Source organism: Ornithodoros turicata, chromosome 1, assembly GCF_037126465.1.
Source record: "Ornithodoros turicata isolate Travis chromosome 1, ASM3712646v1, whole genome shotgun sequence".
Lineage (NCBI taxonomy): Eukaryota > Metazoa > Arthropoda > Arachnida > Ixodida > Argasidae > Ornithodoros > Ornithodoros turicata.
This window is the reverse complement of record NC_088201.1, coordinates 61,568,337-61,640,425: the sequence shown is the minus strand read 5'-3', so window position 1 is coordinate 61,640,425 and position 72,089 is coordinate 61,568,337. Positions and strand designations below refer to the sequence as shown.

The window sequence follows — 72,089 nt, the reverse complement described above, 5'->3', positions numbered from 1 at the left end:
GAGAGTGATTTTCTTTGTTCTTGATATGCTCTTTATAAGAAAACAGATATAGATGCAGCCTTCCTGCGTTCTGCCCAATGAGAAGCTTAGCTTTATGCGGACATAGCACCCATCCATTCATTTCATACTGCCGCCCAGGACGAAACCAAGCTCTATTATAAATTACAATTACTGGAACGACGAAACTGAATCACTAGGGACGGAAAATTAAGGAAGCGCCTGGGAGTGAATTCCCAGCCTGCACCATGCTGATGAGAAGACATTCGTAACACGAGATGGTTTATTTGCCAAACAAGTCCAAGAAGTAGGATAAAACTTTTCACATGAGTGTGGTCACAGTTCGAAGGAGAATGTCATTAGCGTGGTTCATCCCCCGGGCATCACTGGCCTGCGTGTTCATGGTAGATGAGATAGGAGCGCAGAAAGCACAGCGTGTCAAGCGTGCTACCCCGTAGCTTGGAACGAATTTTTGTACATCGCAATAGAACCGAATGCTCGTTCGACTTCTATGTGCTTGATGGAGCGATGGATAGTAAGTATGTGTAAGCGCGAGTGAGAAGTGGTCCTCTGCTCATGAAAAGCGCCATTTCTTTGCGAAGGAGAGGCTCTGTGCTAGAGCCCTGCACGGGCCCCCGACACGGCCCGCGGGCCGGGCCGGGTTTGTCATTGGCTGTGTGCTCCGGGCCGGGCCGGGCCGGGCCCGGGCCGACAGGATACGCCAACACCGCGGGTCGGGCCGGGCCTGGGCAGGAGCCGACAAACATGTTTCCGAGAGTCAGGCTCGACCGGGTCACGCGACTATTCCACGCAATGGAGGTCTATTAGTTCATATAATCACGTGCTTGCGTCATTCATGTGCATAGTATTTGCAAAAACAAGCAAGGGACACTGCATTATGCATATGATTCGACCCTCTATAACATTTTCAAAGTCACTTTACATTGCTCCTGACTCCTCACGTATTTCACAAACACGTTCGCAAGGCTTGGTGACAGGGTAAGGATTGGGAGGAGTTTGTCGACTGCACCCTCTACATCCACAAAAACTTGGTAGTGTAACGATAACGTGTTTGCCAGCGTGCGTGCTGAATTTAATTTGGTCTCGTGCTGTTGTGGTGTTAAACCGACTGTTCTTGTATGTTTGTGGCCGTGTCTTCTCTCCTTATAAATTTGTGTGATAAGCGCTTGAAAGGGGTACGCTACGGCTGGAAATACTAGGCCGGGATCTACGCGCTGAGTCACCGGGCCGGGCCGGGCTCTATGGACTGGGCCATATGGCCTGGCCGGGTCGCATAAAAACATGAAGGTCCGGGCCATTTTTCGATACGCCTGCACACTTAAAAATGAACTTCACCGCATAGCACGCTCCTAGCCAACCATCATCTTGAATGATATCGTTATCTGCCCGGATTTGTTGAACACGGGAGGCGTACGCCTTTCTTGTGACAATTACGAATAGCATAAGTGTCACAGAAAAGGCGTACGCCTCCCGTTTTCAACAAATAAGGGCAGATAACGATATCATTCGATGTGATGGCTGGCTTAGAGCGTGCTATGCGGTGAAGTTCATTTTAAGAGTGTGGCTGGGTCTGCCCCGGAAGAGTCGGCCCGTGCAGGGCTCTACTCTGTACCTTTGAGTGACGACTAAAGCAAAACAGACGCGCAAAGCTCGAGCACGTGCGTCACAATTCAGGGTCAACAATCGGGGTCGGCTACTCGCGTGGTCAGAAATATGCGTACCCTTTTTGGGCAGATCGAGATCCAGTTAAAGAATTGTAGTTAATCGAAAACCAATGCTAGAAATTAAAGAACCCACAGTTATTTCGCAGTTATGTGTTGCTGCTACGCCAAGTGTAGATTCGCTGTACTTTCCTCGAGTACCACGATTTCTGAAAAAGCCTGGGATTTCAAAACTTGGAAAAGCAGGCAGGATTCCGGGATTCGGTACAACCCAGATCTCCACATGTCCCAGATGGGCACTTTCCCCTGTTTTGAGCAAATCAGGACACAGAATAATATCCTTCGTAATGGTGGTTGGCTACGAGCGTGTTATGTGGTGAAGTTCTGTTTTAACAGTGTGGGCCAACATAGAAACACCCACGTTGGTGATGCGGCAAGATACTGATCAGGTTTCAGGCGTCCACCTTACGACCTCCGCTTGCCAACTGATACTCACACTCCATCTCTGCACTGGTAGCACGAGGCTTTTTATGGAGGATGCTGTCAGGGCCAACACTCTATCGACCGAAACATGGAATACTTGATCCAGAGACGTTTATCATGGAGGGAAGAATATCGGTCCTGCATGGGTCGCGCCTTAAGATTGCACGTACTCCGTCACCTTTGTTAAAAATGGGCCACCTGGACTCTCTAATAGATTCCATTTGCAATGCAGAAGGCGACATGCTACATCCTCTTATCCGTTGCAAGCGATACGAAAGACACCGTGACACGTTCCGGCACCGCTGGTCGTCTGGATATGATGACATTTTCCTATCGATCTTATACTTGGCCCTAGACAACAGAGTGATCTGATAGGAGCGATACTGCAGCGTCACGGATCTTCGCAAACTGTAAACACTCGCGAGATCAGTGAACAGGGAACATACGATTGTAATAAAATTACACATTCGCATACTAATTAGGTTTTCGTGTCACGTTTGTTTACTTTCTTCCCTTTCCTTTCTCTTATAAGGAATAGTAAGTCGACTGTCGTTTGGCTAACCTTTCCTCTATCGTAATAAACATGTTCCCCCTACGTGCGGAAACTGACTACTGCTCTTTGTATGTATTTATTTATTATTTTTGTCATGATGCAGAGGGACACAAGATAAAGTAAAGAAGGATTGTGCTGGGGCATGGAATGTCCCTAGAGGGGCTACTCGCACTACTCGAAACCCAGGACGGGCACTCCAACTATGAGGCGCATAACCTTCCTGGCCTACCCTCGAACCATGTTTCCGTGCCCTCGGCAACAGGTGGGTTTTGTTTTGTTCTGGGCTGCTACGAACCGTGATTGCTCCCGTTTTTGACAGGGGTCGTGGGTTTAAACTCTGCAATTTTCGACTACATGCAGTATGGAGTGTTCAAAGCTGTCCACAACGCATAGCGGTCTCCGTGAAAAGCCACGGGTGGCAGCCCAGCGAGGACAAGATGGCGGATACCATGGATACCATTTTAGGAAAAGATTCGTCTTATTCGCCGTTTTATGTCTATTGACATCTTACCTTATCTATATCGAGAACGACGATCATCATCCTCACGCTCACCATGTGCTCAACTCGAACATTAAATCATTAGAGAACTGATGTTCTGAGGCTGGAACAACACAGAAAGGACAAATACTTACAAAGCCTCAAATTCCCTAAGAAATTAATGTAGGCAATTTTAGGCTTTGTAAGTATTTGTCCTTTCTATGTTGTTCCAGCCTCAGAACATCAGTTCTCTCATGTTCAACAGTTGCCGCTTGCGTCGATACCGTCGTGTGAATGTGTGTATGAGTGAGCAAAAATGTTAGAGTGAGAGGGGGATGAGTGAGAGAGTGGTTGATTTGTCCCTTCAGATGACGCGCCCTTGAAAGTCGCTGGAGAGGTGTGTTAGCTTAGCTCAATTGGTAGAGCCCTGGACCGGTAATCCAGAAGATGTGGGTTCGAGTCCTGCAGCTGGTAACCTTTTCAGTGACTTCCATCTTTCATCATTAGATCATTACTTGTGTGGTGTCACTGGATTTAGCGCTCCACAACACCTATGTTCAAAAACTAATTCATGCACCAGCCACATCCACCTAGCGTTGGGCTCATCGCTTGCAAGTGTTCCAGCTATAGTTGTCAACATCGAGGTTCCAAAAGCTCTAAAAAGCTCTAATAATAGAAACCAAAGATATCTTCCCAGATCCACTTAGCAACATCTACAGAGCATCATTCACTCAGACCCGAGAGGTCGTAAACGCTATCGCAGCCCACATATACAAACACTTCGATATCAAACACTACGCAGAGAATAAAAATGCCTACTTCCTGCTTCTGCTATTGCACAATACATTACTCCCTCATGCTGTCTGACATTAATTTTCACTTTCGTTGTCCTACTTTAGGCTTAAATGTACAGGCAGGATTATTAATAGATCACGTAGTGTCCTTCACGACTATCGATGCCGTGAGGCCCTTTAGGGGGGTGGAGTCAATCACGGATTGTAGTGTCAGCCCAACTGATTTTTTTTTTTTTTCTGGATGAGATTATATTAGAGTTTGATAACGTTTTTCCCTCTCTTTCTCACGATGTCACGTACTCCTTATGTTTGTTACCATTTTCGGCGCAAGACTCGTCAGAAGAAGTGTTCAGCAAACTTTTCCGGCAAGTATTCATCATTTTTTTCTTTTCAGAAAAGTTGCAGTGGCATTACAATATGCATATTGTAAAGTCAGTTCGTAAAGTCGGTAATGATTCAGATCGGAATCGGACTGTCCGGTACGGTAAAGACTAGGTTCGGACGGAGTGGTCCATGAGTTCTCTCTGATCTGATCTGGTCTGGTGGTCTGAGTGGTCTCCTTGCCAAGCGCAAACTTGAGGCGCGAGGCTCGTCATCAATTTCTCCCTCACAATATAAAACAGATAAAATCGGACATTCTGCTTGTGTCTTAACCATTTTTCAGGTACTATAAACAGTTCCCTCCATTAGTCGCCAGTCAGACAATGAGCGTCAATGCTTGACGAAACCTATCAAGATGGCTCAAATATAGTCACACGAGTCCAACGCAAGAACTTCTTTCGTTCCACTGCATCTGGAGGTGTATTGTGTATACATAGAGGATAGTGGGCATTTTTGAGCGGACACCATTCAGCACGCGCAGCTGAAGTAGTTGTACTGTAACCAGTGATGGCCACTAATTACTTCTACAGTAGTTTAACTATAACTACTAACTACTTCACAATGGAGTAGTTTAACTAGCAGTTCAACTACTTTTCAGGGGAGGTAGTTAAAACAACTTCTTTAAATACTGCAATGTATTTTAACTACATCTATAACTACTTAACGTTGTACATCAACACCAATCCCATTCGATAGTGTTCTTGGACACCTAAATATGAATCACAAGCAGTGATAAAAGTGAAGATTTAGTACATATGCCCGGCACAATTGCTCTGCACCTCCGTTCTCATCAAACAAGTAGCTCAAGGTAAAAGTCGGAAGCACAATAGTGCCGTAAAGCTTGCGGCAAAATCGGAAGTAGTTGGCACCTGCAGCAACCTAACTACTGTAGTTAACTACTCGTAATAGTAGTTTAACTAGTAGTTGCCACTACATTTCTGCAAGTAGTTGATAACTACTTTTGAACTACAATCAGGTAGTTTAACTACATGTAGTTAACTACTGGCCATCACTGACTGTAACGTTCTTGTACTTTTTAAAATGTAACCGATATGCAGCAATCGAACAGCTCGGTTTTATGTGCTGGCCTGTTTTTTTGGTAAGTTTGACTACTGTGTGTCTACTGTTGTCTACTGTTGTTTGTCTACTGCACCTTGCAGGTGCAGTAGAGTATAAAAACACACCCTTCGGGTTATTATTTTTTATTGGCTTTGGCGTCGTGAATTTGCATTCACATTCAAAAATTGCCTGCCTTGTCCAAACACGCATCTGGCGTTAGTTTCTTGGGCTTTCGATAAAATATCGCATGCTCGGATGTTAGTAATCTTCCGCTTTAAATTCTTGCCCCCAGTTCCTAAAATGGATAAAAAATCCATACTAAACGTGAACAGCTGTGTGGTTTTCTAACTAACACGTTGTCATCATTGTAAGAGATTTAAGAGGGGCAAAATGGGCCGTTAATTGTGGCGCGTGCGGATGTAGTTTCCGAGGGTCGGTAGAGTAAGTAGATATTGGGCGCGTTAAGTAGCGGTTCTACCCGACGCGCCGGTGTACTCTGTCCCTCTACTCTGTGTACTCTGTCCCGTGCCTCTACTAAACGGTCTTTCGGTGCCATGAGCGCGATACGCGCCCCGGCGAAGTTTCCAAGGCGTCTCATTGGTTTTCCGTGATCCCCTTCCTCCATACGTCACGGAGCCAGAGCAGCACTTACGCGCTCCGACTTGAAAGCTGGAGCGTGAGAGTGCATCAAGAGCGCCGCGCTCCGGAAAAGGACTGATACCGTTTAGTAAAAACGAGCGCGCTCCCTGCGCTCTGGAGCCGCTACTTAACGCGCCCATTGGCGTGCACGTGGAGTGTTTTGGCACGTATACACTCTTACCTGAGTTACTTCTATTGTTACTTTTAGACCGTTGTTACGTGTATTTAGAAGTAACATCGGCTCAAAGGAAGAGGTAACACAGGAAATTGCGAATTTTAGAAGTAAATTTGGTTTCGAAGAGCTTGGGCAGAGGTAACCTGTGGGGAAAACCCCTGTCTTCTCCTGGTTACTTGTAGGTGTTACTTCTAGTGGGAGTCCGTTACTTCTACGTCCTAATGCGTTCGCAAACAATCACAGCCGCTTTTGGTCGCTCATCTGGCAACAGTTTACAGTATCACACGAGAAGGGACACTACATCGCGTCCTCGTGTTTTGTCGGTTGCATCTCTTGAAATGTGACGCCTCTGTGGCTGACAAGTTAAATCACGCTCGTGGTTGTAGATGTGTTGTGAACTGCTTCCAAATGACGTTTACAAACAAGGACTTCTGGGGACTACCGAGAGGCAGATGCAAAGAGTGCGAGGACTGCAAGAAATACATAGTGGAGTCCGGCAGTCGTCATCTAAAATATGAATACTGTGCGCACAGCCCGGTTTCACATAACAGGATACGTGAAATAGGTAAGTGCATATTTCATCATGATCGTTCTAAGTAGATTCGCTGTTGGTTCCTGTCTTATGGTAAGTCATACATGATGTGCTGTCTGCGCATATGTAAGCTGTTGGTCGCAGTGTCAACGCTCGGCCTTAGCGCATCCTGCTTTCTCTTGCCAGCTTTGCTCTCTACATCGACTTTACTTTGTATCTCTCCGTGTCGCCTTCTTGTCCCAGCATCTTTCATACGCTGAAAGGTATACGATACGTATAGAGCCATTTTGACATTGGGTTTTGTGTAATGAAATTTAACTACGAGCAAATTGTTTCCATTCAGCGTTGAAGAAGAGTGATAAGCGCTATAGTCTGTGTGTCGTAGCAATGACAACGAAAAGAAACTGGATTTTTCGTAGTACGTTGTTCTGAGAAGTATTTAGTTCTTTTATCGTGGGGTTATACTTTTCATTTCGTTTTTTTTTTTTTCCTGACGGACTTAATCGATTTTGGTGTATGGGCTAATTGCTAAAAAACTAAAGCCTAGTCGACTCACTAATGAAACGATGCGCGATATGGAATTCCTCATGAATAGGCAACTGATTGACCACTACAGTAATTTTATGATTGCGTTTCTTTATGCCCAGGTGTGTGTGTGTGCAGGCGATTAGTATTTTCTTTACTTCTTGATACGGCTTGATTTGACTTGTTCAGGGTCGTGTTGTCAATGACAGGTTATTTCGTCGTCTTACTGGCTGGTTGATGAATTGACTCAGTCATTTTCTGGCTGATTGCCTTCCTAAATTTCACTGACTTCGTGGTGAATGGGTTGACTGATGACTTGAGCCACTGTGATTGGTCGATGTGGTTAATTGACCGGAATGGTTGCCCACATTGATGCCTTAATTGTTTGTTATCAGTGGTTTGATAGTACAACTGACCACTAGATAGCATCTCGCGAATTATACCAATGAAGAAAGTCAAGACAATCAATCAGTCAATAACACCGACTAGTCAGTAAACTGTTAAAAAATAAGAAATCGATCACATCTGCTACTGAATTACATTCAGATGAATTTATCTACCAGGCAACCTAAATCCCCATCCCAATGAGTCATGCAGTGGAGGAGCGGGTGGGCTGGTGGTAATTAATATGTCAAAGGCCTGCAAACTAATGTCGACTGATTTCCCTCAGGTGGTGAAGAACATGTTCAGGACGTGAACTTGCAGCCACAGGAGGAAACAGGGCATAGCTGTAACGTTTTCCATGGTATTTATTTTCTTACATATAACGACCTGCCATCCACAAAATATTTTGCCATCTGTGTTTGTTGGAAGTTAACATTTCAGTACTCTCTTCTTTTTATGTGCATGTATCGCTGGCCTCACAATTATGCTGCATTACACCTTGCCTTGAGGAAGTTCAATGTGAACTCCATACTGTGGCTGGTTTCATCACTGCCGCTACATGTACAAATATGGAAGTTTGTGAATTGGAATTATCCCCGTTTTCGGCAAACGACGCTACGATACCGAACACCGAGTCTTCCAACATATCAGGTATCTACATTTTTTGCATTCATTACTCGTGCTTGTACAAGTGTAATTAAGATCTGCTTTTGCTATTAATGATGTACCCAAATAACGTGAGAACGATAAATAAGGAGTGCCCATTCCATTTTAGATATTTATGGTGGTGAAAGCGGCACCGTCCCCACAGCAACAAGCAAGAATGAGGACAAGGTCCGTATGCATGCATGCCGCCCCTGCAATTTTACAACAGAATATTTCACGCGATTCTGTGAACACATCAAAGCCCCTTTGGAGCTGTGTTCATTCTACATAGTCTCACATATGCCACCACATTGAGAAACGATATCTTCGTTATCTTACGTTGTCAATGCTGGGTTGTGTTTTCCTGATATTCACAATAAAACACGTGCCCAGGAAAGCCCATGGTCATTGTATTTTGGTATGTCACCCGTGTCGTGTTTCGTGTGTGCCTGCATGCAATTTGCTGCATGCATGCACGGACGCGAGGAACGGGCGGGTGCAGCCCCGGAGCCCCGGGAACGGTGTTACTTCTAAATACACGATGCATCTGGTTACTTTTAGAGAGGTAACCCCGGCAGAGGTAACGCTGTACCCATCTAGTGTACAGGTAACAATATTGCAATTTTTTTACCTTTACTAGAAGTAACCGGGCTAAGAGTGTACCACCGACGTGAAGCACATGATCTGGCTGTGCGTGCACAAGGTGGCTGGATGACCGACAAGGCGGTAACTGCATCGTCATGGTCATTAATATCCTGGGAGACTGGCACTGCCACAGTGGATGACGGAAGCATCTGTGTTTTGGGGTAATTGGCAAGCACTGTAGTAATGTAGAAGGCTATACTCGCGATGAGACAATGATGACTTTTGCAAAGGCGACCTTCGGAAGTGCTTTCCTCAGTGGCGACAGCGTTGGAATAGTTCCATGCAATCGCAAGGACACCACTTAGAAGAGAGACCAGACATACCAGCTGGTAAGTCCATTTATTCACTCACAAAAACATCATAAATGGTCAGTCCTCCTAAGCACACTCATTAGGGAGTTTTAGGAAAGCGTGATCGCCTCCTGATTTCTTTTTCCGTATCGCTATCAACCAATCGGCTATAGCTACGCTGATAGCTTATTGGCTGATAGCGGTACGGAAAAGGAATCGGAGGGAGATCACGCTTTCCTAAAACTAAGAGCAATGTGGATCATTCTGGCACTCCAACTCGAATATTCAGGAGAGTGCAAATTTCGTTGCTCGGGGTTTTTAGACTTTTACCCAAGACAATTACATTTCAAATTAGAGGCTCGAAAGGCCACGATCTACGCATATATACTGGACCCTTCTCCAAACCCGTAATCGCTCTCTTGTTCTGGGACGTATATTATGAACAATCCTCTCATGTCACACACATTGTCCCGCTCGTTGGTGGTAGCCAAGGTCGTGCTGAACAGTGGGAGGTGGTGGGTTTGAATCCTGCCACCGGCTGTGCTGTCTGAGATTATCGCTGGGTTTTCCGAAGACTTTCCGCACGAATGCCGGCACAGTGAAGAAGGCCAAGGGCGCATACTAACCTCCCCTGTCCCCGACTCCTTCTTGCTGTCCCCTCTCCATCTGTCCACATTTGTGCGGCGTTCATAGCCCCAGCTGCTTCGCGGCGCTAACACTGAATTAAGAATTAGGAATATGTCGCACACACACATACCTAACTTAGAGCGCCTGTGCTTGATCCCTTTGTTCTACCAACCCTCCAATGTAGCGCAGCTTACCAGGTAATATGGATAAACTATAAGTGACCTTACTCCAGCGGTCACATTGGGGGGGGGGGGGGGGATTCTATCAAGGTATTCTATCTATTCTATATAGGAAATAGTAGACAGGCTAAAACGTTAACGAAGATGGGCTTACTATTTTTGTGACTCACCTAATCATATCAACAATACCAAAATTATATCCGTCATCTTTGCGGTCCGTTGTGATTGGATTGCAGGTCACATCTCATTACGGCCGAAGTCTCAATACGGCCGAAAATCCTTTAATCCCCAAGTGTCTCATTACGACCAAGATCTCATTACGGCCGAAGGTAGTCTCATTTCGGCCGAAGATGTTTCATTACGGCCAAACAGGAAAAAAGAAGCATCCACATATTAGTAATCGCTGTGTTTTATGCTTCCCCAAGTGTGTCCGAGGTGGTGTGACCCCCACGGCTTGTGTCACACAAAATGGTTCATGCACACAATACTGCGACACAGTTGCATGCATCCCTCGTGAAAAATGTTTTTATTCCCATATGTATCTGTTACGCCATTTTCTCTCAGTATTCGAGCAACATCCTACTCATTGGTTCTGCGAGCAAACTCTTTGTGCGTGTTCTGAAAAGGTTACTCCACAAGGGCATGTACCAGGAGTCACATGACCTATGACCATGATCTTTTCCCCCGCTAGCTGCCTTCTACAATGTACGTCCACCTGAAATTTAAAAAAAAGTATATAAGGTGCTGAACAAAACGACATATGCTCTTGTTTGATGATGACCGTAAGACATATGTTGTCAACCAGACTTTTTTTTTTCATATATTCAAAACATATTCAAGAAACTACGGTAAACAATGACAATTATGTCATCATGATGCAGTTGCATAGTCAGAAAAATATTTCAGAAGGTGTTTTATGAGGCTTTACATGGGGTGGAAGAGTCCCCCTCGTTCATCTTTGAGGAGCACTACATTAGTGCTTATGCCACTGCACTGATGTCACAATGTTGTAAGCGTGTGTGCACCCTGGGCATTCGGAAATACTCTAAGCTAGAATATGTAAATTCAGAATCAATATATCAGAAGGCTAAGCAGCAAATGTTACCTGCAGGCTTCATTCTCAAACGCGTGTGTGCAAAACACTCCTGCTCTGGTGGGTGACGTCGTTGGTTTAATCATACACGCAGGACAATTGCGGGCACATGGAGCAGTGGCAGCAACCTGAAAACGATACATTTTCTCGTTATATATGAGCAATCGAAAATATACCTTCCCACATGTTTGGTCTTGTCGTTTGTAGGAAGCACTAGTAGGGGAACAGTTCTTGGTTGGTCACATGCAAGCTACAACACGAGAGGTGCCTATATTCCGATTACGCGATCAAAAATAAAAGGTCTAGAACCATGCACACCATGCACACTTCCCCATGCAAATACTTCCCCAGCATCGCGAGACACCGTGCCCATGTGTCCACGTAAATGATGTGCAGGAATGCAAAAGATGCCAACATACCTGTAATCCAGTGTCTCATAAGTTCGCTTCGATTTTGTGGCAGCTACCATGAAGAGCAATGCACGATTCACAAGTTTCGTTTCGCCATTCTCATTGCTGTACATTTCGCAAGCGTCACGCAATCCCACGTGACCTCCTTTGGATCAGTGAAAATTACTCGCGTCATGAACGTCAAACAAACCTTTCATCTCAGCGCTAATAACGTTTTGCATGCTATACATGGAGGGGGGACCAATACTTTTCTTTTCGCGTTTTGATATCTTGTTGTTTTGCTACTCTCACTTCGGAGTTCGGATGGTGGTTCGGACGGTGCCGAGCAAACAGAGATAGGAGACCATCCGGAGCATTAGAAGAATTTCGCCGACGTCAATTTATTAGAATTAGTATTATTTTTTGGCATGTCCGCATTCGAATGCTGGACCCTCGTTACAAAGAGGCCCGCCAGGGGTGCCACTACAATCCATCCATGTATGGCCAAGAATAATATACAAAATGACGTTGTTTGCGGGAATTTCTACTCGGTGGAATCTTAGAACGCGAAAATTAGAAGCTAAGTACAATATCCCAGTTATGCTCCTAGAAAGGACATCGCCAGGGCTCTCGGACGAAGATATTCGAGAACAAGTTGCGGCAACGGAAACAGATTCATGGAGAACAACCATGTAGAAAAAAAAACGCGTTGGAAATCTATAGGACGGACACGTATAGCAAATGTCATTGGGTTCTACGACAACTCCCTGGAAAGCGGTAGACTGTTTGAGGCAAATACACACAGACTGTTTGAGGCAAGGTGTGGAGTGCTGCGCACAAGGGAGTGGAGGAGCAAGTTTGAGCCCATCGATGCTCACTGCCAGTTATGCAAGGAAGGACTTGTGGAGAACATACTGCATGCGGTACTGGACTGCGCCGCCCTGGGAGGTAAACGGACAAGCCCTATAGAAGCAGGGGCGGATTTAAGGGGGGCGGGGGCGACCGCCCCCCCCTATACGGTCGTGTTCCCTATGTAAAAACCCTATCTCGTGGACGATGCTGCGTCGCAAAGCACGAAATTTCCTTAAGACCGCCCCCCCCCCCATGACAGACCCTTAAATCCGCCCCTGTATAGAAGAAGCACTCGGCTTCTATACGACCAGCGGAGAGGATGCAGAGGTAACAGCAACGAAACACCGTTTGCGACAGTGGATGACACTGAACAGAGAGGAACGACAGAAACAGGCGCGCAGCAATGAGAATACCCCCAGTGCAAACAGGACCCAGCTCAACGACAACAAGCTACGAAGTACCGGGCAACGAAGCAAATTGTAACCTACACATATACGCGATTTAAACATTCAAACCAGTTCGAAGTACCAAACAAAGTCAACGGAGAAGAGGCCGGCACCACCAGCGCCACCACATGAACCGGAAGCCAAATATGAACCACAGAAAGACAGGGACGCAAATGAAAAGGAACATTGAAATTGAAATGCAGGAAACATATTGGCATGTCCGCACAGTTCGCGGTTTGCTGGACCCTCGTTACAAAGAGGCCCTCCAGGGGTGCCCGTACTATCCATCCATCCGTCCATGTGTGAGCGAGCAGTTGCAGTTTACGACGTGTTCACATATCGATTTGTAGTGCTGTAATGTGCAAATTAGCGGACTTTATAGCGGCTCTCTATTTTCCGTCGTTGTCTTTCGAGCAGCGCGTGTTGTTCCGGTGCACTGTTCCGGTAAAAACCCAGTTGAATGAATCGTCACAGTTCCAACGTATATCGCGCAGTGTTCACCAAGACCAAGTCAAGCAGGAATTCTGGTGAGTTATGCTTTCGTAGGCTGTCTGGCTTAGTAGTGTGCTACCCACACATAGTTGCATTCTCATACGAGTAATTTAACTGAATCAAAACAGCCGAAGTGTCTGTAATAGATGTAGCTCGGTATCTGTTCGTAGATTTGCGCCGTTTCTAGTTGGTTGCGCGTTTAGGAACAACAAAATTTATTCGAAGACGATAAGATACCGATAATGCATCACCGAACAGCAGCATTTATCATTGTGAGCCATATTTCATTTGTTAAAATTTGTCGTCGTATTTGTTCATAAATAAAAGCACGAGTTGGCGTACTTGAATCGATCTCCTTGAACTGCTTACGTCGAACGTCTGCAAATGTTGTACTTATGTGCTTCGCGCACCATACTAGGCACAAAAGCATATCTGATTAGAATAAATACTTCAAGAGGAAGTAATGCAAATGCATTGTTATTCATAGCTATTTTTCCATTCCAGTCATGGTATGTGGCTACACGAAGGATTCCGAAAAAGAAAAACATCAACAACATGGCTAATAGGATGTTGCTGCCCAGGGAGTCCTCGCCGAAGAGGTGAGCTATTAAGATCATCATAGGGTTCTGTTGTGAAGTGAGAAATTTTGTAGTAGTGCACGAATGTTAATTCGTGCACTACTTTTATATAAAAGAAACCAGAAAAGGAAAGTTATGCATGCATCATTTCATGAATTATAATGTATCACTATTTGATATTCACATGTTTCCATTAAGGGAATGAACTGATGATACTAAATTCATCTCATGGTCATGCTCTGCGCTTACCTGGAAGTCACATTTTTAAAGCTTGTCATTCTTTTGTCTAGATGAAGATTTATGTTAGCCTTGTATGAAATAACAGATACATATCAACACGTATGCAGCTGGTGCACATTAAAACCAGCCATGTACAGTCAAATGCTTGTTTTTATATATATATATATTCTAGCCTATTCATGGTTGCTCTTTGCTTCTTGCAGGTTTACTCATTCCAGAAGCAAGAATTGTACCACTGTAAGGCGAAGAGAAATAAACTGACATCGACTGAGATAGGTGTTCCTTCTTGGCCAGTGACTGTAGGATGACTCCAAAAACGTCACAACAAAGCCAATATTCATCTAGCAATCCACAAGTAGCTAACTCCACATAGTAGCCTGCTTCACAGCAACGTCAACACTACCTTGTGGGAGTACACATTACACAATATGTTGCATTGTGCTGTTGTATGATAACATAGCGTTTGTCTCGCAATATGTGTATATAAATAGGATAAGGGCCCTAAGGGCACACTGCATGGCTTATACCCTGCTGAATGTATATCCATACCTGGCTGCAACATTGTATATCAATGCAGGTTACAATACACATTTTGCCATTTGGCCGTTATGAGACATCTTCGGCCGTATTGAGACTTTCGGCCGTATTGAGACTTCGGCCGTAATGAGATACAATCGGATTCCATACGCATGGACGAAGAATATACCTCTTGTTGAGACACATTTTGTGCTTATGTGTGGCGCTCGCGAAGGTACGAGGGCTTCGAGCAACATTGGAATGAATGAAATAGTGTCTTTGGAAGATCGGGACAGGGAGTGCCACCACCAACAACAAGGTGGCGGCTGATTGTCGCTCTCTCTCTCTCTCCTGTTTACGTAATATATTGCAGCTGGTGCAAGCTATTTGTGTTTACCGAATGCACCTGCACACATAGATGTTTCCTTTCTGTAAGAATATCTTAGACAACCTTTCATTCATTCTCGCATATCATATACTGTGCCACTGTGTATGGGATAACATATCAGTCATCACTTTACCCCCTTCAAGTATAGATCAGAATACGAGCATTCGGATCATGCTCTACATGAAAAGAAACGAAAGTGTCAAATACGTGTATCCATCCTTGAACGTCGTACCAGTCCGGAAACACATAACCGCGCCATGGATAAATAATACTCACGCGCCATGATACTCACATACAAAATCCTGCAAAAGCAAATAACGATACCGAACATTGAACTTACACATAGGTCTATTGCCGCTCACACACGCACAAATTGTCAAAACTTTCTTGTGATCCCCACTTACAGGAGCAACTAGGGTGTCTTCCGGTTTGTTCACTTTTCCACCAAGACATGGAAATCATTACCGTTGAATATCAGAAACGTACCCACACTTGGCTTGCTTCAAAAGTGCCTTACTCAATTTTATCCATTCGCCATAGTGATCACATGTAAGTCGTAAACTCTTTGCGTAAAATTATAAATGTATATATGTTTTTCTCTATTGTTTGTTTTCTGTTGCCTTTTTCAAAAGTCGAGTCGCTCATTTTTGTCAACAGTTTGAGGTCCCAACACTAGTTTCTAGACTACGGGACCTCATCCTGTATATTATCTGCCTGTGGTATTCTTCCTGGAAATAAACAACAAAAAACTTTATCATCTCTGTAAAAATTCACGCGGGATTTCCTAAGTGCAGCCCAATTACTCTTAATATCTTTTGTAGTTGTCTCGTGACGTAAAGGTATTGTACACTCTCAGAAATGAACTTCACCGCATAGCACGCTCTTAGCCAACCATGATCTCGAGTGATATCGTTATCTGCCCTGATTTGTTAAAAACGGGATGCGTACGCCTTTTCTGTGACTATTATGAACAGCATAAGTGTCACAAAAAAGGCGTACGCCTCCCGTTTTCAACAAGTCAGGGCAGATAACGATATCATTCGAGACGATGGTTGGCTAGGGGCGTGCTATGCGGTGAAGTTCATTTTTAAGAGTGTACAAGGTTGCCAGAAAACCAGTCCCGGCATCTGTGCCACGGGAGTGACAGCAAAGCTATATGTTTTTTTTTTCTTTTACAAATCAATCAATCAATCACACCGAGACCAAAGCGAGCCATCCTTAGCCCGGGGTTCGGTTTTTTTCATTGCGCTGGTTTTCCTATTTTAATAGTACCCGGTGATCACATGTACCGAAGCGCTCCAGAATAATAGCGTTCTTTTTGCGTTGAAAACAGGAAGTGTAAGCGCATTGGTATCAGTCGCGCCCACCATTCATTCATCCTCTCATATTAACCTCTGTGAAGTGGGCTAGGGTCCTGTGGCTAACACGGGGAAACATCCCATGTCATCATCACTTCTCCATCATTTATTGTTGTTGTTGCGGTATCAGTTTCAATGTACGTATTTTAATTGATACCAATTGATACCATTTTCCATTTTAAACAAAGAGAACGATATCATTTTTATGGCGGTTGGTCCTGAGCTTGTTTTGCGGTGGGGTTCTGTTTTAAGAGTGAGGAGCTATAACTGAAAGTACTTCGTTTCAAAACATCTTTTAAAAACCTAGTTAAGCTTCGACCTATGGGTTTCTGATCCTTCAACCGCCTATACTCTGCAGTAATGTAAAATATAGAGCTAGAGACGCGCGAGAATACCAACGATGCTTAGTATACAGGGTGGTCCATCAACCATGATAGAAATTCGTAGTAAATAACATGGGCACCCAGAGACATGCGGTCAACGGATTTTTATTTTTATTTTTTTGCCATTAACATTTGCCACATATTGGTACCATTTTTATTTCATTTCAATTTATGAAAATTGAATGTCTTGAATTGAACTCCGAAATTTCCCAAGTCAACCGAACGGTTTCTTTGCGGGAATGGGTTCCTCGTGGTCATATTACTCAGTGTAGCACCTGCAACGCAACGACAATTGCTGAAAAAAAAATTATATATATACAGGGTGTTTCAAAAAACGTGTCATTCGAACTTGATAAAAAAAACGGGGCGACGGAAAAATACGGGGTAAACGGCATTCGTGTGGCAACTGAATTTGCCACCTTGAAAAAATATTTTCATTTGATTTTAATTAAAACAATTTGAATTTCTTTAATTGAACTCCAAAATTTCCCAAGTCAACCTAACGTTTTTGTTACAGAATTAGAGAGCCCGCAGCGAACTTAGTCAGATCCAGTAAGAAATCCGCTCGATATTGCAAATTGAACTGCCAAAAAAAAAGTCCCGAAATTGAGGCTTCAAAGTTTCGGGTATTCAACGGCGCACCAAATCAGACGCAAAGATTCGTGGAGAGGAGGCCATGCTCCTGCCCCCATGAAAGATAGAAGGTCGAAAAAAAAACAGGGAGGGAAAAAAGAGGCGGAATCATTTTTGTTTGCCGCTTATTAACGTATGGTGAAATGTCACCTGCCTTGTTATCTGCGCGTCTTGTGCTGCATGCCGGTCCGGCGATAAACTGTTCTAGCTTCATCGGGGCAGGAGCATGTCCTGCCCTCCGCGCATTTTTCCGACTAGTACGCATTTTAATGCCGACAGCGCCCTGCTTTAGAAGTTATGTTTTTCACAAAACTCATTTGAATTTTTATTTGAATAATGAGCGCCTCCCACTCATTCATACGGTGCGCAGCTTGTAGGTGGTATCGGATGGTATCTTGTGAAAAAAGAATGTTCTTCGATTGGTGCACCCTTTCGCAAATTATTTAGCCTGGGGATTTAACTGAAACACCCTGTATATATGTGGCTGAAAATCCGCGGAAATGAGTCCTTGGCTCCGCCTCTTTTTTGTCGGCTCTGGTTTGAGCGCCAAAGTGCGACGAAAGGAGGTTACATTGACACGCCATACGAAGCGGAGAAGGTTCAAATCCCAACGCACAGAACAAATACGCGCGGTGAGTGCGGGAATCAGAGCTATCTTATCAAAACTGAGGACACCCGACGTTTTGACGGGCAGGGAAGGAAATCAATTACTTCTGTGGGTTGGGATCCTAACCCTCTCCCCCTCGTATGGCCTGTCAATGTAACCTCCTTTCGTCGAACTTTGGCGCTCAAACTAGAGCCGACAAAAAGAGGCGGAGCCAAGGACTCATTTCCACGGATTTTCCGCCATTTTTTCCCCAGCATTGTCGTGTCTCCTGAGCGGCAGGACACCAGCATTGAAGCTGCGCCCATTTTGTGTCTGGTTGTCTACTACATTATGGACCTCTCGTAGCCGTCATCATATGGACAGTTGCTTGGATTTCTCGAACAATGCTCCTGCAAGCCACACCATTTGAAGTAAAGTGGCGCTCAAACTAGAGCCGACAAAGAAGAGGCCGAGCCATGGACTCATTTCCCCGGATTTTCAGCAATTGTCGTTGTGTTACGTGTTTTATCAGGTTCTAGACTGAGTAAAATGATCACGAGGAACCCATTGACTTGGGAAATTTCGGAATTCAATTCAATAAATTAAATTTCCATCAATCTAAATGAAGTTAAAATGGTACCAATATGTGGCAAATATTCGTGGCAGAAAAAAAAAATCCCTTGACCGCATGTCTCTCCGTTGCCTACATTATTTGCTATGAATTTTTATCATCGTTGGCGGACCACCCTGTGTTCCCAACCAAATAGGGAAGTATCGCAAAAAAAAAAAAAAAAGAAACAGCGGCATGGTCGAGTGGGCTAAGGCGTCCGCTCGTTTGTGGTAGCCAAGGTCGTGCTGGGAGGTGGTGGGTTCGAATCCTACCGCCGGCTGTGCTGTCTGAGGTTCTCCCTGGGTTTTCCGAAGACTTTCCAGACAAATGTCAGCACATTTCCCCCTGAAGTGGGCCCATGAGGCATACTAATGCCCCTATCCCCCCACTCCTTCCTGCTGTCCTGTCCACGTCTGTACGTCGCTCATAGCCGCAGCCGCTTCGCGGCACTAACACGCAATAAAAAAAAGTATCGCAAAAAAAAAAAAAACGAAAGAGAGAGAGAGAGTGAGAGAGAAGAGAACAAGCAGGATTTCTTAATCTGGTGTCAACAGATGATATCCTTCTTGCAGCGCAAAGGTCGTTATCTACCCTCATATGTCGTGATATATTAATACCATCGATCTTCCCCGGATATGCGACCGATTGCTGCTGCATTAGTTTTACATGTGCATACAGAATGTGTCGTGACACAGCTGTTCACGCTGTGATTCTTCCTGGGAAACTGCAGATCACGGCAGCGCAGCCGCAGCGAATGAAGAGCTAATGAATAGCGGCAAGCTTCTACACTGCGTGTTCTTCCACCTGCACGGGGCTCAGCTGATTGAAATCATGCATGCGCTTTGCACTTTGTCGGTGTAGTGTAGACCATTCTGTTTAGACTATGCGGTTGCTGTATGGGCTGCGGTTGCGGTGGCTTATGCCGCGGAGCGTGAACGCCATGGGAAGTGCCTCATTTCGTGACATTAGTCACGCAAAAGCCATGTGAATGCGTCTATAAGCGGTAGTCGTAACTCTTTTTGCCTACCCTCCGATCAGCGAAAGCAATGAACAAAGCTCTGCTCGAGATGTCTGCTCGACAAGGCAGTATACACTGAGCTGGCTCCTCACAGGGCTCGTCCTGGAATTGTCGTCAAAATACAACATAACGATTTTCGAGTATTCAGCTAATGGCGGATTTCTGACCCCCTGCTTAGTCGCTTTCGTCAGTCGGGTGAGTTCGCAGACGCCTGGAATTGCTATCATTATTATATTGCCCTCATCAGACTGTAAGTACAGTCCGTGCCTTTGGCCACCTTGTTGAAACGCAGGCTCTAGCACACAAGCAACCACACGTAAAACAGTAAATAGCGTTTTTATTTCGACGTGAAACTTCGTAATATGAAGAACATGTCACAGCGTAAAACATCTATTATCCTGAACGGACATTGATACAGAAGTTGTAGGAACAGACGCGTCCCTACAAAGGCTCAGGTGAACAGCAGTATTGTAGCTAGTCTAATGGCAGTGTGCATTGAAGGGTTGTTGGAAGGAAGAACATAGTGCCTCATCGTTCGTCACTGCGGTACGTATGTATGTTCCCAAACTGGCTTCGTAACTCTACGTCCCCATGAATCCAGCACGGTACGGTGCAGCAATGGTGGCGCATTTCTATAGAACCGTGTACTGGATGACGGCCGATATACCAAAATAGCTTGTTGTGTGCACTATCGATGAAGTGGGGCAAGCTGCAAGCAACTTTCATCGGTTTCGCTATGAGAACCATGAACACGCATTCGAAGCGTTAGGTTATAGTCATTGCTGCTTTACGTGTATAGCTTGTATTGCTCCTAAAAATACGTGCATTGCATGATGTACGACAGCTTGCTGTAAAATGTTGCGATAGTACATCGATCATGTAAGAGCGGACAATGAACGCATTTGTGTTTGACACTGCGGCAGATCTGCAGTTGACAACCTTCGATATTTATTCAAAGAGGGTATCATTTACTTCATCCGTATCGTAGTGGTGAACAAGATAATGAATGTTGAAATGAACATAAAAACTGTCTTTTTGACACATTGTACATCATTACGCTTGTCACAGAAATGACTTTTGTGTAGCAAAGAAGAAGTGCTTGAACGATCGAACTTCCCTCCGTCCTTCGACGAACAATCCTCAGCCAAGCCTTGCACCAAACTGCGGCCTTCTGGGTGGCGGCGGACGAGCTTGCGTTGGTGGAGGTCCTCTTGGGGGTCCTCGAGGAGGTGTACGTTGAGGTATCGGACGCGATGGTGGAGGCGGTACTGGCTGCGGTTCCGGGGCAGGTGGCGCCACAGGAGGGGGAGGTCGCGCCTGGTCACCGCGATGGCCCCCGGTAATGATATCCGCAGCTCTCTGGACATCGTCGTCGTTCAGGAAGAGCGCGTTTTCGTCTCCCAAGTTACCGTTGAGGTAGAAAAAGTCTGCTGCGTTTTGACATGGCACGGCGTCGTCTTCGTGGGCGCAAGTGAAGCTAAGTTGATTGAAGACGGTGAGGTTACCGCAGAAGAAGCTGTGCTGAAGCATTTCCGTGTAGCCGTCTGCATGCGTGACTTTCGTACAGACATGGAAGATCTTACAGTCATTGTCAATGTCGGCGTAGTAGCCGTCGCCTTGACAGCGGAAGCTGGTCACAATGTTGCCAACTATCAATTCGGCTCCGTCTGGAAGGTGGTAAGCTTGCCGTTTGGTCTGTAGGTGAGACAAACGGATGATATTGGTTTCGTTCAACAACAACAACAGCAATTAAGTGATGAATGATAATTCATGGGGTGTTTCCCCACTTAGGTAGCAGGACGCTACTCCAGAGCATGTGGGTTGATATGATTTGATGAGACGAGTGAAGATGACACGTCCGCGAATGCGTCAGGGCAACGGACACCGGCTTAGAGCTCGTCCAGTGGACTGGTGGCTGTGAGAACCATAAACGATCGAAGAGCCAATGGTTGCGTTAAGTAGGCGCCCCGGAGCGCGTATGTTTCAGACTCGACTCACTTAAAGCGACACAAGCACCACTCGCGCACCCGGGAGTGCGAGACTCCGAGCCGCTCCCCGGGCATCCGTTTTGAAATGGGGGCTTTGAAGCAGACGACAAGTGCCCGGGTGCTTGATTTTCCGTGACGTACTTCCTGTTGAGCATCGGCAGGACGACCTTCGAAATGTGGGCTCGGAAGCAAAACACGGACTTTCTATGTTACCCAATGCTCCGATTCCCGTAAACTGGAATATTTTTCTAACTGTTATCATGCTTTTGTATTAGTGGACAACTTCCACGCGGATATCGGCGGTTATTCGCGGGAAATGCGGTGCTTTAATGCAGACATCTTCGCGCCATGCAGCCGTCTTCACAGTAAACAGCTCATATGACGTCTGTTATAAATTCCCATCTTTTCCATTTCATTTGCTGTTACAATGAGAAGACATCGCAACCGTAGTCGTCTCTTCAACCGTTACTATATAGGTTCAAACTAAGCCAACGTGTCCTCCGTCTGTGCACTGCACGAGCAGACAACAGGAAGCGGCATCAGGGAGCAAGCAGTGTAGCGCTTCGAAGTTGCTTTTCGCTGTTTAGTGGCCGCTCCGGGTGTCTCATACTCTCGATTTGAGTGCACCAAAAGAGGGGCTCCTACTTAACGCAACCAATGAATTCCACGACTGTATCTTAGCTGTAGGATGCATAGACATCACGGCACAAACACTTAATAGAAATTATCAGGGAAGTAAAAAGACTGGCTACATTTATCGCACAAGCATGGCATGTACAACGCTGTGTTGCGCAATGTTGTTCGTGAAACTTCGCCGTTCCGATCGCTCGTGAACTGCTCAGGTGTACAGGAGATGGTTCCATTGTTGGAACATAGTCGCAAACGGTAAATGACTGGTATAATTCATCACTTACCCTGGGCAACGCCACTGCGACCGCTGCTGCTGTCGCTAACGCTAAGAGAAAAATCATGGTATTAGTGTTGCAAAAGAGCATATCTGTGCATATTAAACCTCATGAGTACTCTTAGTGTTTTAGAGGCTGTGTACACAGCAGTTCCTTACAGCTGTTGGAAATGCTGTTTGAAAAAAAGCTGTTTGAAATGCTACTGTGCACATTCTGTACTACTGGTACTGTGTCAGCCTTGTCTGTTTGAGCTGATTTTAAACTGCCTTACCTCTTACGCCTAGAGATGTGAATTGCTTACCGGCAAATAAAAGTATCCTCATTCTTGGAACTTGCGGTCTTGATACCTGCAACAAATAGAAGAACGAATGACATATGCCACTAATAAGAGGGAGAACAACAATTTCCCCTTTCGGATCACAAGCGTCCCAGACATTGTGAAAAGAAAGACATATAGCAGCACGACTATTCATGTGCTGGAAATCGTGCTAAAAATAAAACTCTCGGTGGAGGTCAATTTCCTGCTGGTCAAGGTCCTGGTGGAGGAGTGCTGATGGAGTGTTGCGAACAATGAATGTAGTGAATGTATGGAAAAATGTCCGCAAAAGCAGGCTGAATGTAGGCAACGTTGCCGCTCATCGGCTCTCCCCTTCCACGTGTCCCAGCGATACTCTTAGTATACTCCGCATGCGTCACAGGAGCTTCACTCAGTAGTGGCAAGCATTTGAAAAGCCCAAAGTCTTTCCAATGTTCATCTGCCTGGACTCTTGGCTTTGATACTCGTTAATTGTTTCAAGATCCTCGGCGCATGCGGTGACAAAAGGAACTTCGAATATTTTATACTCCGGCCGCCCCCAATACGCACACACACATGGGGTGCCTCTGTGGGTGACTTCTTGCTCTTAGCATTCGTTAAAAGTTCCGACATTTGGACGCCGACCATGTTTTCTTTTTAATTCGGGACATTCCAAAAATCCGAAGCTCGATTTCGTGCATCTGGTAAATATCTTTGAAGTTCCAATAATCGGTGTTTAAAACGTTCCTATGCATAACATGTACTACAGATTCCTATGCTGAAATTTACTGTCTTTTCATGAAAGAGACGTATCGATCACTGGATACTTCTTGTATCGCCGTTGGGGCTCATTGCCAAGTCATCAGATCAGTGTCGCTTGTAACGGCAGACATGGAAATTACCTTCCGCACAAGATGAACATGCCAGCTGTACCTACGTGTTGATGGTGCAAATGGAGCAGTGGTAATTTTCACAGCCAATTAAGTAAAGTTGCGCTTGTTATGTTGGTACACATCTCGTTACTAGATCGATCCAGCAGCAAACCTCTGCGCTTGGATCAGCATGTGAAACTATCTGCAACTATGGGCTATCATTAAACTGTTACATGCAATACATAGCGCACAAGGCCAAATATGTTCGTTGACATTGGCTGTACCTTGAACACTACGAAACATTAGCTGTTCTTGATTCACGTGCTTAGTTTGTTAGTTTTTGGTCGGTTAGGGCTCGGTTAATCGCCTCATATTCTTTTACTTCCGTTCTGCACACTCAGCGTCGTGATGCAAGGTGTGCCTGTTCGTGAAGGAAATGAAACACGACAGGGTAGCAAAAAAGCATAGAGGGTATCATCGGGGATTAACCGGGCTCACAGAGCTGACCTCAGTCATGCCACTGTCGGTCTTCCATTCATTTCCTCTTGCGTGCGATGCTCCTTTCGAGGAAACGAGTTACCTAACTCTGACCGAATTCTTGGCGTACTTGCTTTCTGCGCCAACTCTCGATTTCGTCTCACGAGACGATTCTACATCTGCGCATACGGTATAAGTTCCCAACAACCAGCAGTGTTTGTATGCATACACTCTAAATAAATAAAATAAGAAGCAACACAGACAACGAGAACTGTTCGTATTATATGTTCCGCTGTCACCGGTGTCTGTTATGCTGGTATACGTTTATTATGAACACTCGCAACTCATACCTTACGTTAGATGTTTCTTTAAAAAGCGGATTATAAGAGATGCAACGAGTTCCTAAATATTCGGTGGACGTTTTCCGTTTTGGACGAAGGTGTCTCTCGATTGCTAAATGCGTACCATTAGAAAATAGTACGGAAGTTATGAAAACGTGTAAAAGCACAAAGGACGAATACTGAGTTATATTATGCAGGGTTATGAGTTAATAATGTGCTCAAAGCCGTGCAGTAAGCAGAGAGACAAAGAAAGAGGAACAAATAGCAATCGCCCATATTTGTAGTTCTTCCAATACATTGGTTATTCTTTGTCTCTGTGTGTGCTGTGCGCGTTGGTTCGCTTCAGTTTGCAAAAGAAGAAAAACTATGGAGAGGTTGGCTCAAGCCTACATTGGGCTGGCTACTCTAGCACGCTTAGGGTGGCGCACTTTAAAAACAGAACGTCACCGCATAGCACGCTCCTAGCCAACCACATTCTAAAAACAGAACTTCGCCACATCGCACGGGGAAGACCAACCGTTGCACAGAATGATATCGCTATCACTCCCGATTTGTGGAAAGCACGGGGCGTACGCCTTTTTGGGACAATAAACATAACTGTACAAGCGTCCCAAAAGGCGTACGCCTCCCGTTTTTAACCAGTAGACCTCTCCCTCTTTGTAAACAAATGACGTCATAGTGTTCAACAGCGCCACCAATTTGGTAGAGTTGAACTACGCTCGAAGCTAGAGGCGAACAAGGTCGCGCCCGAAAGCCACGGTCTTGAGGGGATTACGATGGTCCTTGAAAGGGACACGCCTTCGGTCCTACTTTTCTGTCAATAGGAGGCAGCGAACAAGTGCCCATTCGTAGAACCCAGCCCTCCCCTTTCGACTTGTTTCGGTTTCAGTCTGTCAACCAACGTCATGATGACGTTTCTGGGGTAGGGGTCTATTAGGGGGCAGAACGTTGTCATTCGGTATGGTGGTTGGCTAAGAGCGTGCGATGTGGTGAAGTTCTGTTTTTATAGTGCACCATCCCGAATGACATCGTTATCTCCCATGATTTTCTGGAAAAGGGGGGCGTACGCCTTTTTTCCGACAATTATGCAGTCCAAAAGTGGCACAAAAAAGGCGTACGCCTCCCTTTTCCAGCAAATCATGGGAGATAACGATGTCAAGCAACAACTTTATTTTTAAGGTCATTCGGGAGGCACTCCAAAAACAACTTCACCACATCACATGCTCTTAGCCAACCACCATACCGAATGACAACGTTCTGCCCCCTAATAGACCTCTACCCCAGAAACGTCATCATGACGTTGGTAGACAGACTGAAACCGAAACAAATCGGAAGGGGAGGGCTGGGTTCCACGAATGGACACTTGTTCGCTTCCTCCTAATGAAAGAAAAGTAGGACCGAAGGTCGCTTCCCTTTCAGGGACCATCGTAATCCCCTTAAGACCGTGGCTTTCGGGCGCGACCCTGTTCGCCTCTAGCTTCGAGCGTAGTTCAGCTCTACCAAATTGGTGGCGCTGTGGAACACTATGACGTCATTTGTTTACAAACAGGGAGAGGTCTATTGGTTAAAAACGGGAGGCGAACGCCTTTTGGGACGCTTCTACAGTTATGTTTATTGTCCCAAAAAGGCGTACGCCCCGTGCTTGCCACAAATCGGGAGTGATAACGATATCATTCTGTGCAATGGTTGGCCTTCACCGTGCTATGTGGCGAAGTTCTGTTTTTAGAATGTGGTTGGCTAGGAGCGTGCTATGCGGTGAAATTCATTTTAAAGAGTGCGGTTTCACGCCACGCACTATTAAAGCAGAACTTCACCGCATAGTACGCTTCTAGCCAACCATAACCTCGAATGAAATCGTCCTCTACCCTGATTTGTTCAAGACGGGAGGCGTACGCCTTTTTTGTGACACTTATGCAGTATATAATTGTCACAAAAAAGCGTACGCCTGCCCTTTTCAACAAATCAGGGGTGACAACGATGTCATTCGGGATGATGGTTGGTTAGCAGAATGCTATGCGGTGAAGTTCATTTTTAGGAGTGTACAACAACAAAACTCGACATGCTAACATACATTAACGTCATTCCAAAAGTGTCACAAAATGACTTACGCCTCCCATTTTTAAATAATCAGGGGAGAGAACGATATATGTCATCTGAGATGATTGGCTACACTCTAAAAACAGAATTTCGCCGCATAGCACGCTGTGCGCCAACCATTGCCACGAATTCGAATTGCCATTTCTGATTCGAAGAGAAGGGGGGTGGGGCGTACGCCTTTTTGTGTTTGGATATAAGATAATTGACACCAAAAGGCGTACGCCCCACTCTCTATTCAAATCAGAAGTGATAATCCTATCATTCGTTACAATGGTTGGCGCACAGCGTGCTGTGCGGTGAAGTTCTGTTTTTGGAGTTATCTTCAACTTGTATAAGTTCGACGTCTGTTGACAGAGTTTTTGACACGCTATATATTTGTCACTTGCTTCAGCCCGCCCACAAAAAAAAAAAAGAAGAAAGAAACATAAAAACTGCACATGAAACATCCTCGAATACGCAGGAATGCGATGGGGCGACACATCCACGTGGTTAGGGAGAATTTGCATTTATTATCACTGTAAAGCCCTGCATAAGGCAACATCACTTTTCGTTTTGTACTAAGAAAAAATAAAAAAAGACGTTTCAGCACGTTTACAGCTTGAATGAGCCATTGTATACGACAGTGCATAATAATTCCGACCAGGGAGTGGTTTGCTATAGACGACCCTCTGCACTCTTAAAAATGAACTTCACTGCATAGCACGCTCCTACACTCTTAAAAATGAACTTCACCGCATAGCACGCTCCTAGCCAACCATTATCTCGAATGATATCGTTATCGGCCCTGATTTGTTGAAAACGGGAGGCGTACGCCATTTTTGTGACACTTATGCTGTTCATAATTGTCACAAAAAGGCGTACACCTCCCGTCTTCAACAAATCAGGGCAGTTAACGATATCATTCGAGACAATGGTTGGCTAGGAGCGTGCTATGCTGTGAAGTTCATTTTTAAGAGTGTAGCCAGCCATCATCTCGAATGATATTGTTACCTGCCCTGATTTGTTGAAAACGGGAGGCGTATGCCTTTTTTGTGACACTTATGCTGTTCATAATTGTCACAAAAAAGGCGTACGCCTCCTGTTTTCAACAAATCAGGGCAGATAACCACATCTTTCGAGATGATGGTTGGCTAGGAGCGTGCTATGCGGTGAAGTTCCTTTCTAAGAGTGTGGTTACAAACATGTGACTTCACGAGAAGACCGGTTCGAGGTTATATTTTGCTGTGGTGGGCAAGAAGCGAGAAAAACGTGTCGGCTGATAGGCTGATAAAGCTGATAGTGCCCACCAGCATGCTTTGCACGGCGGCGTTACGTAATCAATGACGTAGGGGTGCGGGTCGTCCATACAATCCTGTGGCACCACAACAGGGTGCTACGCAATATCTGGGAAAATGTAGTCACTCTAGTCGAGGCACGACAGCTTTTGTGAGGTCAATTTCATTAGGGCATTTTTGAGATCTTCTGCCTTGGCTAATGACCAAAGTAAAACGATCTCATAGATGCGCCACAAAGTGCATCATCGCAGGAACGTGATAAGAACGACTAATCACGGGCGTATGCGCAGTTAGGATACCTGCGTTGGAAAACAACCTCTTCCTATAGTTGTTTTGAAAGCCTTCTGGATGTTTTCGCCACAACTTCCTCAGGTTTCGATGGCCAATTTCATCTCGCCGTGGAGGGTTACCAAAGGCTATAAACTGCAATTGGCTTTTCTACGCCTTGCTTCGAAGTCGTGAAATGGAGAAATCCTCCGTCAAACCCAATATCAGAACGTTTCATCCAGTACTTTCCCTCTCTTTTTGTTAACCTCGGTGGTATATGCGCAATAAAATCCATGAGCCTGCTTTATTGTTTGTTTGTTTTTTTCTTTTCTGCTGTACAAACCTAACATATTGTGTTGGTGCTCAACGCCGTTACAACGCAGACAGCATAGGCGTCCTCCAATGTATCGACGTTGAACGTCAAAAGAAGGTAAGTGCTCCGTTCGTTGAAAATCTTTGCATCTATATTGTAAGTCAAGCACATACGGGGCCTCGCGGTGGCTCAGTCGGTAGTGTGTTCGCCTTTTGATCCCGAGATCGCGGGTTCGAACCCGGCCGAGGACTCCAGCAACTTGGTGGCAGGGTACAAGTTGCTTAGACACGCCGTCTTCCGCGAGGGACGTTAAATACGGGGTGCCGTGTGATGAGCTTTCATCGCACGTTAAAGAACCCTCAGGTTGGCAAAAGCAATCCACAGACAGACCGCTGTGGCATCGCTCATGATCTCAGTTGTCTCGCGACGTAAACACCCAATTATTATTACTATAAACACATACGGACTCTTTATGCCTTTCTTTACATACGACTTACTTGCTGTGTAGTTCATACTGGTAAGCCGTTTGAACATAAAGCGCATAATACATTGCTCCCCACGACCGTTCCTTGTCTAGACTTTGAGGAACCTATTGCGGGAGTGAGCCGTGCATTAAGTGACTCGATTGCGGGTTTGAACTTGATCGTTTCATCTTTCTTATTCTTCATTGTTGACTTCATTTCATCTGACACGTGACCTAACCCTCTCTTTGTCAGTTGCTCTCACATTCCCGTTGGCGTAACTGGCAGTTTTCTCGATGGAAAACAACAAATAAAGACAAGGACGATGATGATGTCATTGCTATTTCTAAGACTTAGATTGTGCAGATCACGGTAGTCTCAGGCGTTTGTCCTTGGTGATTTTATATCGCAATGTTCGCACTGTTCGTGTTTTATGCGTTATATTCAACTGTACACTCTGAGAAGGGAGCTTCACCGCATGACACTCTTAATGCTGGCTATATAGCTATATTTCAAATGATATCGGTCGTTCTACTGATTCGCTAATAATGGGAGGCGTACGCCTTCTTATGAGATTTGTTTTTATGCTAATGGTCCCTAAAGGGCCGTACACTCTTAAAAATGAACTTCACCGCATAGCACGCTCCTAGCCAACCATTATCTCGAATGATATCGTTATCTGCCCTGATTTGTTGAAAACGGGAGGCGTACGCCTTTTCTGTGACACTTATGCTGTTCATAATTGTCACAGAAAAGGCGTACGCCTCCCGTTTTCAACGAATCAGGGCAGATAACGATATCATTCGAGATAATGGTTGGCTAGGAGCGTGCTATGGGGTGAAGCTCATTTTTAAGAGTGTACGCCACACTCTCTTCTCAAGTTCAGGCTTGACAACAGTATCGTTATGAGCAGTGGCTTACCCCGAGGGTGTCATGCCGTGAAGACGTGTTTTCTTTCTTCTACGTTTTTTTTTTTTTTTCTGTAAGCCAACATACACCCAGTCCCCAGAGACCATAATGCATTAAGGAAAGGGATAAATACATGAGCGAAAATATATCAGGCACTAAAAACATCAGGTTACGACTAAATTATCCCTGCATTACGTACAGCTATGTACTGTTACTTCATTGTTTAATACAGCACACATAGTAGATATCATGGCCAAACAACAGGGTACATATTACGTACAAAAACACAGTCAAATGCACGAAACTGTAGGACACGTTTTAGTATGAGGAAATTGCACAAGTTAATGTGATTAATTGGTGAGTGCGATACCATCAGGTGCATTCTGATGTTTCTCACTCGTTCATTTGGCTCAGTCCATAACATCTCACGTGGAAAATGAAGTAGAAGGGAGTGATGTAACAATGGAAGGTGCAGCAATGTTTCCTACTTGGATGATGATGATGAATGTTTAAGAAAAAGAAAGAGAGAGAGTGTGATGTCTATAAATTCCAACTCAATTGCTACTCTAATATAAAATCACATATTCACAAGCACACACACACACAAGTACCAATTTACAAATGTCATACCTACCCGGGAATAATATGGTTCATAAAGGGAGGATACGAAAGATAGGAGAAGATGGAAATTCTGGGCAGTGGTTTACCCAGAATTTTGTCCTGGGGGGGGGGGGGGGGTATCCGCAAGGGGGTGTCTTTACATACTTTTGACGAAATATTGCGCAATCTCACAAAATTTTAGGGGGGTCCCCTGCAGATTTTGTGGGGGTGTTAGGGGGTGCAGGGGGGGTCTGGATAAATCACTGATTCTGGGAATGCCCATACGAATGCCATTGCTGTCCATCAATGATAGTTATGTCTAACACAAGTGAACTCTGAACAAATGTCTAAACAAATTTTATGTTCGGCGCACTTTTGGTAAACAAACCAATTTCGGGGTGAATATACATGTCGTCGTAGCTCTTAGGCTGAATTGTACACTTCACTGCTTACATCACATAAAGAAAACGAAAAAAAAGTGAAAACAAAAACTGGCCACTTCGTCACACACGGAGTTCATATGTCGTATAAATGTACTGTAAACGAGCAACGTAATGTTGCATCTCAGCCTGGCAATTAGGCGACGTAATAAAAATTAAATGCGTCGCAACACCCGATTGAAGAAAAATAACACCGTGGAGCCAAATAGATACGCACCTGCTTCGACGATAAACCTCTGGCACTGACTGTTATCCTACGAGCACTTTCCCTTTCGCCATACACATGCTTCTTGATTCACGTCCTTTGCCTTAGCAAGGATTTTTATAGCATCCCCTCCCCACCCCTGGAGGTGACGTAATGCTCAAGTGTGGCTACTAAAGGGTCTGTCCCTGGCCGCCTGGAGCGCTGGAAAAAGTGAAAGCAGTGTTTATGCCGTCCGTGAAACTAGTTACGGATTTCAAAATGTACAAAGTAAACAAACACACTTTTCTTCATTGTTGTACAACCGTGACTGTGAAGGAGTGTCTCTTCGATTTCAAGGCCGTTCTCATAAGGGTAAATGCCGCCAGTATTCTTTTAGCCGTGTAAGCAGTCGTCGTGGATGATTGCCAATTTTCGTTTTGCCGCGTGCATCTTGCATCTGGCGGTTTGCGATCATGAACGAACGCTCTTTGTGTGGCTGACTGTTATTAAGTGGGTGAGCGAATAATGGTTAGTAATTGGGGGGCGTAGTTGTCACTGCTATTATTGCCGGGCAGCCAATGAGTGACAGTGCCCCGAGCCATCCAGCGATTCATTTCCAAAACATACAAGAACAGTACAAGGTGCAGATCGAGCACGCGAAGTCTGAACTTTATATGCCCAACAGCTAATGGAACGACAGCAACAACAACAATAAATGATGACGATGAGATGGGGTGTTTCACCGCGATGGTGCGGTACCCTACCCCATTGCACGTAGAACATTATGTGAAGATGATGAAGGAAGGATGAAAATACAAGAAATAACTACGGCGTCTGGAGCAATCCAGTGGACGACAGGAAGTCCATGAACAGGTGAAGAACCCGACGATGGAGCACAGGATCTTCATTGGGGCCAATGAGTGCAGCTAACGTCAGCGGCCTCTTGGTGACACGGGCAAGCTCATCACACAATATCCGCCTTTGCGGGCAGTAGAGTGCACATTCCATAAGAATGTGCTGGGCGGTCGTCACGACACCGCAGGTGGAACAGAGGCTTGTGTCACAGCATCTGATCATGCACTTGAATTGCGGGGTGAAAGCCACATTGAGCCGGAGTCTACGCAGGAGGGGTGTAAAATGGCGTAATATACGGGCAGGGAAAGAAAACGACAAAAATTTGGGTCTACCGAATACATGAGAGATTGAGTCGTGATGTCCCGGCGCCATTGCTGCAGAGCCAAGGGTTGAAACCACGCAGTTAGTAGGGTCCTTCTAGCACCGCTCAACAGCACAATGGGCACGGCTGTCGGGGACTCGTGGGCAGCCGTTGCTACTCTGTCAGCCTCCTCATAGCCTCTTAGACCGCAGTGACCTGGAATCCACTGCAGGGATATATGATGACCTTCATCATGTAGACGCTGAACCTGGTGGAGAATGTCTACTAGGATGGAGGCTAGCGACCCACGAAGCCCCGTGGTTGCCACACATTGCAGAGCAGCCCGTGAGTCGGTGTAGACCACCCAGGCACGCGGAGGAAGTTGGGATATCTGCTGTAGAAAGAGTAGAATGGCATGCAGCTCCGCCGATGTTGGTGACGTACGATGTGAGAGACGATATCCACGTGCGACTGTATCAGATGGGACGACAAAAGCACACGACGAACTCTCCCGTGTGGAATCCATCAGTGAAGACGGCAGTGTGGTCAGGATATTTAAGGTCAGCTAATGAAATTAACCTAGCAAGAGGCGAAATATTACTAGAATGAGTTCGCCTGAAGCACAATAGCGAGTGCTTTTGTACCGTTATTCTCGAAATCATAGATATCTAAAAAAGTTCCAAAAAGAACGTAACCATGATATGATTTGTGAAATGAAAAAATATAGAGAAATTGGCTAAGTTCTATGTTGAACCGGCTACTGCGTGGCGGGATTCGTTACCACATTTGTAGAAGGAGGTGAGGACGAGAGTCCTGACTGAGGGTGGCGATCATAGAGCGGAACACAGCTTGCCGGTGGGCGGCTAACCAGACGCCCAATGCTTTCTTAACGTCAAGGGGTCCGTTGACGTATCTGTCCAACGCCTTTCATTACTTCACCACTTGCTGTGTGTCGCTCGCAAATGAGTAGTATGTGCACTCCAAAAACAGATTGTGGTGGAGGTGCTTCTGAAAGAGCTCGCCGTTGTCGGCCTCACAGAGGTGGGCAACGTCACGACTATAACGCTCTGAGGGAATGTGCGTCCTTGGCAGACTTCTAAGGGAACTGTGCCGACGTATGTCTGAAACTACGTGTCGACCACACTCTAAAAACAGTGGTGGTGGTGGTGGTGCTGGTGAAAGGGCTCGCCGTTGTCGGCCTCGCAGAGGTGGGCAAAGTCACGACTGACGCCCTGGGGGAATGTGCGTCCTGGGCCGACTTCTAAGGGAACTGTGCCGACATGTGTGTGAAAGCATCTGAGGAAGACCCAGGAAAAACACCAGACAGCACAGCCGGCACCGGGATTCGAACCCGGGTGCCTCCCAGTCGCGACGTGACATGGCCACCCTCTATACCACCACATAGCACGCTCTTAGCCAATCACCATCCCGAATGACATCGTTCTGCCCCCTGATTGGTTAAAAACGGGAGGCTTGCACCTTTTTTTGGAAACACTTATGCAGTTCCAAAAACAAAAACAAAAAGGCGTACGCCCCGCGCTTTCCGCAAATCGGCAGTGATAAAGGTATCATTTTGTGGAATGGTTGGCCTTAACCGTGCTATGTGGTGAAGTTCTGTTTTTAGAGTGTGGTCGGTTCTGTTCAGGAATCGGAACGGAAACTGAACCCGAACCGAAAACCGCTATAAACCCGTATTTTTCGGTGAACCGGAACTAAACCGAACCAAAATATTTTTTCTCTCGCGTTGAACCGAACCGGAACTGAACCGAAAAAAATAGCGGTTCCGATCCCTGGTTCTGTTGGTACACTCTTAAAAATGAATTTCACCGCATAGCACGCTCTGCGCCAACCATTGCCACGAATGATATCGTTATCTGCCCTGATTTGTTGAAAACGGGAGGCGTACGCCTTTTCTGTGACAATTATGAACAGCATAAGTGTCACAAAAAAGGCGTACGCCTCCCGTTTTCAACAAATCAGGGCAGATAACGATATCATTCGAGATGGTGGTTGGCTAGGAGCGTGCTATGCGGTGAAGTTCATTTTTAAGAGTGTACTCTTTGGTACTCTGCATGGAGTGCAGTCCGGTGAGGGGAGCATCCCGATATTCGCCTCGAGTGCGAACACTAGCGGCGCTTCCGTCAGCCGTATCACGTGACGCTTTTACGTCACGCATTGCATGGATTCTGGCGTAGGTGGAATTCTCCGAGGTTTCTGCGCGTTGCTGCAATAGTTGTTTCGACTGAGAAGTCTGATGTGATGGTTTTTTACTGTGCTGCAGTGCTTAAATTACGCGACTAAAAGGCTCATGAGACGCGACACGGGAAAAGCAAATTACCGTCACAGTCGCGTATGCAGTAAGTACTTTGCCAGCACCAGTCGCTAGCTAGTGCTCGAGTTCACATTGAGTGGGCGCTATGCAGCGAATGAAGCTTTTTTTTATGATCTCGCAGCAAAGATTCCGCTTTCACCTCTTGTCGTACATTACTGACATTGTCACAATTACTGCTGCAGTGGCAAACACCAATAAAGCAATCTTTTCTGAGAACAAGTGTCTCTTCACCTGAAAGACGAAACATATCAGACGTGTTGCTGACCGCTTGTTTGTATTTCGTTTGGATGTGTACTCATGCAGGTTATTGGCCTGGTTATTTATAAGAAACGGGTGTGTCACAAGTGGGTGCCGCACAGTGTACCAGATGTTTTTATATGAGCGTGTGTGTTTACCCAAGTAACAGTTTTTGTATGCGAATATTAATAAAATTCACATATATGTTTTAGTGCACAGTTAAGAGAAGCTCTTAAATGCTCTTGAACCTAATATTTGTCATATTTTTGGCACTTTGCTATTGCTATGCATGTTGAACCTACATCGTCCATGAGGCATGCTGCAGGTATATGCTAAAGAAAAATAGACACCTTGTTACTAATTTAACAAAGTCGCCTCGTCAAAGTTCCCACTAAAGCTAACGAACTTGCTTTCTTTATGTCATACACAAAAAGCATGCTGACTGGACTTTTGTTACTCTCGTCTGAATTTGAATTTGCGGAAAATAGCAGCTCATACGCCTTATACAGACACGCCCTGTCCCGTCAGTTCTCGCTTGATATCAATGCAATTATGTCTCATGGTACTTCGTCCACGTCATTTTGGTCCTTCATTTCACGTGAGTCAAGCTACTTGGGGGTATTAAGAAAAAAAGAAAGGAAAGGTTAGCCAGGCAAAGAGCCGGCTTGCTATTCAAAAAAAAAAAAAGGAAAAGAGAAAAGGAAAAGAAAAAGAAGGGAATAAAGGAAAAAGAAAGAAAGAAAGGAGTACTAGAAGAACGTCACATGCACTTCACGAGTCCTGAGACTCGGAGAAAACTGAGGAGAACAGCAGTGACAGTCCACTGGTAGGGGTGCAGGACGGGGACAAGGAGAGCGGCTAACGAAAACTCGTTACAGCCAATCTAGAGCAGACGACAACGGAGGGTGTTCTTATGGTGAAGGTGCTGCTGACAATGCAGGAGCTGGTGTGGGATGTCAGCTTCCACGCCACAGACATTACAGTTTGGTGAATCTAGCCGACCGATTTTGAAGAGAAGTGAGGGTGTACGGGCAACAGTGAGTCGTAGGCGATGGAGAAGGGATTCTTCTCTACGACTGCGGTGGCAAGCGACGACAAACGCCATCAATGGGTCGATAGACCGTAGGAATCGGTTGTAAGTCGTAGTAGCCTGGCTGACGTTTCCATTTTTTTCTTTCTTTTCGTTCTATTAAACATATCCCCCCCCCCACACACACACACACGCACTCGTAGTTTCGGCCCGGAACTGCCGAGCACATGTGGCACACCGACGGCGAATATCTAGACGGCATGTGGAGGCTGTAAGCGGCAGAGGTGCCAGGGCCGAAGTGTCATCAGATCCAGCGCTCCTCGCTACTGCGTCTGCTCGGGTATTTCCATACAGGCCTGGAACAAGGTGAAAACTTGGGCGGGTTGGTATGACATTTTAAATTCGATAAACACCCCAGTGCGAAGGTAAAATAAGGGGACGAGACGAACACAGACAAAGCGACGACACACAGCACTGAGACACACAGTGCTGTGTGTCGTCGCTTTGTCTGTGTTCGTCTTGTTTCGTCTATGTTCGTCTTGTTCATCATATTGTTCATATGTGTTCGTCTTGTTCGTCTGTGTTCGTCTATGTCTTGCTGTCGGTAAGAATGACCCACGTTTCGTTGATCCGATAATATGCTCCAGTGCTACCGGGATACCGAACAGTTCGGCTTCTGTCGAGGACACTGCATAGGGGAGTTTGAAACCATGCCCCAGGTCTTCATCCGAGATGTAGAAAGCCGCGCTCGAACTATTACGTGTTACTGAGCCATCAGTGTGGCGACTTAGTCGGTGTGTTGAGGCGAGATGCTCCAGTTTGAGCTACTTGGTATCAGAGTCGTACCAGCACAGTTGTACGCAAACGCCGCACACACAAAACAAGCACTCGCAGAGCTATGCGCCGTCTGCTCTCCTGCCTCGCATCCAACGCGTGACGTGACGGGCTACTCTCCGCAAGGTGGCGACACCAAAACAGCTCGAGGCGAATACGGTGAACACTCTTTAAACGGAACTTCGCCACATAACACCACTGAAGGCCAACCATCACAGAATGATACCGTTATCAGCACTGATTTGTGGAAGGCGCGGGGTGTAGGCCTTTTTGTGACAGATTACATACTCGTAACTGCATGTGCGTTACAAAAAGGCCTCACGTGCTATTCGGGACGGTGGTTCGCTCTGACCGTGTTATGGGGTGAAGATCTGTTCTAAAAGTGCAGTACTTCCGGTGTTCTCCCAGAGATGACGTAGATAGTTGTGCCGGTTGGTACGTCCATAACAAAGTGAGGAGAAGAAAACGACGGTGTGTGTTTCGTCTATGTGTTTCGTCCGTACTTGTCTCCTTGTCGATTCAGTGCCTTCGTCGCCTTGTGGCCGCACTCGAAAAACAGAGCTTCACCGCATAGCATGCTCCTAGCCAACCATCATCCGGAATGACCACGTTCTGTCCTTTGATTTGATGAAAACGGAGGGGGGGGGGGGCGTACGCCATTTTCGTGGCAATTATGAACTGCATAATGCCACAAAAATGGCGTACGCCCCCGTTTTTCGTAAATCAGGGGAAAGAACGATGTTACTCGGGATGATGGTTGGCTAGGAGCGTGTTATGTGGCGAAGTTCATTTTCTAGAGTGCAGAGATGGGGGCAGGACATGGCGCACGCTTTGAGGAGCGGTGTGCGCCCGTCTTTTTTTCTTTTTTTGATTCCGTTGTGGCAGTGACATCGTACTTTATTCTGGAGCGCTGCGGGGAAACGGCACGCTGCAGACAAGACAGGGCACCAAGAATATCGGCGCGCGAAGCGCAGAGCGCACCGCCGTCGTCGTCGTCACCGCTACAAGGGGCCCCCTTCCCGGGAAAGCGGAAGCGCCCAGTGTACATGGCGTCGACGAGGCTGGGACCGTCGTGGTGGAGGCATTGTGTTGAGCGACGCGGGTGCAGGAGGGGCAGGCGTTGTGCCGGACTCCAGATTAGCGGATTTCAGGCGGGCTTTGGCGACAACCTCCTGCCGACTGGGAAGCTGCCCCGTGAAGTGGCTGTCGGAGCGTGACAAAACTCTGAAGGGGCCGTAGGGGGGCTGCAACGGCTTGCGCACTGCGTCGTGCCGCAGGAATACATGTGTGGCAGTATCGAGGTCGGGAGGCACGAACGGAGACTTAGGTTCAGCAGCGCGGGTCGGAGTAGGAGAAAGACTGTTCATCAGCGTCCTGAGGCGAAGAGCGTAGGTTGTGTAATCTGGCGGAGGTCGATCGGTCGGTGGAAAGAAATCGCCGGGGAGACGCAGGGTAGTGCCGTAAACCAGTTCGGAAACCGTACACGCGAGGTCCTCCTTGAGCGCCGTGCGTATGCCCAGCAGGACGAGAGGGAGCATCTCAGTCCACGGCTCACCGAACCGGTAGGTTCGGAAGGCGGCATTGAGCTAGCGATGAAACCTCTCGACTAAACCATTGGCCATAGGGTGGTAGGCAGTCGTATGAATCCGTCTTGAGCCGAGGAGGTGAAGGAGGTTAGTGAAAAGCGCCGACTCGAACTGTCGGCCGCGATGTGTAGTTATAGTAGAGGACACTACAAAACGGCTGACCCAGCCGGAGACGAAAGCTTCTGCTACGGTCGCCGCCGTCATATTGGGCATGGGAATAGCTTCAGGCCAGCGCGTTTACCTGTCGACACAAGTGAGTAAGTACGAGTGGCCCTGGCTAGGAGGCAGTGGCCCGACGATATCAACATGCACGTGGCTGAAACGGGCGTCGGGTGGAAGGAAACGGCCGAGCGGGGGAATGGTATGGCGGACTACCTTGGCCCGCTGACATGGCACACAGGAACGGGTCCAGCCTCGCACGTCGGCATTCATGTGGAGCCAGAGGTAACGGGAAGTGACCAGGTGTTGGGTGGCGCGAATGCTCGGGTGTGCAAGGCCATGCAGGGCGGCGAAGACGGGCTTCCTACGGAAAATTAGCGGTAGGTATGGACGTGGGGACGCGGTCGACATCCCGCAGGTGACAGGTTTTTGGCAGTGAGGTAGAAGAACGTCCTCAAAACGGAGAGAGGAAGAGGATGAGCGCAAATCCCGCAGCTCGGAGTCCTGCGCTTGGGCGGCGGCGATGGCGACAAGCGAGGGTAAGGGCGGGCGCCGTAACGAGAGGGCGTCAATGGTAATGCGAGAAAGTGCGTCGGCTGCAGCGTTGTTCTTGGCGCCAACGTGACGGATGTCGGAAGTGAATTCTGAGATGAATGGCATCTGCCGGAGTTCACGTGGTGAATGGTTGGTGGAGGTGGAGGTGATGGCAAAGGTTAGGGGTTGGTGGTCAGTGCAGATGAAGAACTTGCGGCCCTCCAAGAAGTGTTGAAAATAACGCACGGAGCTGTAGATAGCCAAGAGCTCCCGGCCAAAGGTGCTATAACATGCCTTGTGCGGTTTCAGCATCCGGAAAAAGAACGAAATGGGCTTCCAAACCCCACCGGAACGCTGCTGCAAAACGGCGCCGAGGGCCACGTTTGAGGCGCGACCATCAAGCATGTGGGAGCGTCGGGGATGGGGTGAATAAGGAGGGATGCGTTGGCTAGTGCGGTCTTTATCTCGTCGAAAGCGTCCGAAACAGCGGGTGTCCACTCAAGGCTCGCACGAAGCGCTGCGGAAGAAAGCAAGGCTTGCAGGCTGTGGATGACAGTGGAGGAGTGGGGGATAAATATCGGATAAAAGTTCACAAGCCCAAGGTACTCGCGCAGCTTCCATTTCGTAGTGGGCGGAGGAAACTTGCGGATGGCGTCCACCTTAGCGTGGCAGAGGCCGAATACCTTCGGAAGTGACGCGGTGGGTGAGGAAGTTAAGTTCTGAAACGCCGAACTCGCACTTGGCGGGGTTGATCACAATGCCATAGTCGTTCAAACGTTCAAAAAGCTGACGGAGATGGGTCTTGTGTATCTCCGGGTCCGCACTTGCTATGAGGAGATCGTCGAGATAGGCGAAGCGAAACGGAAGACCACGGACCACACGTATTCAAAAAGCCCAAACGGCGTAGTAATGGCGGTCTTGGGGATGTCAGCCAGTTCAACAGGCATCTGGTGATATGCCTTAATGATGTCGATTTTGCTGAAGGTTTTGCAGCCATGAAGGTGGGTGGTCCTGGATGTTCGGGAGCGGGTAGCGGTCAGGAAGAGTGATGTTGTTGAGCGCCATGTAATCACCGCATGGCCGCCAATCCCCGGACTGCTTGGGCACCATGTGTAGGGCTGACGACCACGGGCTTGAAGATGGCTGGACGAAACAGAGCTGAAGCAGGTGCTCGAACTCAGCGCGAGCTACATTCAGGCGCTCGGGGGCAAGGCGCCGTGGTCGACAGTGGATAGGCGGTCCTGTTGTCTGAATGAAGTGGGTAACATGATGTTTCACCGGTTGGTCGACGTGCGGGGGTCGGATAACTCGTGCAGAAGCTCCTCGAATACTGTTTTCGGCGGTGGAGGGGGAGAGATGGGATGCAAAGGTGATAAAGACGGCGCCACGCCGTGGCCGCTAAGGAGCGTAACCGCGTCAATCAGGCGCCTCCGGCCGACGTCGACTAGTGGTCCAAAGCGTTGCAGGAAATCGGCGCCGATAATAGCATGTCGCAGAGACGCAACTCAAAAGAGCCACTGGAAACGTCGACGAAGGACAAAATCAAGCGTTACAGAGCGCTGGCCGTACGTTGCAACTGGGGAGGAGTTGACAGATCTGAGGGGTGTGGACGGCTGCCGGTCTCTTTTGTCACGGAGCTTAGCCGGTAAGATGCCGACTTCCGCTCCTGTGTCACCTAAGATGTCGTGGAATCGTAGGAAGTAGAGGGCTGTGGGCCGGGCGGCGGAGAAACGTGATCGCCGGCGGAAGGCTGAGAAGCACGGTTCAAGTCCGGGTCACCAGTTTGTGGCAGTGACATCGTACTTTATTCTGGAGCGCTGCGGGGAAACGGCCCGTTGCAGACAAGACAGGGCACCAAGAATATCGGCGCGCGAAGGGCAGAGCGCACCGCCGTCGTCGTCGTCACTGCTACACCGTGTTAGCGCCGCGAAACAACTGTAGCTATGAGCGGCGTACAGATGTGGACACATGGAGAGAGGACAGCATGAAGGAGGAGGAGACAGGGGTTAGCACGCGTCCTGGGCCGACTTCAGAGGGAATTGTGCCAAAATCTGTCTGGAAAGTCTGCCGGAAAACCCAGGAAAAACCTCAGACAGCACAACCGGTGGAAGGATTCGAACCTTCCACTTCCCAGTCTCCAGCACGACCTTGGAGTAACCACCATCGAGCTGACGCTTCCACAAGACCATGCGGGTGGTATGCAGTGATGACTTGAAAAAGGCATTTTACTGGTATGTGCCATATGTGCAGTATGCACCCCGGTCGCGATCGCATGGCTTCGGACGTCATGTCGTCAACACGTCCTTTCAACGCGTGTCGTCAAATCCGGCCGCGGTCCGCGTCCGCATACCTCGGAACGTCTTTTTCACAATATCCTCCAACACACAAAAGTGTCTTGTATATTGCTGACGACGTCACTTTTTGTACACAATTCCCACTGCTCCAAGTTCCCCGAAGTCTGGATTTTCGAGTGATAGGTAGGTAATGGCGAATTCCACTGGTCGACCTGGCTTCGCTTGTTTCGCTGGTCGTTTCGGATGAACTCGGTCCACCACGCGGAGCGCTCGCGCTGCTGTTCGTAAAGTTCACCCGCAACCGCCGCAGCGATAGAACAAAGGCGTGCTGCGTCGTCGTTGCGCCCCATACAGCGGAGTTTCTTAAACATTCCTTCATAGTTACATTGTTGTTTTGAATAAATATGTTTCTTTTGTGTGGTTAGCGTCTTCTTTGCTTCTATTTACCGTTTTCTCTTTTTTTCTTTTTTTTGTGAAGCCTATCCAAAAATCACATTTTTGTTGTTCACACATGCATTGTGTAGTACGCGAACACTAAGGGCAGTTCTTACTTGATACGGTGAACCGCCTATTATGCCAGGCATAGTTAATCCTGACCGGCTGGTACACCATTGATTGAGCTCATACATGAATAATCTCAACGCAATTCAAAAGTGAGACGAGAAGGCGGACCGGAAGTGTAAATGGTCCTTAGGCGTACTGCACCCGTTCTTGGGGACGACAATTACTACAATCTGAGAAGGAGATCCTGTTCAGTGGTCGTCGTTAGTGTATAAGGTTTCAAGACAACCAATTTCAATTCATTGATGAGATCACTCGAAATAACAGGTTTCAATTAATGCGTGAGTCCGGTCCGAAACTATTGCGAAAAGTAAAAGAGTGTTCATTAACATAAAACTGTTTTTTTTTTGTTTTTTTTTCACTGCTGTGACTCTTCGTACCTCAATGTTTGTACCCAAAGTGTCTATGTGCGTTCATGTGTGTGTGTTCATGTGGTATGAAGTAGCCGGCTTCGACGTAGGTGGTGCTAATTTTCACCTTTTCTTTTTTTTTCTTTTTCACTCACTCACTCCAGTGAAAGTGATATTTGCCTAACTGATTCTCGTGAGGTGTGCTTAGAAAAATATGAGGATTCCACGTGCTTTAGATTGTCTTACTGGCTGTGTTTAGATTGTGGAGCTTTTGTTTTCCGTATTATTAGATCGTATTAGATGTCTCGTTCTTAATGTGCCACTAAGAGCAAATTGGCAAGACTACAAGGACTCAAGGTTGAAGGTGATAGTTCTTGGAACGTACGTAATTTCTAGGATTGCGGTACAACCTTGAGGTGACTTGGACGGAGTCTCCTTCAAGTTGTTGTCTAGGTAACGAGGGAAGCTCTAAGAGAGGTAAAAGGTAAGAAATTTCTCGTTTTCATAAGCATACACGATTCTGTAGCATCAAGGAATATTTCCAAACGATAGTATATCTGAAACAAAGCATCGACGGAAATTGGAAAATAAACTGAGCGAAATAGTAAGAAAAAGCACTAGTAAAAAAGCATTTTCGTAGTGGGCGTTATTACTCAAAATTTTCATTCAGTTACGAAGTTACAATGAAAATCCTACCGAACACTTTCTTCTCTCGGCACCACCCCGCGATCTGCTCGCGACCATCGCTTCACTTCGCGCATCGGGAAGTTGCACTACCGGATATGCCGGCCCCACTGCGGAATGGGGCGACCCAAAGAAATAGTGCGGCCGGTAAAACGAACGGTGAATTCGGGTGTTCATTTCGTCGCAACATTTTTTGCCGGATCCCGAGCAGTCATGTTCGCTTGTTCAAAGCGAAGCAATCTCCCATGTTCGTGTGGCGCTTTCCGAGCGCCCGGAATTTGCCAGCTAGCACTTTTTTCGCCTAGTCTCAAAACGACCGAGCCCCATTATGGCGGCACCGGCTGCCCCATTGCGCTTGTGGAAGAGATGAGAAGGTGATGATGATGATGGACAGGTGACCTTTTAGAGTTTGTCCATTAGTCGAGTGCTTTGAGAGGACCTCAGCAGCGACTCGTAGGCCTTGCATCTGATGTGAGAGGTCCGACCATGGCCCGGAAGGGAACTAGGCACCATGGACGTTTTGCGAACGGCTTCATAAACAGACAGACTACACGGAATACGTACGTGGAATATTGCTGTTGTTCACCTGGAGGGCTGGCACTTGGCCAATACTACTTCGTGTCTCTGTCGACTTTCTGAGTTACCGGGCTCAGGACACTTCATCATGTACCAACCATCATTAATAAAGCTTAACAAGTATTTCACTTCCGCCTTTCTCTTTACACAATGACCCCACATCGACCTGGCCCTCCGATGTTTCTCAGTGCTTGGGAGCACAGAAGCCAGAGAACCGAACCCGAACCCAAACCGGAAACTGTTATTAACCATTATTTTTGGCCGAACCGGGTCTGAACCGAACCGAAAGAGTCGACGCCATCTTGTATCTGAACCGGAACTGAACCGTTAACAACAACAACTTTATTTTGGCTTTGGAGAGTGGGGACGTTCATCGCCACAGGCGATACTCTACCCCATTGCGGGTGGGAATGTGGGGAATAAAATAATGAGCCCCTTCACAATAACGATCGAAGTCCGATGGTGTGCAGAAACGTCACAAGAGCTTTGAGCGCAGAGCGTTGCTGGGCTGGATTAGGCCAGGGACCAAGCAATTTCGATAGGGAGAAGGGGCGAGAGTCCTGCTGACGAAGAGGCTCGGAGAGTGTGATTCGGGAAGGTTGGTAGTGGGAGCAATGAAGAAGAATATGCTCCAGATCCTCAAGCACACCACAGTGGCAGCAGGTGGGAGAGTCAACTTGTCTCAAGCGGTAACGCCACTGAGCTGTAAAGGCCACATCGAGGCGCATTCGGTGGATTAATGCAGCATCTTGACGAGAGGTATTTCGTGGCATGCGGAAAGCGAGCGTTGGATCAACTCTGCTCAACATAGAGAGGAAGAATGTCGGTTGTCCATTGGCGGGAAGCCAGGGGTGTCACCAGGCGTCGGAGAATTGAACGGCGGTCTCCTCTCAGCAGAACAATACTGGTCCGTTTCCGATACGAGAGTGCTGCTTCTGCGGCGCTGTCGGCCTGCTCGTTCCCCACGACACAACAATGGGCTGGAACCCACTGGAGAACTAGCCTGTGGCCTGCTGCGTAAGCCATTAACACATCTGTGACTAGGGGTGCGGATGGGCCTCGTATGCCGGAATTTTCAATTGCTTGAAGTGCAGATTTGGAGTCTGTGAAGACTGCCCATTCCCGCGGTGTAAAATCAGCGATGTGTTGTAGAAAGAAAAGGATGGCATAGAGTTCCGCAGCTGTGGAGGAGGTTGGATGTGAAAGGCGTCTTCCGTACACTACGCCTTCGGATGGTATGACGAATGCTGAGGCGGACTTGTTGTTTCGGGATGCGCCATCGGTATATGCTGCCGTAAACGTAGTAAACTTCTCGTCTACCAGAGCATGAAAATGTGCTCGGAGGACTTGAGGGGGGACCTGATCCCTTCTTTCCAGAAGGTTTGGAAGGCGTACAAAAGTGGGCGGTACCGGTAGAGACCATGGGGCTTCCGGCGGTATAGTGTCCTTAGTTATGAAGCCAGTGAGAGTCTGGCGTGTCCTCTGCGCTACTCGATAGAAGTCGCTTTCAGGGCGGTATCGAATTTTCCTGAGGAGCGGGTGGCGGGGAATGTGAGCACGCAAACGGAGGAAGTGCCGAGCCGTTTCACGTTCACGGAGAACCTCAATCGGGCAGCTCACCAGCTTCACCCAGTACTTGCCGTGTTTCAGCCATTCTTGGAACTCCGAGGCATCGACGAAGGCTTCGAGCGAACAGGGACCGAAGTGTATTTAATGAAGTTCTTGATATCCTGTGCAGAATAGGAAGGCTGTAAAGCACAGTCGCCCTCACCAATGCCGCGTGAACCGCGAGTAGGGAACGCTGATCACAGCCCCATCCTGAGCCAGAAAGATGTTGAATTGCGCGGAGCCATCGCTGCACTTTAGTTTCAAGGTGTTTAATGTGCCAAGCCCAGCGCAAGTCCAAGTCCATTACCACGCCAAGGTAACGGTGGAAGCGGACCCGGGCTGGGTACGTGCTTGACAACGCCAGACATGGTCGGGCATGTACGCGAACATATTTCACTTCACGAGACTGGACAGCTGAATTTTCACGTTACTTTTTTTCCCATTGGATATGGGATATCAGGTATTCTCATCTGAGAACTATCACTTTTTTACATGTGATCATGCTTATTTCGTGAATGGGTCTGGATTTCACGCGTGCATTCACACACATTTGGGGACGATTGGTGTGGGGTCCTGCACGAGCGTCAGGTAGGTTAGGTGTTGGGAGATATTTCGTTCTCGTGAGGGTCTGGCACGAGGGTCAGTGAGGTTAAGTGTTCTGACATATTTTGTTTTTATGAGAGTCCGGCAAGAAGGTCGGTTAGGTTAGGTGTTCCGACATATATTTCGCTCGCGTGAGAGTTCAAGAAAGAGGAACTAACACCGGAGCATGTGCAATAGAGCGGCGATGAGTCTCTCTTGAACCGCAATGTACATACACCCACGCGCCGCTGCGCGCTGCGTTCCCAAGCAAGCAACCACCAAGCACAGAGCGGCTTGCCGGCAGAGAAACACAGCCGCTGCTGCGTTCGAGTGTACCTCCTGACTCTCCACCGATTAGCTGCGTCCTTTTCCTTGCTGCGTTGTGCTCTTTAGTAAATCGAAATACGCCCCCGAACCTCGAGAACAAATAGAGCAGAGGCTGGCTTGGACTGGGCCTGAGCATGGAAACAGTCGGGCACGGGCTGGGCCGGGGCCGGTGGAGTCTGGCTCGGGCCGGGCCCGGGCTGGAAATATATAGAAGACGTCGGGCCCGGGCCGGGTACGGGCCGTAGCAGCCGGGCCTGGGCCGGGCACAGGCCTGAAAATTAGGCCCGTGCAGTGCTCTAAGCTCAACTATTAACCGTTAAAACCGAACCGTTAAACCGTCAACTGAACCGTTAAAAAATACCGATAACCGGTTAAAATAACGGTTCATACAGAACTAAGGGCGGAACTTTGCATGTTGTGCATAAACATGAAAACTACTTTTTCGTCCTTTTTTTTTTTCATCTTCTTTTATTATGTTCGTAGCCTACCTGTTGCTTGCCAAAAAGTCGTGCCCTGCAGGAATGCTCTAGATTCTCTGGAGTCGCGAAATAACAACAACAAAGATGTTAACTTAAAGCTGTTATGCCTACTATGACATACACATGAATATACAGGATTAGGGATCAATGACAGTTTTGGGTAGCATTCATGAAGTGACATATAATGAGCTTCAGCTATACAGGATGTCCACCTTAACCGCAGAACTGATCGCTGACACATAGCCTGTGTGAGCTTACAGAAGCCCCTTACAAAGTAAAGGGCCAGCCACACTCATGCTGGTCAGAATGAAAATACCATACCAAGCTGGTTTTCTTTCTGCATTTCAAATAAAAGAGGAAAAAACAACCATAATGACATCGTATTTAAAATCGCCAATTGGTCGAACTCTCTGTCTGCACATGCTCTTGCCCGAGCTTTGTTCCACAGACATTCCACTCTAACGGCGAAATGGTAGCACGGCGGCGGTCAGTGATAGCACGATAACGCGTAATCTGCGTAACCGTGTAGTGGAACTAACGGTGCTCATCCATTAACAATACCGTAAATCAGCACACAGGCAGTTTATGTTGACGGCATAGTTTAACAGCTCGTTGCTTGTAAACCCAGTACAGCAAGTTAAAAATGTGACAGAGGACACTTACTATTTTTAATTGGCTGGCAAAGCTGAAGTAAAACGGCTCGGGGTGACGGCTGGTGGAAAATAATTCCCAATTCGTCAAGCACCAGTGATCGATGTTCCCAACTGACTTGCTCCTCCTGATGGCTACGTGGCCGACACGTAGCCAACTTCTTTCGTTGGTGACCCAGTGTTGTCCGCGTGCAAATAGTTTTGCTGCCGTACTTGACGAGAAATGTGCAGGTGGTGACCATTTTGACACAGTATTGCCCGCAGTTATAGGTGTGAAGGCCAGGGGGATGAGCTTCACTTGCGCCTTTGCGGCACGCACTACGGACGCAAGCGTAGTAGAAAAGGGAAGCAGGGAAGAAAAAGTGGAATTTTCTTCTTGTCTGTGTTGTCGTTTCCCCCCAGTCTCGGGTTTCTAAGTTATGCAAGTGGAATTGTCGCAAACGGAAACGAGATACGACAAGGGCTGGTCCAGAGACCAGGGGATTTACGAGGCCTCAGGCAGGAGTGCCTCGGAGTGCCCGTATGTATGTTGTACTAGTGCAACACTAGTACAGATTCTCCCTATCCTGCATTTGAAAGAGATTATTGCACACGGAAAATCAATTTTAATTTTCTAAAAAGCTATGAGTGCACTCGGGACGCAAATTGTGAGTACTGACGACTCAGGCTATCGAATAGATAAATCTTCTGAGATTGCAGTGCTACTGATGTACCCTTGATGACACCCTTAATATTCTGATATAACAAGAAAGTCAATGTCACGTTATCCAGCGCGCTGCCCATATAAGTACATGGTTATAGCTTATGGTTCATGTTGCTGCATTGATTCCTGGTGGAAAAAATCGACTGCTGTGAGCATAGTGATTACCTTGGTGACAGCTGAGTGGTGGTTTTGCAATCAGATTTTTAAGTTAGCGCCGCGAAGCAACTGTGGCTATGAGCGGCGTACAGACGTGCACAGTGGAGAGAGGACAGCAGGAGGGAGTGGAGGACAGGGGGTTGCGTCCTGGACCGACTTCAGTGAGAAAGCGTGCCGGCATTCGTCAGGATAGTCTTCGGAAAACCAAAGGAAAACCTCAGACAACACAGCCGTTGGTAAGATTCGAACCCACCACCTCCCGGTCTTCAGCACGATCTTGGCTACCACCATCCAGCGGGACGCCATAAAGTGCCACCCCGGACTCGGAAAACAGCATTCATTTACGCCAAATTTCAATCCTGTTTACGAACGCTGTGCATTTCTGCGATTTTTCGAAGATCTGCTGAGCCTCAACAAGTTTCGATGACGCGAGGAGCGAGTTACGTTATCATAAGCCCACAACTTGCAATGACGTCATGTTCTGGAGAGGGCACTCGTCTCCTAGCAACGACGACGGCCTCCGGGGAGGGTCAAGGGTGGTGGAGAAGTCATGTGAGGGTTATCGAGAGCGGAAAGTGGGAGATATGTCTTTTTCCTCCTTTGTGTTTTATCGAAGATCGGAGCGGTCGGATGATATGTCATGTGGGGCGCCGCTCACTGAGTGCAAAAACTGAGCTCCCCGGAAGACGCGAAGGGCAACGAAGTTGCCAGATGAGAGGCGGGCGCTCCGTCCATGTTAGGCTCCGTCGGAGCCTAACATGACGTCACAGTTCTCAAAAATAATAATTAATTTTCTCTAGCCTTCGCGCCACGTAGAGCAAAAATATTTTGCGGGAACGTAAAGTGAGACAAGAAAATTTCAGTAACACAACTTTGGTAGGATTCTGAAGACACGAGACTTAGTCCGTAGTGGCAATTTAACCAACTCGGCCATGCTGCTGGCTTCTGCAGTCAGAGGCCAGAAGAGAACGGCTTCCATGGAATTGTTCTCTCTCTTTTTTGATATGGCTTGGTGCCCTGGTTATAAAGTTATGTGTTTTGTTATTTTATAACCAAATAAGGTGTCTCGTACATAAGCTGGCTCAACTTCCGTGTAAGTCTGCTCCTAATTATTAACTTAGGTGTTTTGTCTCAGAAGGTACTGAGGTAACAATATGCATATTTCAAAAACATAAAGTGCGCGTTTGCGCATAATTCTTTGACTATTTTTAACGCGTTTTACACCCCTGTTTGCGACCTTACAACAAAGAGTGACATTTGCTTCTTTGTTTTCCTCAAATGATAGCACCTTGAGAAAAAGCTATCGCTACTGTACGGTTACATTATGCATGAAGCATTCGCAGAAAGCAGGTGCGGAGGGGTTCTGCTGCTGTAAAGTAAGGGGGATATTTTTGTGACTGTACTAGCATAGTTTGGCTATTCTCTCTTAGAAGTGTTGCTGTTGCACAGTGTTGTTGTTGTCCGGGTCTTGCGAACTGTACGCACATAAACAGACTTTGATTGATGGGCCTCGAATGCAACAACGTTCATTGGCCAGTATGAGCTGAACTAATTTAGCGGTACCAGACATGTTTCACCCTTGTAAAACAATGCAGCACGTTGAACGTCTCGACATTATACCACACAATGTTGCTCAGTAAATATGCACTTGGCTGTACCAAGTGTCCTCGTGTAGTTTTTGAGTTCATTTAAACTTATTGATATCCCGCGATGTTATTTTTATTCTTATTGTTGCCATCAGACATACCGTATCTGACTCCTTCGACTATGTCGTGAGATGTGCCCAGGGGGCCTCAGGCTGCTCTCTGTCAATTTTCCTCATTCCCTTCCTGGACGTCTTGACCTCGTTACTTGTTTGTCCCTTAGTCAGGCTTTCCATATCTCACATGGTCCTCTGAAGTGAAGACGCTTGTCACGAAAGCCTCCAGCCAGGTCAATGTCCTCAAACGTATCGCATGTGCGTCCTGGGGCCCATGCTGCAAGGACCTCCACCGGGTTCATACGGCTCTTCTTTTGGACACACTGCGATACATCCTCCCGATCCTTTATGCCCTCAGCTGCACCCAAGAACGGGTGCTCCTGAACCTCCGAGCCCGCAGTCTTTGTGTCTGTCTTGGAGTCCCTCGAACAACGGAGACATATTCCGTACTCGCCGAAGCTCGGGAGCAGCCTATCCCCATTCTGCGGGACTCAGCCACCCTCCGCGCCTACGCTCGCCGTCTGATGCAACCTTCTCGTCCCCTTTGCCCCATCGCTGTGGGCTGCCCTGCGTCCGCTTTTGCCAATGGAGTTGCCCGCTTACGAGACTATCTCCAGTCCTCGACACCTGCCCCTTCCTTTGTGCCAGCAATTTGAACCTTGAGCGGCCTTGCATTCACGCTACTATACCGGACCTTCCCCGAAAACAGGGAATCAGCCCTGTGGTAGCCCAACAACTCGCTTTGGTCTACCTCACCTCTACTCATCTCCATTGCGGAGAAATCTTCACCGTTGCGTCCGTAATGACTGACGCATCATCATCTTTTATGTCACCGATACAGACCATGAACAAGCCTACAAACTGCCCTACCTATACTGTCCGCCGAAGCTGAACTCTTAGGCAACCTTACTGCCCAGGAATACATTTCTGACTTGCCACCTGGCAAATGGGTCGTCCTCACTGACAGCAAGGCCTCCCTCCTACGCTTGATGTCGTCACTCTCCAACCTCATACAGGATATACCCAGGCTGGTCATGCAGACGTACAACAGGCTCCACTCCGGCTGGTCATGCTTTTTCCCTCCAGTGGGTGTCCGGTCACGTGGGGCTGACCGGTAACACACGCTCAGACGCGTCTACAAGAGGAGCTGCCACAGCTGCTACTCCTGCCACTGCACGTCTACCCCTTACACTTTCGGCTTGCCATCTATCTATTCGCCGCCGGTGTGTTGCCCGTGCCCAAGCATTTAGATCCGAGGCCGCCGCCTACGCATGCAGTCCATCGATCCCTCGGTTGCCTTCTTCATTGCGTGTCGCTGCAGTTGTCTGGAGCAATCACTGCTGTACCGCCTCCGTGTCAACGTGGCCCGCAACCCATTGCCTCTTTACAAAATGGACCAATCCAGCTCCCCCTTGTGTTCCAGCTGGGCGAGGTGGCCGACATTCCTCATTATCTTCTGCACTGCCAGGAGCACCATCCCCAACGGCAAGCCCTCAGTCGCCGTCTAATGCAGCTTGGGTGCAACACAATGTCCATGGCCACCCTCCTTGGTCCCGTCCCTCGACCTACCCAGTGGGCCGTCACCACAGCCCTGCTCCGCTTCCAAAAAGACTCGGGCCTTCCATCTGCCCTCTGACTGGGTTTTCTTGGGCCATGTCGTGCATGTGCTGCACTGTTTTTTTTTCTTCTTTCGTTTTGTTTATTTTGAGTTTCTTTCTTTTTTGGAACAGCAAGCCGGCATTAGCAGACTGATATTTTCATTTTTTTATTTTCATTCTATTAAACATATCCCCCTTTCGACATCTGGGATTTCGCGAAGATTAATGTTATAGCTGTTTTTCTCTGTCTTAGCTTTTAATTTTTATTTTTTATTTTTTGTGGTTGTACAAGGTGTGTGCAGAAAAAGTATCCCCACATTCAAGCACGTAACGCGTTCCCTGCTTACCGACTAACTTCCGGCGGCGCAGGACGACGCACCTATGCGATCGAAACCGACAACAACAACAACACACACAAAAAAAAATATATATATAGTGGTAACCAAAATATGCGTCACAAAAAATATAGTCATACAAATTAACACGGCTCTCTATGCATTTCGAATGGGGCACGGCGGTCTCAGCATAGATGCGTCCAGCTACCGCTAGGGGTGCCACCAGTACAGAAACCGAAATGAAGCCCCACACGAATGCTCATTTCTGTCATGCATTACCCGCACAGTACCCGCACAGAGCTCTCCGGAGACCGCCATGTTGCAGTCCATTCGAACTGCACGGAGAGCAGAGTTTGAGCAGAGAGATCAGATTTTTTTTACGATTTTTTTTGTTGGTTTTCATCTCATGAATACGCCGTTGTGCGCCATCGGAAGTTCGTTCAGTCAGCAGGCAACGCGTTACGTGCATAAATATGGGACTGCTTTATCTGCACACACCCTGTATATTTCCCGGCTACAAAGTACTGCAGTAGCCAGTCCTGACCCCGTCGGGAATAACAATTCCACTTGCATAACTTAGAAACCCGAGACTGGGGGGAAACGACAACACAGACAAGAAGAAAATTCCACTTTTTCTTTCCTGCTCTAGTCTATAGCCTGTTCTGACTCTGCCAGTTTCTCCCTCAAATTTCAACAGGTGTTGTGGTAGAAACGTTCATATGAAACCCAGTTGGTTGAGTTCGTACGCGATTTTCAAACTCGCTCTCGACTAGTATGGCTGTCGAACAGACAAGCTCTCTCTGTACTTTGCTAGATAATTTGACAAGGTACCCCGTACCCCTATTAGCGTGTCTCTTTCGTCTCTTTCATCAGAAATAGACAGACAAAGGATAAGGTGGCTTCAAATTGTATGAATGCTTTATTTCGGAGTGTGATACAAATCCGACAACGCATACCATTCTACTCGACAGAAACAGTATCGATTTTGCAAGAGAAGAGGAGGGAAGTTACAAATTCCTCGTCACACATGAGCTTGCGTGTCTATCATCTAGGCACAGATGTTTTACGGTCCTATCACACCCTGTGCTCGTCTTTAAGTTACGTATATCGAAGTGCTCGTGGTATTAGCACTCTATGGAGGGTTCCTCAAAACATATTACCGTAATGCATTGCTTTAGCAAGCGTTGCGGTGTATCGCATTCCACGAACAAAAGAAGCATTACAAGGTAACATCTTGTGCAGATGAACTGCACGCCAATACGAAACAGCACTTCTTGGTTGCCCTAGCTGTTGCATGTGGGAAGGACGGAAGCGAACAGCACTCATAGTCGATTCAACTTTCGCTCTGATTTGGGCATCGTGGGGCACTAGCTGGTTGCATTGGATGCCTGCTGCAGCGCTTTAATAAAGGCAAGCCTAGGTTGACCTTAAAAGAGATTATTTCAGTTTTAATACTACGAAGCAAGCGTTATACAATAGTCATGGTCCGGTCGATTCACGCAAGTCCTCGTCTTTAAGCGAATGGTCCGAAGCGACCTCCTCCAGGTCTTCCTGGCCTTGCCGGTTGAGGTGCAGGGGCTGGTACGCGTCCAGTAGCTCCGGTAATCAGGGGCACGGCCCTCTGTATGTCATCGTCTGTCAAGAAGAACGCAGTCGGATCACCGAGCTTGGCATTCAAGTAGAAGAAGTCCGCTGCGTTTTGGCATGGAACTGCTTCATCGGGAAAGGCGCAAGTGAAGCTCAGTTGGTTGAAGACTGTCTGGTTCCCACACACGAAGCTAAACTGCTGGAGCTCAGTCTTTCCGTCAGCGTGTGCGACCAAGTTACATATGTGGAAGACCTGGCAGTTGTTGTCGACGTCAGCGTAGTAGCCGCTATTCTGGCACTGGAAGCTGGTTTTGACTGAACCTATGAGGAGTTCCACACCGTCAGGAAGAACGTAGGCTTGTCTTTTGGCCTGTTAGAAATGAGACGTGTGTACAAAATACGACGCTCTTTGTAAGAGTTAGTAAATGGACGCAACAATTGTACTGTATGTGTTGACTGCATAATGGTTGTCAATTATGTTGCTCATAACGAGAATACGTTTTTTTTTTTCGTAGTCATTTCCAGTTCACTTTCTGCAAAAAAATAAAAATAAAAATAAGAAAACTAAAAAGGTCGCCAGAGTGTCGATAGAAAGAGGTAACATTTCCTAGGGTTTGAGGAACATACAGTACGATGAGGGCGTCGTGCTCATCGTATTGTGTGTTCCTCACAATCTTCTCTTCAACAGTCTTCTCATAAACTCTTACAAATTTTTTTATCGTTGTATTAACGCTACTACATTGCTTGAGAGGGGTATGCCTGAGGTAGACGACTTGTGACGCTATAGGGTACATATTTAGAATGACATTTTTGTATTCACCGGAGGAATTTTGTGGAAGGACTTGTCCTGTATTATACTCGCACACTGATGATAGCCGCCCGCATAATCTACAGACATTTGAACTAACTGTATTCTGATGGCAAAACGAGACTTACCCTCGGAGCTGCTGTGGCTACCGCTGCTACCAGGAGCACTATACAGGATGAAGGAGGGAGAAGGTAATAAATGAGTATAGAAGGATCCCCAAGGACTGCCGCGAACAGGTGCTTTCTTTCGGAAGAGCAGCAAAGCAGAGTTAGTTGGTTTCATAATTGACCAAGCATTTCATTACGCAGCCAAAGGCGGGTCATAATCGTGAACAAGTGTTTCTTCATTGAAGAGGCTGGCCACTTACCGATGAATATGGAGGCTTGCATCTTCGCGTTCCTGAAGTGGGTCTTTACAAAGAATGGCTACGGATGAGTGAACATATCGATTAATTATCCGAGTGAGCCCAATTGAACAAAGAACACAAAAATGACAACCAAGTATCCGGTTGCGTAGGCACATCTTCGTTCTTTATAAAACACCATCTAGCATTCCTGTTCTTTGGATTATTCACCGCATCATCTCACATTAACTAGTGTGGCCTGGAGCCACATGTCACTAAACGCTACATGTATTGGTTGTTTTTGCAATTGGTGATTGGAAACTATTTGTTAAGTATCGCGTTTGTGCGAGTATATCATGATTAATAACCATATCATCACCACCATATGGTCATGATCATTTGTTAAATCATCAATGAGCTGGACGGCTCGCGGTTACCTGAAAAGCGAAGCTGGGAACCACATGGGACAAAACGACCTGGGACTCGAAGGAGTCCATAAATAATCTGTACCTCGAATAGGGTTTCCAGTTTTCGTTGTTTATATTTTCCGAGGTATTACGAGATAGGGCGAAGATCAGTGAGAAAGGCGAACTTATCCCGTTATTTCGTGATGTTATGAGCCAATTGACGATTTTAAAAAGATGCGGGCGCCACCAAGCGCGCTTTGCAAAGCAGCATGGGAACTTTGAGGGACACTGCTCTGTCGTCTGCTTCGGTTATGGTTTAACCCGGCTGACGCTGCTGCTGCGCACACTGGGAATGTTGTTGTTCTTCATCTACCACCGCCTCTGGCCGTCTCGTAATGCTCTGAGGCGCTAGAAGTTCCTATGAGCCCTTGCATGCCACAGGTGGCGCTTGCTTTTCTAAAAAGGTGTATTCAATCTTGTACTACAATAATTTGTTTTGCGTTCATTGTTGCAGCGTTTCGGGAGATTTCAAAAATTATAAACACCGAAAACCGGGAATCCCAAGTCCTCGAGGCATGAGTGTTACTTGGCTCGACTGATTAAGAAGACTATACGCATACGCCTCAAGCCTGTACGCACATATCTACATCAAGCAACTGCGCTTACTGCGCTATAGAAGGGACTGTGCGGAAACAAACATTTCCAACAGTGTTCGACGTTATCGGAGTACCGACTCCCCGGCCCTCTCCCCGCACAACGGCGCGGGCAGTAGAAAAGAGCAGTGATGGCCAGTAGTTAAACTACTAGTTAAACTACCTGATTGTAGTTAAAAAGTAGTTATCAACTACTTGTAGAAGTGTAGTGGCATCTAGTAGTTAAACTACTATTTCGAGTAGTTAACTACAGTATAGCTAGGTTACTGGGGGGCAGGCGCCAACTACTGCCGATTTTGCCGCAAGCTTTACGGCACGATTGTGCTTCCGACTTTTTACCTTCAGCTACTTGTTTGATGAGAACGAAGGTGCAAAGCAGTTGTGCCATGCATGTGTACTAAATCTTAACTTTTAATGCTTGTCTAGTGAAGCCTCATTTGCTGTGAAATAATTCTGCAACTTGGTTTATCACGTATAGGCACAGAAAGAATCCCGCCGCAAGCTTTGTATTTGACGATCGTAGCGGCCTGCGTAATACTTTGGTTGCCGTCCTTGTGTGCACATAACCACATAGGATGGCTACGTGATCGAACATCGTGGCTAAGCGAAAATATTTTACGGTCCACAGTGGCGCAATCGGCACCCACCACAATATTTGTGCGTGGCGCATTGATCTGTGACGAAGGAGCCTGTGTGTAAATCTCGTACATGGTCCGTCGTATGTTGTACCTTTATAGCGGAAGCTTTCACTCCATAGAAAATATTTCCGCAGCAAGCTCTTTTGTCAGCGCATAATATGCAAGAGACAGGCAGTGGATTTTACGACAGTATGTGAATTAAGCGACCTAGGCACAAGAGTATATTTTAAATGTCATTATCACTGCATGTGATTCATATTTAGGTGTCCAAGAACACTACAAGGGATTGGTGTTTATGGACAACGTTAAGTAGTTATAGATGTAGTTAAAATACGTTGCAGTAGTTAAAGAAGTAGTTTTAACTACTCCCCTGAAAAGTAGTTGAACTACTAGTTAAACTACTCCATCGCGAAGTAGTTAGTTGTTATAGTTAAACTACCGTAGAAGTAGTTAGTGGCCATTACTGAGAGACTACACAGAAGACTGCAACTGATTACATTTCAGCACTCGGTATTAAGGAAAAATGATTTATGCAGAAATTTCAAAAATATTTTCATCTTTTCTTTTTTTCTTCCATTTAGGGGATCTTTGTGGGACTAGCAGAATTCGTCAGGTGACGAATTCAATAGCTTCGTTTTTTTTTTGTTTTTTTTTTTCTATACTCAAACTCAAACTCAAGAAAGACCATGTTGTTTACGCGTTCAAAATTCCAGAACGATTTCCGATAGGTAGACATTGGAAAGAGAGAAATGGAGTGGTTTGTTCGCAGTGGTGCATCCAGGTAGTAAAAGTAGTAGCCAGGTTGTCCTAACAATGTTCACCTTCTGATATGTGCATTTTTGCACTTACAATTTTAAGCGAAATTTTTTAGCCCATTATAGTTCCCACGGATGACCGTGAGTTCTGGAATTCGTCGCAGCTGAACGTCACGCTGTTTCATTGAAGCTGAATTGAACATATCAAAATCCGTTGCCTAGGATTTGCCCTATGTGTATCGCCTTTGGAGACTAGATTTTGAGTCTGAGGATACATCCCATAACGACAATTTTGCTATTGACACAATGGCCGCTTCGATGGTGTACGGCTGCCGTTGATGACGTTTTATTAAACAAGCGGATCGCTTGATGTTCTCTGGTAGCCTGAATGGCAAATGTACACGTTGCAGACACATGTCAGACATGCACCTACAGTCGTGTCGCTGCCCACAATTGTGATCAACGATAAGCAAGAATCAACGTCAACCCTATCACCTATCCAGCGCAAGCAGCGTAGCAATGTGCTTTATGGGACAACTGTAGTTGAAATATGACTGTGGACGGCCCGTCTCAGGAACGACAGACAGATATTCGAGAAGGTGGAGTAGATGTAGACAGGGGCTTGAAACGTAACGTGGAATTTCACAGATATTGTATTACTGCATAGTGTACGCCTGCTTGGGATATTCCAGGGGATGGGGGTTGTCTCGTCACTTCACGAGCCGAACTAATTCTGTCGCTCGTAAAGTTGCAAAGTGTCTTGTAAATGATTGATATCAGTTTACACCTGCAAATTCACCCGAGGTTCCTGAAGAGCCGTCATGTTTCGTATCGAAGGCGGTTACCACTAATAAGGATGCGTAAATTTAAATCCCGCTTAACAAACATGGCCTGCTGTTGTATTCCTTCGAAACACCTTTTCCCTTCCTGATTGTCGACGCTTCTGCGCCGGGACACGCACATAATGACGACAGGGATTGTTCAACAATGACACAATTGTTTATCTTACAACAGCACGATACATTTTGAAAGCTAATTGTAGTGGGCTTGTGCATAAGACTGCTTGGCGGGTCATACATAACGTACACATAGTGTTGCAAGGGCGATTTGTACACGGTTTGATAGTCTGATCCCGTGAACCGGAAATTGGTGTTCGTAAATGAAGTTTGAAAGTCACATGGTATAGCATTGAGACCACTACTGTTCTACTGCTCTACAGCTGCGTACAAGTCCGACTGAAAAGGTGCCAAGACATGCACAAGACAAGACAGAGGCGATGCACAAAACCGCACACAGGTCGATTGTATGTATCGCCTCTGTCGTTCTCCATGTTCTCATCGTCGCTCTTCGTCTTTATGAAAAGGTGCTTTGTGTGTAGCAGTATACTAAACCCTCTGCGTGCGACGTGTGCAAGAAGCAAAGATAGGATATACATAGCTTGACGTGTAAGATATTTTGGAATAACACTCACAGAAGGTTTGAAGAGCGGATGTCAAATTGAAAAAAAAGGTACTTGACATTGAGGGTCAACGATGAAAGATGAAAGCCACTGAAAAGGTTAGCCAGCTGTAGGACTCGAACCCACATCTTCTGGATTAGGGTCAGATCGCACAGGCTTTTACAAACACGACAAAGACTTAAAATCGCTGTTCGTAATGTCATTAGGCTACGTGCACCTAACATTCGTTTGTTGAGCTGACTACAAACTATTAACACTATATCACACCCTGCTATCAGGTGTCTAAGGGTGTATCCGTTATTATTATTATTCCTTCCACAATCGGAAGTGTTGCAGGCTGGTCACCTGTTCGCGGCCAACGAAGTACTTGCAACCGAACAGAGTCAACGGTGTGCGTCAAAACTTACTACGTACAATGTATCACAAGAGAACTTTGCTTTACTTTATATTTATGTGACACGTGCACATAATAAGGGTGTATAGGGTTGTTCTACATCGCTGCGCTTCGACTCACTCAACGTGTCGAGTGAGTTGAGGTGCAGTGCTGAGTATACAGCTTGAAGTTGAAGCAAATATCTGCAAAGGCAACAAACTCACCTCGTGTATGCTGCTCCTTGATGGTATTCCTTCACACTTGCCTCTGATGCTCAATGTGGGTCTCATCAGGTTTTATACCTTGCTTGTTTGTCGTTCAGTTGACGATAACATACATTCAAATGAAGTCATATCTTCATCAGAGCCCCTGGTTAGCATTATTCATGGCGAGTGAGATGACATCTCATCACATTTCTGGTTTGCAATCAAAATGTTGCTCGAACGCAAAACGAAAATGATGAACGGGTTGCGAGAATTTATCCGTGACATATTCACCCTTATTATGCTACTTTATTAACGGGTTATCGTACGCAACGTCAAGGATGCACGTGTAACTACTCGACCTGTCTCTGCACTCCTTGGGGGTCGAAGACCCTCGGAGACTAGACCTTGTTTCATTTATTCATTTTCTGTGGTACGGGTTTCCTGTGATGATAAGAGAGAGATCGCCTCATCTTAAACATATCTCATTTAACACGTAATGGACCTTTTCGAATCACGTCGCAGCCTAGCGGGTCTTTGGCGAACCACTCTTGTCGCGAGCCAAAACAAACCCACTTGTATAGCAACCAATAAAAAAATCAGTATTGGAGCTGGACTGGCTGTCGTAATGTTGTGTCTTCCGAGTTTGGGTGGTATTCGAGATGCGTTCCCTGAACGGGATGAGTAATACGCCATCTGTCGAGTGCACATGGAATGTTCCGTGGCAGCTTCAGTGCCACATGCCCCACACGCACATGTTTTCAATTACGAAGAGAGAGAGAGAAATACATGATGACGGTGATATGGGGATGACTTCCGCTCATTGAGCAGAATGCTACTCCATTGCTATTGGGGAAAAATGAGAGGATGGTGATGAGGATGATGCTGACGACGCTGACAGGGTTTTAGAGAGAGTCGATCAGGCCGGTAGTTTGCAGGAATTTGATGAACGGTCGCAAGACGGACATCTGCTTTCGTGTGTCCCATGGTCCCGAAATGAGTCTGAGGTCAAGGGGTCGGCTGTCAATCCGCGCAAAGTCGTTTGCCAACAAGTGACGCTCCCTCCTATAAGTGGCACATGCGATGATCACATGGTCCCCGGTCGCTGGCACACCACACTCCGGGCACAAGGGACTACTGGCACATCCTATCTGGTAACGGTAGTACGGCGTAAAGGCAACATTCAGCCGTAAGCGATGTAGGAGGGACTTAATGACGCGCGGTAAAGATGTCGGTAAGTGACACGAGAATGTTGGGTCTACAATTCCCAGTATGGTACTGGCCGGGACATCCCGACGCCATTGTTCGACGGATGAGGAGGCAGCCCAGTCACGAAGAAGGGACCGTCTGTCCCCCCTTGGGAGAACAATCGGGACACACTTGCCCTGGTGGTGAGCGGCCGCTGCCGCAACGTCGGCAACGTGGTTGCCAGAGATTCCGCAATGACCCGGAATCCATTGAAAAGCGATGGTGTGGCCGTGGGCAGTTATGGACTTCAGTAGGCGTAGAATGTTTATCAAAAGTTTGGCCAGTGAGCCGCGGAGACCTGAGGTTTTCAGGCATCGAAGCGCTGACTTGGAGTCCGTACAGACTACCCATCGCCGTGGATCGCAGGTGGCCGCATATTGTAAAAACAGCAGGATTCCGTACAGCTCAGCTGAGGTCGAAGAGGTGCGATGGGACAACCGGCAGCCCCGGGTGAGCGGTATCGAGGGTACCACAAAAGATGAGGATGACGAAGTTTTCGTTGAGGAGCCATCCGTGAAGACCGTGCAGAACCCGTCATATGCGGTGCCGATGAAATCCATAGTCAGTTGCTGTAGTACGAGGTCGGGGTAGCTCGTTTTGTTGTCCGTGATCCCTGGGACAGAGGCGGTGACGCTTGGCGACGGAAGTGTCCACGGGGCCGTGCTTTCAGCGGCGGGGCTGATCACGAATTTCGGAACGCGGGATTTGAATGACATTATACATCCGTGGATCGGCGTGCTGCGCCTTGCCCGAAGTTTCCGGATGAGAGGGTGGTGGCGATGGTGTGCAATCAGGCGGAGATACTGACGCACAGTTTCTGTGTTTCGGAGAACTTCAAAAGGGATGTCGCGGGCTTCCGCAACCACTAGCCTTGTCTCGGCTCCGCGGGGGACACCGAGGCACACCCGTAGGCTCCGTGCCACACTCTAAATCGTTTCACACCTTTAAAAGTGTAAAATAGGTGTATTAACAAAGATCACACCCCTTTCACACCCTACAACTTTGTTTTGGAAGTTCCTGAGGGTGTAACGTCAGTGTACTCCACCCTCAGGTGAAATATGGTGATAGTGTGTCGCCTGGGTGTAGAAAGGGAGTATGTTTGTTTTCGTTCACATGAACAAAAGTAAATATATACAACAACAGGGAACAGGAAGTTACATTACAACAGTGGGCATGGCCTGGATTTACAACAAGTCTACCATCTGGTAATGCATGCGGATTTAGAAGGTCTGTTGAGATAGTGCTTAAATTTCTTAAAACACTTTGCTCCTCATTGCAAGACAGAACAAATACATGATAGTGCTCATCATACTCAACAGTAGTTAATGTTTGTATGAGAAAAATGGTATCAGAGTTAATAACATGTATGCCTGCAATCTCAATAAACACGGGTAAGTCCTACTCTGAAGATTCTTTGGCAACAACAGCCAACAGCAAATGTGTTATCATTATCAACTGCACTTTTCACATAGACTATAGATTCTGCTTGAATCTCCTTGGAACCATCAGTAGATGTGGTAGATTTGATAAAATTGATGTCTTCTCGCTAATGAAAGGGTTATGTTCTTAAAATGTCGAGTTTTTCTAGCAACATCTTTAAAATGCCGGTGTTTCCCTTCAAAACGCGTACAACTATACAGATAGGAAAGTACCAAACATCATGATGAGTCGCGGATAACAAACAACGTAATGCATTTTACAGTGGTTAGATATTTGTGTGTACAACACTGCAAAGCCTTGAAGAAACGAATAAATGCAGCGTTCTAAGTAATGAACATGCATATGGGGGAGGTGCCTGCTCATGAGAAGGTCTACAGTTTCACGAAAAGCTATATACAGCTGCCATGCTTCATTGCCATGCACAGCTGCCACGCCATACATGATTGTCTGTATGTCGGCTGTGCATGTTTACACACATATTTAATCACCTTGATGTGCATACATATATGGACCTCAATGTGATTATAGGCAATATGCTGGTAATTGTGAATACACATTTACCAGCTTATTTCCACAAACCCAGCAGTTTTATTCGGCGTTACACCCTTTACACCCCGATTGCCATGAGGGTGTTAAAATACACCTTAAAAGGTGTGCGCCATGAACATTTTGATTTACACCCTTTAAGGTGCAGCATAGCGCGGATCCTCTGTGCTAAGGTGCTGGGGAGATGCTGAAGCACAGGCAGACTGTAGGCGACTGTGGCACGAATCAAGGCGTTATGCAGCATCAGGAGGCCCTTCTCATCGCGTCCCCACCTCATTCCAACGAAGTGACGGATGACAGCGGTCCAGCGCTGAACTTTCTTCTCCATGCCATCGATGTGACATTTCCAAGAGAGGCTAGTGGTTAGAGTTACGCCGAGGAATTTGCGGTGCTGGACATTTATAAGTGACCTGTCAATTACGAAAGTAGTTCATTAGATATAGTAATACGATAGTGCTAATTGTCATCAATTGAGCTCATTGCGTTGGATGTCCCGGAACGTGTATTCACAAGAGCGCCATTCTCCAGAATACTCCAGCTGGAAGATGCGAAAAATGTCATAGCGTTTTGCTCCACCAGAGCGCGAGCCTTTAGCGTCATGTCTTTTCGTGCATTGCCAACAGTGGGGAATATACTGCGGCGCAGCCACAAGACATTACGTAGCAGACGACAGGGAAACACTTAGACGGTGTCGTCGGCTCTGTGCGCACTCCCATCGTGCGAATGCTCAACGTAAAACATTTCAATTTAAAAGCCCCGAAGAAGCTGTAAAAATCTATACGAAGTTTCTGCGAACGCTAAGAAAGGAAGGTGGCATGGCTGCTCCTGACGGTGGATCTAGAGAACGACACAATATACTCAGTGCAGGGGAGAGTACTTCAATATATTTTTACTGATTTTTCAATTTTTTCCACCAACCATCGTGTGGATTACCTTCTACATATTTTTCACCCAATTTTAGATTGAAATTTAGGATACTAATCATAATTTGAAGTAGATTTATACGTAATGTGTGCCAGCCTAATTTACCTTAGAGTGAATGTGCATACTTTTTCTCCCCCTAGCACGCATCGGAGTACTATGTATCTGTACCATTAGGGCAGCGGTTATCAACCCCTTTGACCTATAAAAAGTCAGAACGTGACAATAAACTTATTCAGAGAAAGTCATTGAAGACCTACCTGGCGTGAGCGGTGGAGTACTTCGTCCAGGTCTGCACAAAATAACCTCTCTGGTTCTCTCTTTCGTTTTTTTCATTTTTTTTACACCTGTATTACACACATCACCTATTAGTGCGTACACATGACGCTATTCCTGCCATCATGGTCTGGTTCGGCAATGCAAGAAAAAAAGGGGGATTATAAAAGGAAAAATAAATAGTTCTCTTTCAAGAGAATACACCAGAATCCAAACACTAGCCACCAGTAATTCACCAGAATACAAACAGTAACGAACACGATTGAGTATCCTCTGAGTTGAGTTTTCTTCTGATACAGCCAAATGAGCATTGGGTAGTTGTCTGAGATTAAGGGCCGTTGGTTACCGTTTCGCTGGTTACAAAATCCGCTCATTTTCGATGCCACCATTCAAGGACACGTCATGGTGGTGACATATCAAAATAGGAGGGGGAGGTGAGTCGGAAAAACTTCCTCCTCTCCCTCTACATTTCTCAGGAGGGTTCTATCAATGTCACATGTATTTTTCATGCGACCGCTGCACTACAATATCCTCCTCATAACCCGTGACTTGGATATCATTTGAAATAGTGCCACACCAATTGGTCCCTTCCATGGACCCCACCGTTCTCCGTTCAGAGATGGTATATTTCTACTGTGCTAGTGGCGCCCTCATCCATCAACGTTCTTTAATCGTAGCTCCAAGTACTTGCTGTCCGCCATGGCGGCAAGGTACATCCATACGTCATTTATTTCCCTTCGTTGCATTTTGAAGTGGCGCGCTATTATACCGATTCCAATTGAAGCAGTGACAACATCAACGCCGGGCACGTTCGGGTAATGCTGTCTGAGGTTTTCCCTGGATTTTCCCTCAATTTTTCAGACGAATGTCGGCACAGTTCCCCACGATGTCGGCCTAGGACGCATACTAACTCCCGTGTCTCCCACTCCTTCTTGCTGCCCTCGCTGCATGTTCACGTCTGCGCTGTCCGCTGTCCAGGCTCATAGCCACAATTGCTTCGCGGCGCTATCACGAAATGAGAAAAACGTTGGAGTAAATCTTGTAGTATAAAATGAAGAAATAAATACGTCAATAAACAGTAAAACAATTCCGCTTTAATTTCATGATATTCTGTGTGTGCGGCGCGAGGCAACTGTGGCCTTGAGCATCGTACGGAGTTGGACAGACGAAGAGGACAGCGCGAAGAATTGTGAGAAAAGGATTTTAATTTGCGTCCTGGGTCGACTTCAGGAGGAACTCTGCAGGAAAACCTCACACAGCACGACTAGTGGTAGGATTCGAACCCACCACCTCCTTGTCTGCAGCGTGACCTTTGAGTTACCACCATCGAGGGAATGGCGTACCCACTAGGCCATGCCACGGAGTCCAAGAGCAATTTATTTGATAGAGTTAGAACTCAAGGGGCAGATGTCATATACAATGCAAAATGCGCTATGTGATGGAGCGCAATCAGGATGGCAGGTTGTACTATACACAGAAGAATACGCATCCTTGTGAACACATGCTGGCACGCTAGCATGCGTTTACAAGCACGTGCCAAGCGCGCACAGGAAGCGTATCAGTATGCAGGTGGAAGGAAAAGTCCTTCAGTTCGGGTTCTATGCAGGCATTTTCTTCACATGCAAAAGCACATCCTCCCTGGGACCAGAGCTGAAATGTTGTCGGTAGAGGGGAGCGGGTTAACGAGAGTGGACGATAGCCCAATGCCGGGACCGTCGCGATGTTTGAAACATAAGGTTGTACGAAAATCGCTTGGCGAGGAAGTGTATAGTGTCAGCAACTTGCTTGTAGAAGTCCCATATGCATGGTGGTGCGTCGTACTTTGTGGGATACAACTACCCCTGGTAGCTCGTCCTTTAAGGATATAGAAATAAAATACAGTGAAGAGGAGCGAGCCCGGTCCAGAGGGACGTCAAGGTAAACAGCAGGGGACCTAGACAAGAACAAACCGTCCAACTGGCATTCCTGGCATTTAGCCAAAGGTTTTGGACCAGCTGACACGAGCACCGGATGCAACGCAAAACTTGCGGACATTTGCTAACATGCGTGACACTTTGCCTACAGAAGAACAGAAAAAGCAATACCATTCGCATAGGCTAGCATCTGAACGCTATAGCGCGCACGAGCAAAGCTTTACAAATCCTTTTCTGCTAAGATGAACCGGCAAAGGAGCTCAAGACAAGAAAACAAGAGAGGCGACATCCTGCATCCATGCCTCACCGAATTCTAAGTGGGTGTGAGGCAACTCCGTCGACAAGAAGGCATGTAGCAACCCCCATCTACGTAGTACATGTGGATCCATCTAGCGAATAGTCGATCGGATTCCTACATGAGCCAGCACCCTAAATAGGAAGCTGTGACTCGCTCTGTCGATTCGCAACATTCGTGCAGACATCTGTAGCAGCGAGCAGCACTCTACAATCGAGCGCACCGTGTGGACATTTCCTTTGATGCCGAACGCTTGGCGGACACCCACAATACCCGTCATGATATACTGCAACCGTTCCGTAAGAACATTCCCGATGATCTTATAATCAACATTCGTCCGAGTGATGGGGCGATAATTCCTAACGTTACGCCTCTCAGCCGTATCAGTCTTCTTGGGATAAGGACGGTAACACGAAAATAAGCTGGCGGGACTCCACATTCAAATGCTGCGTTGACAGTAAGGGCGCGAGAGCGGCACGGAAGGCTTTGTAACTCGACAGTAAAGCCACCAGGGCCTGGTATCTTTCCAGAGTTCAAAGAAGCAATAGTACGGGCGACCTCCGCAGGAGTAGTGCGTCCATTAATACCCTCGACAGACTCTCTGGACAGTCTTGGCATTTCACGGAGCACGGAAGCAGTTTCCTCAGACGCCGGCGGTACACTACGGCCAAAAATGCCACCAAAATAAGCGAAGAAAGTCCTCCTGATTTGATTGGGATCCGTAACTGTTACGCCTCCAGAATCAAGGTCATCTACTGTCTTATCCATCGCATGCTGCGCTTCAGCACCCCAAAAAGTACTTAGAGGTCGCCTTCAAGGAACTTTTCCAAACGAGCTAGCACTGTAGCGCCAGCGTACCTGGCGTGCATAACAGATTCAATTTCGCGACGCAGCGCCTGAATCTCCTCAGCATATGACCCAGGTTGACGAGTCTCAAGGACAGTGAGAGCACGCAACTGCCGCTTGAGAGACATTAAACTACCGGACGACTGAAAGCCCAAGCAGACCCAAAGCTTAACAGCATAATCCTTAACAGCGTACTTGAACTCCTCTCACCCACCCGGGCTTTTCTCAGGCAGCAGAGTTGTTTACCTTCCAGCTGGAAAAGTGAACTAGTTTACATTTACTCGGTGCACTGGGCACAATAAACGAGACTGGACAATGGTCGAGGAACTGCAACGCTTCAACAGCGTAATGCGTCCTTCCAGCTATACTTCAAAATTGACATAAATCCTATCCAGTCGCCCCCGCGAGGTAGCCTGGGTGTGTGTACAAGCTATACACTCTAAGAAAAAAAGGTAGAATTTCCTACCCAAAGTTGCAGCAGGACAGTACTTCTATGATAATTGGGGGTTTACGTCGCGAGACAGCTGAGATCATGAGCGACGGCACAGCGGTCGGTCTGTGGATTGCTTTTGCCCACCTGAGGGTTCTTTAACGTGCGATGAAAGCTCACCACACGGCACCTCGTATTTAACGTCCCTCGCGGAAGACGGCGTGTCTAAGCAACTTGCACCCTGCCTCCAAGTTGCTGGCGTCCTCGGCCGGGTTCAGTAGTTCTACCATATTGTGCAAATCCACACGCGACTTCTCCCCCCGCGGGTATAAGAGGCGGAGTCCCTTTCCCTTGCTCCTCTACCTCATGTTTCCTCTAAGAGAAAATGGTAGAACTTCCTACCCAAGCTGGTAGAATGACAGTACTCTGTAGTGTGTTTCTACTCTCCATTTATACCCAAAAGGTAAAACTGGTTGGAGTAGAAATGTGGTTGCAATGCAGCTCTACCGAAATGGGTAGAAAATCATACCTTTTTTTCTTAGAATGAGGGCAGGAACGAGAGGTATCTCCTACCATCTGTGTAAGATTTCCCTAAGGACCTCAGCGCCACTGTCAAGCCGATATGCCCCTTGAAGTTAAAGTCTCGCAGAAAGACTGTGTCAGGGTTGGCAGTGCTTGCGAGGAACGGCGAAAGGCTCGATGAACAAGAGGCCTACTGCCTTCCGTCGTGCAAGGCGCATACATATTAACTTCTCTGCACCTCTGGTAGCTTCAGTTCGACACCACGTTTCGCAAAGTGATAGCGTGAAACCACTTGGCATTAAACAGTACCTGTGGCGTTCATCCTTTTTCCAACATTCTGAAATAGAATCAAACATATTGGCGGCTTTCAGATGATTGACACCATCGCTTAGGAGAAAGGGGTAGCGTAACCATTGTTCTCGATGTCTTGCACGTTCTGAAAATTCCTCGTAGCAGCTACCCCTGTCAATCACTGATGATGGTAGCCTGTATGATTACACATAAGTTCCCGCCTTTTTCCAGGCAAAGCATGATCTGTATATGCGGGAAATATATGTATAGCATGCAGTGTTCAGGATATGGATGACAGTAGTTCCGGGCTGATTTAGGGGTATCTTAACTATTACATGTTTTTCTTTTTTATTCCAACCACTTTCTTTTGGAATCATTTTTTTGCTACGTGAAGTAGTTCAACGTACCCTATATGTACTTGTCTTTTACGTAACTGCATCTTTTTTCTTCTTTTAGCAAGTGCTCTCGGTACCTGAAGGGGCCACGTTTGATGCGAAACTGAATGCATGAATTGCATCCAACTGTTGAGTCTCCAGTTTCAATGACATATCTTATTAATCGAGGAAGTGCAGGCTAACTGGTGAAACATCACGGAAAACAGCCCCGAGACAGAGGAAACACACAGACAACCACAACAAATTGGCAAAGTGTAGCTATCTACCTCCAGCACTGTCCTCGTTATGATGAAGTGGGCAGTTACATCTATATACTCGCTACATCTATATAAGCTCTGTAAGTGGGTCCAGTGCTCGACGACCACTGGTTTGAATGGCATCTGTCTCGGGAAACGTAGGCTTAACATTGGGGTAACCCCCGTTTCTACAGGGTGTCCCAGAAAACGTGTCATTGAATTATAATAAAAAAACTACGCCACCTAGAATCATGCGGTCAACGGCATTTGTTCTTATTAGGTTTTTGCCACCTTGTAAAGTTAATGTCATGTACCCCAAGTTTAATTATGCAAATATTTGCGAACTTAACTCAGAAATTTGCCAAGGGGAGGTCACTTTTTTACCCCACCAATATGAAGAGCGTGCCGAATTCACTCCAATTAATGATAATTGACAGTGATATTCACGAGGTATCCCATCGGAAAAAATAGCCGAATATCATGCTTTTCGGAGCACCGGACCATAACGCGCGATGTCTTTTTGAGCGCAATCGCTCGCAGTGCGACGAAAGGAGGTTCCGAAGCCAGCCCAAAGAGTAATAGTAGAAAAAGTAACAGTTCCTAAAATTGGGAGAGGGAAAGCATTATCCCAGCGAAAGTCGGACGTGATAAGCCATGCCTGCGTTATCTCTTTTTGCGATGCCGGGGTGGGCTGGGTTTCCAACCTCCTTTCGTCGGACTGACAAAGATTGCGCTCAAAAATTCATCGTGCGCTATTCTGTGCGACCTCCGTAGAGCATGATGTTCGGCTATTTTTTCCGATGGGATAGCTCCTGAATATCCCTGTCAATTATCATTAATTTGAGTAAATTAGACACGCTCTTCACATTGGTGGGGTAAAAAAGTGACATTTACTAGGCAAATTTCCGAGTTCAGTTCGCAAAAATTTACATAATTAAACTTACGTTACACGACATTCACATGAGGAGGTGGCAAAAACCCAGTAAGAACAAATGCCGTTGACCGCATGACTCTAGGTGTTGTAGTTTTTTTATTATAATTCAATGACACGTTTTCTGGGACACCCTGTATATATGCATACCTTCACATATGCATTGATGACCTATTAGAATCCATTCAGTGCAGAATGACTCGTGGTGGTAAGGACCAAGAAAGGCAAAATTCGGGTCTGAAAAAGGGTGTTCCGAGAAAGTCGCTTTACGTCCAAACTCCAACTGTTCCAGTGGCAATGCCAGTGCTGATGGCAGGGGGTTCGGACTCGCTCAAAAGAGCGTGACCTAACGGGAGCTGCCATCCGTTGGTCATGGAAGGCGTTGGCTTCCGTTGGCTGTTTCATTCCGCTAAATTTGACGTGCTCCTTTTCCAAAATTCTTCACTTGCTATCTAAATTCCGCGCACTATGTGCGTATCTCATATGTATTCGTTAAGCAAATAAGCAGTGAATATTTTCCAACTACAACACTTGCTTCTGTGCTGCCGTTCGTTCACCACTTTATTATCACGAAACTCGACAGACCAGAGCATGGAATGGCGGGTGGTTTCGTTTTTGTCATTTCCGGTTCCCGTTGGTTTGCAGAGCAGCATGAAAATGGCGGTGTACTGTGTGTATTCATCTTTGGAATTCTGTTGCCTTCGGAAATACATGCCTACATTTGTTACGATGGGTAACGATTTATTGATTTCGCTCGCAAAGCATACAAACGCCACTTCAACACGTCATAGGCGGTAAACATCTTCATCCGTGTCGGTGGAAAGCAAAGGGTTGGCGGTGTCGCAGGCAATCTCATAGATAAGATATGATTGACGTTTGATATGGCAACGTTTACCTTGTGATTCCGATAGCACTACCCAATTCTGCACGTATCCCGAAGATTTGTGCGTTCTCAACGCAATTACACGGCTGGCCTCGCCGCCTCGCTTCCTCCGGTGGACGCCGTTGCCTCCATCGGCTCGTTCCCCAGTTTGTCATCCCACGTGGCTGCACAGTGTTGGCAACAAACGGAGCAACTCCGCTGTAGTTAGGGGGCTGAAATTCGTCCACTAACACTGTCCATGACCAACGGATGGCTGCGCCCGGGCAGTCACGCTCGGGGATAGGAGAATCCCACTGACGGCGCGCCAAGTACGTTCTCTAGAGTCTTCCTATATTAACTCTATGGCTGATGGTGTCCTGTGTTGTACCGACGGTAGAACCCAGAGGTTCACGTGGGAATAAAAACGAGCCACGTAAAACAAGGTTCCATGCGAGTACAACTTCGAATCCATGAGTCGTTGCGAAGTCTCCAGCGCCAGTGTCCCATAAAATGGTAGTGTCCACGCCATTAGCATTAGCTGGCAACCTATACAGTCGTCCGTATAGTACATTGTTGCGGAGTTTACATTGGTTGGTGTCTATTTGTGTGGTAGAACGTACGATTAGGATGGTGCTCGTTGGCGTTGTGCGGTTCTAGCCTTTTCTTCTTCCGTTCGAATGTTTGAGTAACCACATCGCTTTGAATGAGGCTTGTGCACATGATGTCACCCGCGGCCTTTTGAGCGCCTTCGAGCCACGTGACTCGGGAAAACATGGGGATACCTCACAGGCGTCTTACTGCGGGCCAAATGAGGCAACAGCGTGTGTTTTTACAATATCCCCTCGTAATTGCACGCATACCACAACAACTCACGGCATGCCCTCTTATACTGTGACTCCGGTGCGGCAATGTTTTCCCAAGTGACGTGGCCAACGCGACTTCACTACACAAGCCTCATTGTGTCTGGTTCCAAAAGAAGTGGCAAATACAGGGCAAGTCGGGGGATAAGCGCCCACATTTTCAAATGAAATGAATTGAAAAAAGACGAACAGGGACACAGAGGCAAAAGTTTCAGATGAGTCTCTGTAGACCCTGTGGCAGTCCCTCAAATTATTTGGCGAATGAAACGTTATAACTCTATTTAAAAAGAGCACCGGTTTACTCGACCCTTGCGGGAAAGCGCCAAGGTGATGGGCAGGGTTGTTAAGTATTTTAGTAAAAGTATCTGAGTACGTGTACTTAGATACTTTTTGTGTATCTTGAGGAAATATTAGATGCATTTTCAAACACGCACTTCTAACTGTAACTTCATTACTTTTTTCAGTAACTTGTATCTGCTTCTTGAGTATTTTTTGAGTAAAAACGACGAAACACCGTCGCCGAGCAGGAGGTGGCGCGAAGGGCGCTCCGACGCTACGGATCCTCCATGCGCGTGAGAAGCTGCAGCCGTCGAGGGTCGAGGGTCCCTATAGCCGACACCAGACACGAGCTCCACTCCTCCTCGCCCTTTCTGCACGTGCTCACGCACTCGCACTCGCACGTGACATACCTTGTTCCTCGCCACTTTCTTGGCGGCCTTGGCGGTAGTGAAGAGAATGGCAGAGTTTGAAGGCGTCGATGCCGTCTGTGATGCTGTAACTACGAGCAGCCCGAGCAAAGTTGCCTCCGTTCTGTCAGAGGTACCGTGGCCATAATATCGAGAGCACTTTAAATTCATCGGAACGAAGGAGAACGGGAATCTTGAGCTGAAATGTATCCGCTGTGAGCCGAAGACGAAGTTTCTAAGCGTCTCACCTGTCCTTGTCTCAGCTACCCTCATGCAGTTTAGGCGTTCCTTTCAATGTTTTGCCTGCAATTACGTACGATTACCCAAGAAGGGATGTCTCTGTGGCTCTAGAGTGACACCTACTATGAGTCAAAGGCGAAAGATATGGTCCGCGTACAGAATTGGAAAAAGTAACCCCACCCGTACTCAGATACTTTTCCAAGGTATTTGTAACTGTATCTCAGTATTTTTTCCTGTCAGTAACTCTAACTGTAACTTAATTACTTTTGAAGCTGAGTATCTGTAACTGTAACTTAGTTACTTTTGAAAAGTAACTTTAACAACCCTGGTGATGGGGTAATGTGCCCCGATCTACTCGAAAAACTTTTGCCGCACAGAATAT

The 72,089-nt window shown here is 46.8% G+C and overlaps 3 protein-coding genes across 3 annotated transcripts; all 3 read right to left on the bottom strand.

The window, feature by feature from the left end:
- Positions 1-19,967: 19,967 nt before the first annotated feature.
- LOC135399336 (uncharacterized) lies at positions 19,968-31,251 on the bottom strand. The gene is made up of 4 exons (XM_064631214.1): positions 31,107-31,251; positions 22,845-22,890; positions 22,553-22,593; positions 19,968-21,345 (listed from the first exon to the last, which is right to left on the bottom strand). The coding sequence occupies exons 2-4, from the start codon at positions 22,864-22,866 to the stop codon at positions 20,791-20,793; spliced, it is 618 nt and encodes a 205-aa protein (XP_064487284.1). The 5' UTR covers positions 22,867-22,890; positions 31,107-31,251; the 3' UTR covers positions 19,968-20,790.
- Positions 31,252-37,663: 6,412 nt separating this feature from the next.
- On the bottom strand, positions 37,664-38,200 carry LOC135397766 (uncharacterized). The gene has a single exon (XM_064629365.1). The coding sequence runs from the start codon at positions 38,198-38,200 to the stop codon at positions 37,664-37,666; it is 537 nt and encodes a 178-aa protein (XP_064485435.1).
- A 14,856-nt stretch (positions 38,201-53,056) lies between these two features.
- On the bottom strand, positions 53,057-54,327 carry LOC135397654 (U-scoloptoxin(01)-Er1a-like). The gene is made up of 3 exons (XM_064629297.1): positions 54,306-54,327; positions 54,067-54,104; positions 53,057-53,500 (listed from the first exon to the last, which is right to left on the bottom strand). The coding sequence occupies exons 1-3, from the start codon at positions 54,325-54,327 to the stop codon at positions 53,057-53,059; spliced, it is 504 nt and encodes a 167-aa protein (XP_064485367.1).
- Between the last annotated feature and the right edge of the window lie 17,762 nt (positions 54,328-72,089).

Excerpts from the sequence above, each read along its gene's own strand:
- LOC135397654 (XM_064629297.1), bottom strand. The coding sequence starts at position 54,327 with ATGCAAGCCTCCATATTCATCG. Across the intron at positions 54,105-54,305 it reads GCAAGCCTCCATATTCATCG|TGCTCCTGGTAGCAGCGGTA; the intron begins GTAAGTGGCCAG and ends CATCCTGTATAG. Across the intron at positions 53,501-54,066 it reads TAGCCACAGCAGCTCCGAGG|GCCAAAAGACAAGCCTACGT; the intron begins GTAAGTCTCGTT and ends CATTTCTAACAG.
- LOC135399336 (XM_064631214.1), bottom strand. The coding sequence starts at position 22,866 with ATGAGGATACTTTTATTTGCCG. Across the intron at positions 22,594-22,844 it reads GAGGATACTTTTATTTGCCG|CGTTAGCGACAGCAGCAGCG; the intron begins GTAAGCAATTCA and ends TTTTTCTCTTAG. Across the intron at positions 21,346-22,552 it reads TCGCAGTGGCGTTGCCCAGG|ACCAAACGGCAAGCTTACCA; the intron begins GTAAGTGATGAA and ends TCTCACCTACAG.
- LOC135397766 (XM_064629365.1), bottom strand. The coding sequence starts at position 38,200 with ATGCTCCCTCTCGTCCTGCTGGGCATACGCACGGCGCTCAAGGAGGAC.